Source organism: Solanum pennellii, chromosome 1 (genome assembly GCF_001406875.1).
Source record: "Solanum pennellii chromosome 1, SPENNV200".
Classification (NCBI taxonomy): Eukaryota; Viridiplantae; Streptophyta; class Magnoliopsida; order Solanales; family Solanaceae; genus Solanum; species Solanum pennellii.
Genome location: NC_028637.1, coordinates 86,291,771 through 86,363,859, shown reverse-complemented (window position 1 = coordinate 86,363,859; position 72,089 = coordinate 86,291,771). Strand labels below are relative to the sequence as shown.

Below are 72,089 nucleotides of genomic sequence, written 5' to 3'. Positions count from 1 at the left end.
ATCTCTAAGGCTTTATTGTCAGCAAGATATACTTTTCCAAAATTTCCAGATTTGAAATTTTGGAACAACTCCTTGCTTGGAGACGAATGGAAAGATGCACCAGAATCCAAAATCCATGATTCAACCGGGCTGTTCACACTAAGGATTAGAGCATCCCCAATGTCCTCTGCTGAATTTACAGAATCATTGTCATCTCCAAATTTCTGATTCTGTTTCTTCTTTGGCTTTGTACAGTTCGTCCGAAAGTGCCCTTTTTCTCCACAGTTCCAACAAGTCACGTTTGATCTGTTCAGGGATTTTCCTCGATTCTTTGATTTTGATCGACCATGTTGATTTTGGCCTTTCGTCTTACTTCTCCCCCTTCGATCAACGCTGAGAGCACTGCCCGATGAATCTCCCACTTCTCGTTTGCGAATACTTTCGCTAAGAACAACATCACGGATTTCATCAAACTTCAGTTTCTCAGATCCACGGGAACTGCTAATCGCAGCAACAACAGTATCCCAAGACTCGGGCAGAGATGACATCAAAATCAACGCCTTAATTTCATCTTCGAAATTAATATCCACAGAATTGAGTTGACTCACAATCATATTGAACTCGTTTATATGATCAGAAACGGATCCATTCTCAAACATCTGTAAATTGAACAATCTACGCATCAAATATACCTTGTTCATAGCCGATGGTTTTTCATACATGTTTGACAGTGCCTTCAACAGACCGGACGTAGTCTTCTCCTTCACGATGTTGAACGCCACGTTTCTTGACAAAGTCAACCGGATCAACCCTAGAGCCTGGCGATCCTTGAGTTTCCACTTCTCCTCCGTCATGGATTCCGGCTTCACCCCGGTCAACGGTTCGTGAAGATCTTTCTGGTACAGATAATCTTCGATCTGCATCTTCCAGAAACTGAAATCGGATCCATCAAACTTCTCGATTCCAAGCTTTGAACTATCCATCTTCAGTGATCGTGTTGAATCTCCTTAGCTCTGATACCAGTTGTTAGGATCGAATTCACGCACACACACTAGATGAATGAAGAACACAAGAGCTTTCAAGAGAAAGAGATGAGAAATCTAGAGAGAGAGAGAGAAAACCCAATTTTTCGTGGTAAAACCCCGTGAGTAAACTTTCACGGCGGTGAGGTATATTTATATTAATAAATCAGAGTATTTTTGGTTACAGAGAATAAATAGGAAAACCTAAAATAGAGAATAAATAGGAAAGCCTAAAATAGAGAATAAATAGGAAAACCTAAAATTAATCAGGCTCCACTACGTAACAACCCGCACATGTCGATGAATTAGATCGTGACAACACGTGTTCGGCTAATCCATCAACTTCAAGGTGTATTTTACGTCTTTTCAATAATTAAAGTTAATAAAATTTGAGAAAATGCACGATTAACCCCCCCCCCCCAAATCTATGCCCGAAATTCCAGAGACACACTTGTACTTTACCAAAGTTCTATTACCCTCCTCAAACTTATTTTATAAATAATTTTCTATCTCTTTCCGGCTTATGTGGCACTATCATTGAAAAAATATCAACACGCGCTGGGCCCAGAAGATAGTGTCACGTAAACCGAAAAGGAATAGAAAACTATTTATATAAAAAGTTCAGGAGGTAATAGGACCTTAGTATAGTATAAGTGTGTCTTTGAAATTTCGGGCATAGTTCAGGGGTACTTATATATTTCCCCATAAAATTGTAATATTTTATTAACATATAGATTTAAGTATTTCTATATAAATGACACTTCACAACTGTTACATTCATTTTCATTGTTAACCACCATTTCAAATATCATCTATACCACACTCATAAGCCATCATCTTCTATCGAAACACCATTATAGCTAATCACCATAGTTAGCCATCACACAACTTTAATCAATCACCATAGCTAGGAGTGTTCACGGTTTAAATAAAAATCAAGCCAAAAATAAAATAATCAAATCAAATCAATTTAATTAACCAATTTTATTTAGATTTGGTTTGGCTTTACATTTTTAAAATTGATAATATTTGATTTGATTTTGATTCTGTTAAAATTTTTTTTTGAAGAAATAACTTAATCAAACAGTTAAACTATATACATATATTTTCTTGTTATATATATATATTATTATTTTGTGAACAATTTTAAATATCTTATATTTGTTTTTATTAAAATTTATTTATAATTTATTTATGAAAACAAAAACACCCCAAGATGAGAGCGTTTATCTTATTGATTTCATGTATTTAAATGTCTATGGCGCTTTTGGTGGGACTAGTAATGAAACTTAAATTCCTTGTCTAGGCTAAAGTGATGAATTTTGAAGCTTTTTTCACAATAAATTTAGTTATCAAAAGTTTTGTAATGTCAATCGTTCTAACTATTTTTTTGATTCTTGTCTTTGTTTTCCTTTTGAATGAATATTTAATTATTTTTTTTGTGTGTATAGTGATAACCAAATGACCAAACCAAAACCGATGAATATACATTATAGTTAGTTTGATTTGATTTTAATAACTTTAAAAAATTGATAAAATTATTTGATTTAATTTTGACCAACAACTGATCCAAATCGATCCATGAACACCCTCCTATCATAGTACCTTTAGTCACTATTTTGTAACTAGTCTAGTGTAGGGTTTGTTCATGATTATGGTTAAAATACCAAATCAAACTGAAACTTGAACCAAACCGATTAAAAAACTGATATTTGATTTGGTTTTAAATTTTTAAAATTGATACTAGTTGGTTTTATTTTGATTTTACTTCAATAAAGCGAACTGATATATATATATATATATATATATATATATATATATATATTTGTTTTAATCATAAATAAAATATACATATTTTTTTATATTTTAATTAACTCAAGTGCTTAACTTTACCATTTTTTAAGCCCAACACTTAAATTTTAGCAAGAATATAGCAAAAATCAATTTTGATTTAATGTATATAGCTACAATTTATTTTTTTTAAGCTATATGGATATACTTACATATTAATTAGCAAACTTAATTAACCATGAATTGTCAAAAAAATTTAAAAAAATTACATGTATTTAAATAATTAATACTAAATAGGAAAGATATCACTATAGACCATAAATGCAATATGTACGTTTTATGGGGCTATGTTCCCCATACTTACCTTATTCAATATTTTTCTCTTGTATTATTGTCTATTTTTATTATTTTTCCTCCAATTTCCTTCTAATTCAAGATCATTTGCATGATTATATGAACGATTTTGTAATCCATCTTCGTTGGGTATTTTCTAATTATATTTTTTTCTCATTTATATGAAGTATATGTTTGTATACATATATATGTTTCTCGATTTTCGTATGATTTTGTTTTAAAGTTATTTTCACCGACATTCAAATATATAATTAATTATGTTAAAGTTCACTTTAATATAAATGACGTTATACATGAATACATTTCATTCTCTTGATACACACGTTTGATTGTATTTGAATGTTGAATACAATGGAATACATATACATTTGAATACTTGTTATTTTTTTATGAATTGGTACATTTGGATACGTAAATATATTACATAAATTTGAATGTATATATATACAACACATCTATTTTTTTATATAGAGTGAAATACATATAAATATGGATAATTATTTTGTAGTATAGTTCATTGACATTTTTTTTAGATTTTCGAATTATATTGATATATTAATACAATTGTATTGAGCAATCTTACGGATACAATTATGCTTGTCATGAAGTTCGGGTATTTAAAATCGAAACAAACAAAATTCATTCACAATTACAATAAACCAATTTAACTAAAGAAATTTATGTGAAATACCTTTATGCTTGAACAAGAACAACATAGAGATGTATCCAATTTTTTTAAAACTAATTGGAATCCAAGAGTATATGCATTTTATTCTCTTGATTACACACTTATAATTGTATTTGAATGTTGAATACATAGGAATACATATACATTTGAATACTTATTATTATTTCATGGATTGTCCAAATAGAAATACAAGTGCATTTGGACACATTAATATATTACATAGATTTAAATGTATATGTATACAATTTTTTTTTTTTTTTGCATAGAGTGAAATACATATACATTTGGATAATCATATTTCAGTATATTTCATTGTCATCTTTTCTAGATTGTCCAATTGTATTGAAAGATCAACACAATTGTATTGAGCAATCTTAGAGATACAATTATGCTTATCGTATATTTGAAATCGAAAAACAAGATTCATTCACAATTACAATAAATCAATTTAACTAAAGAAATGTAAGTGAAATACCTTTATATTTGAACAAGAACAATAGCAACAATGAAAATTTGTATACAACGTAACCAATTTTTTTTAAAAGTAATTGGAATCCGAAAGTATACACATTGACTATGTAATAATTACTTCCTTTGTCCACTTTTATTTGTCATGTTGCGCTTTTAAAAAGTCAATTTGACTAATTTTTAAAGTTAAATTAAATTACGTTAACTTGACATTTTTTTAAAAAACTAGATATTCAAAAACTATATGAAAAGTACTATAAATTACAATTTTTGGCATATCGATATGATGAAAATATACATCATAAAATGTTGGTTAAAGTTCTTATAGTTTGACTCTATAAAAGAAAATCATGACAATTAATTGTGGACGGAGGGAGTAGTTGTTAATGTAATAATGTAAAGTTGAGAATTTCAGCATATAATTAAAGGGATTCAGTTACCTTATTTAATTCATTATAATTCTAATTGTATCACTGTATAATTAAAAAAAAAACACAAATACAGCTAGATATTCATATAAAGTGTAGTCATTTTTCGTAAATAACATACTTATGGCTATTGAACTTCAATAACCATATAAATGTAGTCATTTATGTAAGTTACTCTTATTACAACCTTAAGTCCAAGTCCATCAAAATCTTTTACTTTAGTCTTTACCTACCTTACCTCATATAAGATAGTCACACTTCTCTTAATTGAATCACTTTATTTGTGTAATAATAACTCAAGTATTGCTTAATTAAATTCATAATAACTTTCATGTGAATTGTTCATGTACTAGATATTTACGTCTGTCGAGATACATATATCTTCCAAAAACTTATTACTTTCAAATCCAAAAATAAAAAACAAATAAAAAACCAACGATTATTTTTTTCATTTGATTTTATTTGATTTTTGAAATTTAAAACCTAAATAAATTAATTTGATTTTAATTTTAACCTATGACCGATTTGAATCGAACCATGAACACCTTTAGTCTAGTGTATGTGCTTTGTTTGTGTAGCTTAGCGATAATTACTAAGATATATTTGTTTAAAAGTAGTAATATTACTCTATATTAACAGCGAGAATGTTGAGGAGCTTGGGATCGGTCAGTCAATTGACATTTACATTTAGTTTTTTATCCGTTTTAATTTATTTATCTTATTTTTTTATATGTTATGTATTTATAAAAGTAGGTAAAACTAACTTATAACATTAAAATTTCGATTAACTCTCGAAATTTCAGTCATACTACATAATTGGGATTGAGGGACTAACATATCTTATTTAAAAATTATATGAAGAGTAATATAAATTATAATAATTAACAACTTAAAATATTTTTAAAAACATATTAAAATATGATTAACTATTGAAATTTCACATGTGCCACATAAATTTGAATAGAAAAAGTAACATATTAATTAAAAGTTATGTTAAGGATACTATAAAATATAAATCACTCAAATAAATTGAGATAAATGAAGTGTGTCTAGTTTTAGTATGATGCATGACTTCAAGAATATTTACCTAACTTATAATAACGTGAAGCTTACAAAAAATGCAAATTCTAATTTAAAAAAAATATTAGCTTATATTTCAATTTAAATTACGCGATTAACTGAAATAATTTACAATGTGTTGTGTTTCTCTATTTTCTTCTCTTTTGTGGGTTGTATAATTAAACGAAGAAAAGCATCTTAAGGTAATTATTCACACAAAATGAATTTAGAACTCTTTAATTATTATTTGTTTGTACACTTTTGTTGTGAGTTAGAAAAGTTTTGATGAAATTAGTTAATTTAATGAATAAATGATTTATATAAGTTGATTTAAAATCTAAATTTATTTTAAAATATTAGAATATTTAACGTGATTCAAATAAGTAGAATTTAATCAATTTGAAAGTCCTGAATATTAGGAGTTCAAATATTACAAAGTTCTTTTACATGGTGAAAAGATTAAGGGAAAATATATAAGTATCCTCTTCAACTATGAAGGAAATTTCAGCGATATATCTTAACTTTGCATGAGTCATATTATCCACTTAATTATTTTAAAGTGTAATAAAGATACCTTTTGTCGCAAAGATGGCACAAAGAGTGTGGTCACTCTTTTGACGGCATGTGAAAGACTAAAAAAAATATTAAAATTAATTTGAACACTTGTCCATTTCAATTGGACATTTTCACAATTAATTTGAACACATAATTAGTTAACATTAAAGCTTAAGTTGATATCCTTTTAATTAAATTTCTTATTTTTCATCGTTGAATAAAGTCAATTTTTTAACTTTTAGAAACACGATTGTTTTTTTCACAACAAACTTAAATGGTCGGTGAATATTTTTCTAATGTTTTGCATGTGAGTTACAATTTTCATGGTGATTACTATATGCTTTAATGGAGGAAATAGTGGGTTTAGTGGTTATGTTGGGTGTAGTGATTGTAATGAAGGCAAGGGAATCAATTAAATGACATGAAATTTTTCTTATATTTGAAAATATTGATGTGACGCTAACGAAAGGATGACGTGGAGGCGAGTGTAAAACACCTCACTTCATGTGAATGATTGCATAAGTTTTAGCATGTGTTTATTACACTTTAAAAAAATTCAGGGTAAATAGGACTCATGTGTAGTTAAAATATCTCTCTAGAATTTCGTTCATAGTTAATAGGGGTAATCATGCATTCTCCAAAAACTAAAGACATTTGGGTCTTATTTGGTTCTAAATATTAGGACTTTGACGTTTAGTAGAAAATAATATTTTAATTAACTTTAATGTCTTTGATTTTAGGATCTCCTAATTCCAATGTAATAGTTTAAGGGTCCGTTTGGTCATGCGATATGGAATCACGATATGATATCATAATATAGGATTATGAGATGAAATTGAAATTTTATTTGGATACATAAGTTGTAAAACTATTAAATAACCCAAATTGTTTATCAAACTTACCAAATAAACAAAAATTATAAAATCGCATAATAAATTATTACAAAGTTATTTGTTCCCCACTCAAATAACTGTTTCATCAAACTTTAATTCACTAGAAAATATTGAACATAAATTGTAATGAACTAATCTTTAATATGATCCTCCCAGATAATACGAACAATCTCATCAGGTTGAATTTCCTTTTGTCGATCATGTGACTGAGAAGAGAACCAACATTGTTATTGTGAACCATTTGCTGGTCAATATCATTCGCAATTATATTTTCATGCTCATAGACCATAAATATTTGAAAAAATTACTGAAATACATGTTTTACGTTTCCCTTATTTCCATATCCCTTTCTATTTCTAAAAACCTCTAAAATCCTTTTTTTTATTTAATGTATCCGAGGTACGTATTAATGTATTTGAGCCAGTATTTAATGTATACGAGCTACATATTATGTATCTGATTTATTTAATAATGTATCCGAGCTAGTTTTTAATGTATCCGAGATACATATTATTTATTTGATTTATGTTATAATATATCCGAGATACTCTTTAATGTATCCGAGCTATATATTATGTATCTGGTTTGTGTTACTTTTTAAGGAATTAATGTAATTACAAACTAAAGAGGGATAGATTGTAATTTCATATTAAAACTATGTGATTCCTAAAATTTATCTTAAATATTTCTGTCCTTTGATTTTGTCGCAAATAATTATTTAACACTGCATAAGCTATGACAACTTTCACTTGTATGTCAATATCATAATGGTTCATGCGTTGTATCGGCATTCTTAATCTATTTTTCCAAGCTCCAAAAGTTCCTGAGAATTGTTTTAACAAAATATAAACTTGTGGATCAATTTTTGTATTTAAAAAAATATCAAATCACGATATGACATTCTCATATCATAATTTTTGAAAATATGAAATTCTATCTCTTGACATGAAATCAGCCTGAAATCATATGTCCAAAAGCTAATTCCATATCGTGATATGATATCGCATGACCAAAGGCCTGCTAAATATAGAAAGTTTTATTTGATTTAAAAGACCTAAATTTTAGAGAAATAATCAAGTGATTATTTTCCTTAATCTATTTTTAAAGGGTGAAAAGATAAATGTAAACACACATATATCCCCCGTCAATTGTTTAACGATCCTTCAAATCGTTAAGTACGATGAAAAAGAAATTGGACGACGAAACATCCAGGGTATCAAGTTGAAAATTTTATGCTAGGTTAGTTTAGGATGAAATTCGAACAAAGTAAAGACTGAGACAATCTTGATATGTTTGAATATACTAATTGTTGAACACTTTCGACACCAAAGAAAGAGATAGTTCAATGGATAAGGTTGTGCAAATTTTCTTTTAGAGGTCTGGGTTCAACCCTTGCACCTACGACTATGTTTAGTTTTTTTTCTTCACAAAGGTCCTTTTTTGTAATTGAAAAAAATGAAAAAATTATCTTTTATTGTTAAAAACGAGAAGTCTTTTATTCTATTAATCAAAACAAGATGAGGACATCATTAAGTGACTTTCTCCTTTTAAATTAAAAAATAATTAATATCTCATTTTGATTAAAAAAATATCTGGCACCTCTTGTCATAAAAGTAAGAACACCCTTAGCATAACGTTGACTCCAACACTAGGTATGGCTTGTTGTAATGATTGATCATGTCATTTGTGAATGTTAATATCAAGTAAAGACTGAGAGTCCAAGTTATGTTTCTGAGTGTGGTTATAAAAATTGTATGTTATTTGTTTTATAATATTGTGGTTGATTAATTGTTCATTTTTCATATAACTAGAACGTTAAGCTCGGATGTTGACCAAGTTTTGCTTACTCACTAGCTTGCACAATATTATCAGTTTAGGTGGTTTGAGACAGATTTGACAACGGGGATTAGAGTCGACGTGTTTTAGTAAGAGTGTTGCAAGTGATTTTACTAAATTTGTCAACGACTAGGGCGTTGACATGAGCATTTGAGGGGGATTAGTAGACCGGTTAGCAGAGCTAATAGTGGACTTGTATTTGAAAAATCTTTATATGGTAGAAGGGTTAAGTTATCATCTGATAAGAGGCGAAATGTCTTAGATTATGAAGTTGGCAACAAAATTAAATATGGTGACTGTGGTATATCATATGAGTCTACGGTAATACTACTCGATTGTAAGGGCGGCGATTGAAAATCGGGGTTCTAATTGTATCCCGAGTTTCATGTTACTTTGATTATTTGCATGAAACTATGTGGTGGATTTGATTGATCGATGAATCCTACAAGTACGTGTTGTTTGTATTAATATTATTCTTGTTATGCCATTTGGTATAGTTTTCTTGCGGGATCAATATAATGATTTTTCTTTGGTAAAGGCAAAGATGATCTCAGACAACTTCTACCTCTTTTCATATGATGGGAGTTGTGTCTATTTATTTTAAATCTTAGTATTCTCTTAAAACCTCTTGTATTTATTTAGACTAGTTCCACTAAAGAATTCAATGTATCTCTTTACAAAAATATCCAGTTTTGACTAAGTTTTAGTATTTCGATATTTAAATAGGGTGTTTAACTTACACATTGTTCACTTTCACATTTCATGTTTTAAAATGAATGTAATGATTCTCCTATTTAGGTGTCAGCGTAGCAGTCCACACGACCCGATGAATTGGATAGTGATGGTAGGGATTCTTATTTGCTTAAAGTTCATGTTATTTATGTAATAAGTGTTTACCCATTTAATCTACGTTTTATCTTACTTGTGTTCTAGGTCCCAATAACATTTGGATATAACCTCTTTGTTTCACAGTTTTAGATTAATGGTGTTTAATAAACCCACACATATGAAAGAACACAACTTGTCTCATAATACAAAAGCCATATATATTAGTGCCTGACCACATATATCTCGTACAATGAGCCTCAATAATTTTCATCACCCTTCAAAAGGTATTTGGAGGAGTAAGACCAATAATAATGTGTTTCAAACAACTTAATCTTCTACATGCATAGGAAAGTTCTTTAACTATCCTAGAGGTTGTTATTCTTGTCATGCCCCAATCTGCAGTGAGTGACACTCATGCTAATCCTTGATGGAAGAAACCAACTAACTACTAACACACATCCATTAAACAACAAAAAATCTATAGTTTTTAATTCCAAAACAACTTCCATAATTCCAAAAAAAAAAATTAAGTCTTAAAAAAATCGAGGAAAAGCCCCCTAGAAATTAAAATTCGTACACAAAAATATCTAAGTAGCCTGTAGAAATGGAGATACATCCCCCAAACAATTATAGTCAGACTGTTTAAGTTTAAAAGACCAAAGAGAGACGGGAAAAACCCATAATAACATGAGAAAAACAACTCACCCTTGAGTTCAAGAAATATTATAATCATAATGAGGTCGCGAAGCATCCACTGTAATATGTGTTATACTCAACAAGGAAAGAGAAGATGCAATATAAGTACATAAAATTTACAATGTACTGATAGGATCATCAGCTAGCTGCAGTTAGCAAAATATGAACATGCAATCACAACTGAGTAAAACAAACAACATATAATATGTCCACAATCATAACATAGCTCCTACTCTAATCCTTACCTTGAATCAATATTCACTATAACATGAACAACAACATTAAAACAAGCCAACTTGGTTATCTCATGAAACCCACACACAAACAGTTAATGTACAAGGCTTGGTACACGAGGTAATTGTTTGTAATTTGTACCAACGTGATACCCGAGTCAATGTAACGACCCTCAAGTACCCTAGAAGTTAGAGCATCTTTGAGTCGTCACACGGCAAATGAGACTTCAAGAAGTCTCACTTGAGCCACTCGTACTATTTCATTGCATAAGAAACATTCTAAAATGATTGAGAATTTAAAACTTTATTCACACACGAAGAACTCTTTCCATAATCAATAAGCAAGCGGAAGACTTTCATTAAAACATTAAATCTTTACAACATCTTATTGAACCATCTAAACTTTGGAGTATACAACACTTCGGACTAAGCTCATATAAGACATAAAGTAAAGACTAGACATAAAGGAACATGTGGATGTTGTCCTAGAATCGATGTGGACTCACCAATACTTCATCTTCAACCCTTAGAAACCTATCCATCCTCTATGGCATATCAAGACTTCCAATTCCTTACACTTTAGTCAAAAGGGAAAAGAAGGGGTTAGCACATTAGATGCACTAAGTATGGAAGCCATGCAAAAACCATGAAAAAGGGACATTTAGTAAATAACCTGTTTTTCATGAATATTGATTAGCATCATACTATAAGCATAAGAACAACATTTAACACCTTAGGAACACATAATAAATCATTTAAGCAATTATTCACATTTTTAGGAACAACTTTCGAGTGAACTGATTCACTGTACAGTGAACTCCTTCATTGTTACAGTGAGGTTTCATAATGTCACCTTAGACACTAGTTAACATGTAATTCCCTCACTAAAAGTTATCCTAAGACTCACTTAAGTAAGACAAAGAGAGACCGCCCATACACCCTCTAGGCACACCTAAATGATCCTTAAGACCACCTATAATGAGGTACACACACTTACAATACATCATAACACATGAACATGAGATCCTCCTACCAAAGGTGATTCTAAGGTTCACTTGAGTGAGTTGTAAAGCGACCGCCTATACAATCCCTTTCACACACACTCAAGAGATCCTATAGACTACCTAAGATAGAATCATTCTCACTTAATACACTAGAATTTATAGAATATGACATTCTCTTTTCAAAGGTTATCAAAAGACCTACTCAAGTAACTCAAGAAGAGAATGTCCATAATTGACCTTTTCAAGATTACCTAAGTAATTCTTAAGACCTACATAAGTTTGTATCATGTCTACATAATCAACCATCTTACCTAACTAGAGTCATTCTTAAGATTTATCTAAGTAAGAGATGAAGTGAACATTCCTATGCCCTTTTCATACCTTAACTAGACAACCCTTAATTACTCTAGGTAAGTACTTATTCATTTAACATGCTTTCTTAACTTAAGTCATTACATTCCTTAGTTTATTTAAGAAACATTTATCAAATAAGGACATTCAAGTAATGGTCTTGAAGAAGACCTAGGGACTCTCACTAACATCTTCAAAGCCTATTGTGCAATGTCTAGATAGCATCTCATACCACCACCTAAACTTCATAGAACTTCTCCAATACTAGTAGGTATCCCACATGATGATAATAGGCAATAACCAACACATACCATGGTAGCAAAGCATGAAATCCGGAGTCGTAACCTACTCCAATTGAGGGTGTTCTACTTGCCAATGGTAGAACTTGGACACATCCCATGCATGCACATGGTTAAGGAATATGAAGGGCTTACTTTGTATTCTATTCTCATCCTTTAACTAGAACTACTTCCCTTACCATACACACTCGGTGCTAGACTTTGTTCTCATAGAGTAATTCACATTAAAGGTTCATACAAAGGGTTCCATATCAAGTTCATAACCTAATTACGTTTACCGTACCAAAGAGGTCTCCTAGGGCTGCCTTACAATGGCGACAATGATTGATATGATGTCGTTCAAGCCAACCAACCTTAAGTCCATCATTCATTACAAGAAGGATACCATTACGACTTTCGATGTCAAGTTTCATAACCTTAGGTTCCACATAGATGGCCTTCTTAGCATCATTCAAGGTCTCACATATAATTCATACATTCAAGACTAAGAGGCTTTAGTATCCTAAGTCAAGACATCTCATATTCATATTCATACATGTATCAAGTAAGGGACACAAATCAACCAAGACAAGACACAATATACTTCACTTTAGCATATATTACATGTCATTCTAGAAGCACACAAGAATAACCATTATCATCCTTAAGTCATCCTATACACTACTATATCATCATCAATATAACCATCATAGACTCATATAGTCAAGTTGGAATAATCATGTACCAACTCTAAGACTACACACATAAAGACATAGTCACAGTCTAACATGATCACCTAAATAACATCAATAGATGAAACCACATACTTTCACATTACTTCACATGTAGGTAGATATGATCATACTTCACATAATCAACTATACAAATCATCATAATACTTCAAGTAGTGCCGACAAGGCCATGATCATCATAATACACAAAGTAACGCCGACAAGGCCACATCATTCACATAACACCGCCACAATAAGTGGGCCATACCAATCACACATAATCCAAGAGCTAAATTAATATTAAGAGAGTTAGGGCAGCATACCACCCATTTAATCTCACCACTTCAATCCAAAGCTAAATCATCCAATTCGATATCGTAAGGCCCTTACTCATGGCCATGAGCATAAATTCAATACAATAACCATAATACTCAATGCATCTAGGTCAATTCAATGTAGATTTATTAATCTAAGACAACCTATACATCAATTGAATACAATCCTTACATCATTCAATAGCCCATAGAAAACTACACTATAATTCATAAGCATTAAGTCAATATCAATTCAATAAGCTTAACATACAACAGATCTAAGAGTATTCAATACTCAATTGAATCAAATTGAAACAACCTATAAACCATACAATCATAATCTATACATAAATCAAAAGCCCATAACAATCTATACATGATTTCATTAATATCAAAACATGATCAATTCATCCATACTTTAGTCAAATTTAGAGATTTGAGAAGGTCAAGGGTTCATGGAGAATTTCATTATAAAACATCAATTATACATCAATAACATCATATCTTAAGGTATGAAAATATTTCATGCAAGAACCCAAGACTTAGAGTAGAATTGGACTTTTTCATCTTTGAAAATCATCTTTAAAATTAACTCTAAGGTGATAGCAAGCATTAGATGAAGAAATCCCATACCCCTATTAGAATAACTCAATGATAATTGAAGAAGAAACTCCATTGAATATCCATCATTAAGCTCCATCTTCACCTTGAGCTCTCATGGAAGTTTTTGGAGAAACTTTAGGAGGGAAAGGGTTTTGATCTAAGTGCCAGGGTTTAAATGAGAGTTTAATGACTTATATACTCTTAAAATACCCATAAACACTTGAAAAACCGTCATCCTATTTTATAAGACTTGGGGTGAATTTCCCAAAACCCCCAAGCTTTAACAGAAAACTGGAAAGAACTTACAGCACCATCGACGCCCTAGCATCGACGGTCCATTGGTGAGACCACGCCCCGTCGATGGGGTTCGTTGGTTGATTCTGCAGCCCTCAACCTGCAGACCACATGGCTCCATCGATGCCACCCATCGACGGGCCAGTCGTCTGGTCGAGTGGCCGTCGTTTGAGGCAGTCGATTGCCACTGCCTGGCAGTGTTGAGCTCCAAGCTCGGGTTCTTCTTCTAGGGCCCCTTATGGGTCCTAGGTGTAGTCGTACCCGGACGTTAGACCTCAAAACACGCACGTCTAGGTATTAGGAACATCTCCAAACAAGTTCAACATCAAACAAGCCACGCAACATGCTAAAACACATCCAAACTCACAAGAACATCTAAAGGCTATCTTTCGAACTTCACCGGTCGTTCTTGGACGTTTGACCTCCAAACCTCACGAAACTTGACACACTGTCTATATACACCATAAAAATTCATTTAAGGACCTCATAAACTCATGAATCACACTTAAACACATAAAACACATATGAGTCACATAGGTGACTTAGTCATCGAACGTCTTAGCCGTCCCTTGACGTTTGACTTTCGGTGCACCTAAACTCTTAGACACTGCCTCTATACCACATTATAGACCAATTTAGGACCTTATACCATCATGACAACCATGTTAGGCTCTAGCTTCACCTAATTCATTTTCGAGATCTTACAATAAATTATATTGATATCCCTATATAAAGCGTGATACTTGAGTCAACTATTACTATGTACCAGACATGGTACTCGATCCAATAAAGGGGTAAGGTACCCTATACCAGATGTTATACCCGAACTATCACTATAGTGGTGGTGTTTTAGTCGGACATTTTGCTATAGTGGAAATTAATTTCACCGTTATAGCGGTTTGTATGAAACATAAACTCGGACATCTCCTAAAAGAGCCCATTTCACAACACACATTTGAACCTCGATGTTTGCAATTAACTCTTCATGTCAGGTCCAATATTAGAAGTTCTACTTACATGAATTCACTTTCGTAAATCCCTCATAGACTCACTAATGTCTTAACAATAAGAAAAGTTAACTCCACCGAGACGTTTCACTGGTCGTTTCATACTGTTAGGTTCGAAAGTGATTAAGGCGTCACGCGGAAGTTTACAATTGTAAATCGTATGGTTAACAAATCAGACGACAAATAAAAGTATACCAAAGATATATTATTAATATCGTTTGGTCCAGAAACTTACATATTATATAACTAACATTAAAAAACATAAATATGTTTAGGAGAAAATCTATCCCCATAGACAAACTCTTTTAACGACTACATTGTGGATGCTATTCTATTATGTTAAGAGAATATGAATCTTCAATTTATATTTTCCTTTAATGATAAGTAAAAACATTTGGTAATGTTTTGTTTTTTCTTTTAGGAAAAATAAACTTTAAATAAGGTAAGAAATCAGGGCAAAATCCTAACAAGTCTCTCATTTTGGGTGGATTTTGTTGACAAAACTTGATCCGCCTTCTTTATATGCTTGATAATATTGTTATTCACAACATCTTCATGTATCTTTGCTGCTTACCATGATTCAGAAATTCATATGAGTTAAAAATTGGAATCCTATGTTAAAAGTTATGAGTTTGATTGAAAGTGGAGCTCATGCGTTGAAAGTAATATGCATGAGTTGAAAGTCGAGCTCAAATGTTAAAAATAAGATGCACGAGTTAAAAGTGAAACTCACACGTCAAAAGTAAAAGATACAATATGAGTTAAAAGTGGATCCCGAGCATTAAAGTTTGTAGGGTTGAAAGTTGGAGTCCATGCTCTAAAAGTAAGCATGAGTTGAAAATTGATTTTGTTTTAAAGGATGGAGCAGCGGGATATTGTTGAAATATATTTGAAAATTTCCCCAGATGTAGCAGTATAAAAATCTTCATTATCATCATGTTGATTGCAAATTGATTTGAAACCACTTCAACCTGTCTTCAATCTTGTTCAACCATTGCTTCATTGAACCATATGGTCCGATAACATTTGTTGAGTTTGAAAGTGATTAGGGCGCCATGTGGAAGCTTACAATTGCAAATCATATGGTTAACAAATCAGATGACAAATAAAAGTATATTGAAGACATATTATTAATATACTTTGGAACAGCGACCTACATATTATAAAACTAATATTGAAAAACATAAATATGTTTAGGAGAAAATCTTTCCATAAACAAAACTTTTTTAATGACTACATTGTGGATGTTATTGTATTATGTTATGAGGATATGCATCTTCAATTCATAGGATTCCAGACTTTCCCTCTAAGGAAAGAATAAATCGAATATGGATTTTTTTCTTTATGAGAAGTAAAAACATTTATGGTAATGTTTTGCCTTTTCTTTTAGAAAAAATAAGCTTCAAATTAGGTAAGAAAATCAGGGGAAAACCCTAATACATACTTCATCTTACTCAGATTCTGTCCAAACCTAACATGAAATTTGTAACTCTTCAAACCAAAAGTTTTTCCCCTCATTTTCTTTCAGTACTAGCTCCCCCGTAGTGATTGAAAAAGTCGTTAGAATTCTATCATATATTTTTCCAATCAAGGATTGCCACTAATTGTAATTAGTTTTTTTTGGTGGTGAATTGTGATAACTTGATATTTTTGCCTTATTTACTTGAGAATGGGTGCATTTAATGTGGTTTTCTTCATATATTGCAAAATAATAAGATATTCAACTTACAAGTGCTTGGGAGATAAAAGAAGAGACAATGTTGAATCGAGGCAAAACGGGGACTAAAGCATAAAATTAGAAATGACAACATAATTGATCATTGCGACTGTGTGGTCAATAGGTCACGATCAATCTCAACATCGAAACAATGAAGCACGATTGTGTGATTGACTGTGAGGTTAGATCAGTACTACCCTTGCAAACACAGTCAAGCCTTAATGAACACTATGAGTAATGTGTCAGAAGTTGAGGGTAGAACTAAAAATGTTACTTGTGATCATAGATCCCGGGTTAAGTCTAGGAGATAGCCTCGAGGCATAACAATTATCCCAAACTATTCAGATTAATACCAATATAGGCATGTTGATAATCAGATTGGTGCTCTATCTCTTTCAACACATCTCTTTACTTTCCTCTCTTTACCTTTAGGTTTAAGAGGTCGGGGAGTATTTGATATTTGCTAGCATTAACAGAAAATACACTATCTGGTATAGTATTTGATATTACATTAGTAACAAAAGGTACTCCATCATTGTCTGCATGTAAGTGTGCTAGCAAAAATCTCACTAGACGTCTGGTGACATTGACTTGAATCAACATCCTAGCTAGCAGATGATATTTTAATTTATTTTGTAGTAGAATCATCATCATACGATGAAGTACTTGTAGCGCTATTTATTCTCCGTAAGGAGTTGCAACTCCAACTATTCATTGGTATATTTGAGAACTTCACACCCACATAGAGATTTCAAACAAAAATTCAATGACCAGTTCAAAATATAGGGCCCAAGGTTTTAATATCAGGGGTTATATATGTTGTTGATAGAGTAAGGACATGCATGGAGAATACTATTCATATGTTCCTTAGAAATAAAGTTTGCAACATAATAGCCATTTTTATGTAGGAACTGTTGAAGAAGAAGGAAGCTGACGATTGGAACATGTCAAAGGAACAGGTCCAACGCAGTTGATTGACCTATCTGCAACAAGTGTTGATGAGGAAGGAAGCCGATGATTGGGACATGTCAAAGAAATAGGTCCAACGAAGCTGAAAAACGAGTTTACATCAATGTTGTAGAATTAGTATCGCATTAGGATTAGACTAATTATATTTATTAGGATTATGTTTCGTCTATAATTATATTATGATTAGGATTATATTACAATTAGGATTAGATTACTATTAGAATTATAGTACAATTAGGATTTATTATTTTATTATTATAGTAGTAATAAGTATTTTAGTAGGTTTCTAAGTATAGTTAACTTAAGACTCTACAATTCTCTCATATATAAGGAGTATCTACTTAATATTATTATTCATCAATATCATCAATACTATCATAATTGATCAATATTATCATACTGCCAATATTGATCAACATATCAATTTATCAATATTAATCAACCTATCAATACATCAATATATCAATACAATCCTTCATTTCTCGAAGGAGATTTCTACATGGATTTCTACAAGAACACACATTAGGAGTTTCTCGAACAAAATATACAACTAAAATATAACTTCATTTCTGTTTATCCACTTAATTGTTCTAAAGCCAGACATTACCTGTTCCATTAACAATCACTAAAGGAATATAGAAGAGACTCTTACCATGATTTTTCATATATAATTAACAGATATTGGTAGTTAATATTTAATATGCACACTTTTACTAGTCATATTTGTGTGAGTAGTTACTCAACTGTTTACTCAACATGCAACAAATGATGCTATTATAAATACTTTGCTGATGAAATAATTAGTAACTTACAATTCTATTGAGGTAATTAATTTAAGAATCAATAATGATCATTTTTACAATTCTCAAGTTATCTGATAAAATGATAAATATAAGATCATTTACACTAACAAGTTTTAAGCCTTTAAATTAAAAACGTTTGTTACAGTCGAAAGGAAAGAACATCAAATATAATCGAGACAAAATCAATAACTAATCATAAATCTCTACATCTATGTTCTTTATCACTGTCATACAACTTAACAAACTCAAATAGACTGAGTACCACCAATAGAATATATAACAAGTCTCGTTGACAACCTGTTAAGTGAAGGAACAAGGCTATCGTGACTAAAGAATCATAATTATATATAGGGGGAGTAAATTAAGCAATTTCACTTAACTAACATTATAATCTATAAGTTGAGTTTGAATAATGTAATATAAAGATATGCACCGAAACTAAATTACTAAAAATAATTATTTTAAAACGAGTTAACCTATAATGACACATGCACATGTAATAACTCATTAGGCGTATAAATATGTTTGGTTTCTTTATGTAATTCATTATGAAATAAAAAGCTTTCAATTTCTAACATTGGAATTTAATGCCTACTAGAATGTAAAAACATATAGAATTTATACTTGAGTAATTTATCAAACACGTTATACGTATTTTCTAGTTAAATATTTAATTTAGCAAAGTAGATCTCAACTTACCTCAAATAATTTCTCCACTTCACCTTCTTAACTAATTCCGAGTACTTTACCTCTCATAATGTATGATTTGTGCAATTCAAACCATCTCATTCAACAAATTTACTTTGTAGAGTTTAATATTAACTTTTTCAGAATTTGTAATTAATTTTATTCCAAGCTTTCGAACGATTTTATATTCCTCAATTATAATGGATAAGAAAATTCTAAATATGGAGTAATTAAATTACTTTAAATAACGCACATTATATTTAAAGAGCTCTTGTGTTCTTTCATGAAGGTATAAAATTTGAGAATTAAACTAAATTTTATAAAAGAAGTATAGTACATCATTAAATATAGTGATTAAATTAAAATTTACTATAAACAACCAAACACTATCTTTTTTCTATTTTTTATCTTCGACTATTTATTGCTAGTCTTTATTAAGAAAAAAAGACATTGGAGTATTAAATATAGTAGTAATTCTTATTTTATCATAACAAAACTTTCATATTGCTACTAGCTATCATAGGAAAGAACCATTTGACTGTATCTACTTTTGAGGTGTATGCTTTCTTTTCTTTTTTTTTTTAAAATTATACAATTCCCTAACAAATTTTTTTATTATACATGGCGATTTTAACACTTCCTTTATTAATATATTTTCAATTAGCTTTTTTTTTTTTTTTCATATGTGGAAATTTTAATGGTTTTTTTCAAGAAAAGAATACTTTCCAAAATAATATATTTTTAATTCAAGAAAAAGTTGGGGAAAAAAAACAACCTCGGAAGCATAATTTTATAAGATTAGGGTTTTCTTCTCTCTATAAAATTCTTCATTTCTCTGCCTTTGCCTTTTTCCTTTTTTTTTTTTGGCTTAAAAAAAATAAATATTTTTTACTCAATTCTCTGTATTCCGACTTTCTCCTTCAAAGTTTTCACATTTCTAGGGTTTCCCTGATCGACTTCCCTTTCCTTCATATAGTTTCAAGATCGAAGCTTTTTCACAATTTTATCAGAAAAATTCAAATTTTTTGTTTGTCATTACATCCATTAATTTGGGTATTGGCTTAAAATTTTGTTTGCTGGGTAAAGGTGTTGGCTTTCTTCTTTTTTTACCTTGAGTGGGGCTTTGTGTTGTTTAATTTTCATTGAATTTAGGTTTTGCTGGTAAGAATTAATTAAAGTTTGAGACTGTTTTTTTTCTTCTGGGGATTTAAGGTTGTCTAATCTTGTCATGGGTCAACCATGATTAATTAATTTGTCTGAACTGCATTCATCAGAATTTCAGCATTCTAGAGTTGTTTGCTGTTTGGGGTTGGTTGTGTTTGGTTTAATTGGAAAGTGAATGTATCCTTCTGCAATGGATTATGCACGGGATGGTGGCACGGCTCTGATTCCTACCCGCTTCGTTTGGCCATATGGAGGAAGAAGTGTATATCTGAGTGGCACATTTACTGGGTAACTATAAGTTGACAGTTTTGTTTGTATAAAATGCTCTTTTCTCCTTTAGTATCTTGTGTTTCTTAAAGGGAGTTTCACTTTTTGAAGGTGGTCTCAATGGCCGATGGCTCCTGTTGAAGGATGTCCAACTGTGTTTCAGACTGTTTGCAGTGTTCCACCTGGTTATCACCAGGTTTGTTTTATAGTTTCCATTACTTTTTATTTGTTTTAGTATCTGTAGTTATGCAGTTGAGGCTTCAATTCTGAGTTTTATTCTTAATTTTCAGTACGAGTAGTATTTTTTAGTTAGTAGTTAGCTGGGAAATTACTCCTTTGGGAATAGCAGTAGCGCTAGCTTTCACATGTTCAATTATCATTTAAGGCTGTCATGCTATCTATTGTGAATGATTCGTCTAGTTCTTGTAGATATAGTTGGGTGACCTAGCTTTAATCTAGAGACAAGTTAGAAGATACTTCTCCCTATTTTGGAGACTCTGACTTTGTAAGCTTTTCTTTTACTTGCCGAGACCAATTATCTCTTTGTCCAGTGTGTAAACTTGGTGATGACCTACTTAAATAGTAATTAGATGCTTATTTAACTTATTGAAGCAAGTATGTGGTCCCATCGTGGGATATTGGTATTCCAAGCTTGCTTGATTTAAGGTTGAATTTACTTTCTGTGTGGACACTCCTGCCATCAAGTGACTATAGAGATGTAACAGGATGAATCATTTGGGTGGGTGCTGGAGAGGTTGCTACTAGGCCCTTTTTTGGGATATGTAAGCCGTTTTATTCACTTAAACCAGCACCAAGGAGCTACTGAAGTATATACAGTTATGGAAACTCACCCTCCCATGGTACTAAGCATGAAGAGAACTGAGGAAATCTAGCAGGGTATCTCGATAATATTCGTTATTGTACAAGGTTTTTGTATATAAGTCCATTTAATGCTTCTGCGTTGCTCTAAAGATGATTCCTTTCCCTCCTCATTGCCCCCAAAGGCAGGCTAGTATAGTGGACCTAGCACTTCTACATTCATTGCTGATTTTCTTTCTAAACCAGCATAAAAACATTTCCTTTGCTGGTGCAGGCATTACCACTATTTTAGTCCATATAAATTAAAAAACAAATGTCTGAGCTGCCTGGCAGATGGTTAGTTAGTTTTTTCTGGATAATTGCAGCTTGATGCTCAGTTTGTCTGTTTAATTAATGGCATGACTATACTTTGTTTCGGAACTAAGGAAAAATAACAAAGAGAGCCTTTTTTATATGGTTATAATTCAGTTCGTGACCATAAGTAGAAAGTTCAGATTCTTCGGTCATTGATAAACATTTTGCTGGCAATACTCAACGCAATTGCCATAAAATATACAGATTCCAAAATCAGTACTGTAATTAAGCGACTGTGTCTTTCGAATATCAGTTTTTAACTTCCAATCAACAACGGGTAAATCTATAGAACATACATGCACACATACTTCACAAGCAATGCATTTATCGAATTCAAAGTGTAATCCGCCTCGTAAACGTTCCAATGTAATCAGTTTTCGCAAGGTTAGTGAATAGTTACAGGTATATGATTTGCGTGGGACAGCATAATTATGACACCTTGGCCGATGTATCTGTCAGTTCGTATGGTTTATTGACGATAATATATGAATTCAGTTATCATAGGGAGCATAGGTGATTGTGGGATCTTGCCAGCATATCCCATTGCCCTTTCTCTTTCATGAAGAGAGAAACCTTTGAAGGCCTCCTGGAACTCTTTCATCTTACCTGTGTCTCGGAGTTGGTAATCATTTTTGCGTGTGATGATTTGAGTTTTAATATCATTTGCCTTTTCTTGTTAGTGGCAATTTTATTTTAATCAGTTTGCTTCTTTTCCTTGTTAGATTTGGCATTCAGCTTCCTTACATGTGATGAAAAATTTGTGGTTACATACTTTACTTGCAGTACAAGTTCATTGTTGATGGTGAATGGCGACACGATGAGAACCAACCTTTTGTGAGTGGTGGAAACCTTGGAACAGTCAATACTGTCCTCTTGGCCAGAGAGTCTGACTACCTTCCAGCAGTATTAAGTGCACAAATACCTCCTAGCTCTAACATGGATGTGGATAATCAGGCCTTTCAGCGTTTGGTTAGTGAATGTTCCACTCGTGCAAATTGCTGAATTGCAAAGCGGTCATGAATGCTTAGAATATTTGAGACTTCCTTTGTGTGTCTAATATTATTTTGATGTATATTTCCATCACATTGTATGGACTAATCTGTACTTAGAGCAGAGGATTTATGCATCTGTATTTTATATATATTTGTCTTCGTGTACTAGTTCTTTCTTTATCAAGAGTCAACTTCTGTTTTTCTGTTCTAGTTTATAATATGTCGTTAGTTTTTCAGAAAAGGTCAGACATTAAATCTCCATATTAACTGTCTAGTTTATGTTTCTTTTTGTTGAACCAGCTCATTTTTGGTATGAGGGTGTCAATAAGATGGTTATTAGAATCTCCTTGTCAAGCACCCCATTTTCTGAAGTGGATGACTTGACAAACATTTATAAGAACCTATGAATTTATTTTGAGACACCAGTTACTTAATTCTACTAATTAAATGATAAAACAAGTGATTTTCAAGCACCTGGTGTTCCGTTTTTACCTTGCACCTGATGTTCAACTATTATTGTCTATGTGACCTCTTTATACCCTCCCTAACATGTTATCTTCCTCTAGAGGGAGAGCTAGTAACTTTTGCCTTTTGATTTTTCTAAAAACTTTTTCTTATGTGTCATAGGTAAGAGTGTCGGATGTTGCCTTGCCAGATGATACTTCCAGGATATCACAGACAGATTTGGATATTTCCCGTCACCGCATATCTGCAGTCCTATCAACACATTCTGCTTATGAGTTGCTTCCAGGGTCGAGCAAGGTTTATCTATTTATTCTATTTTCTGTCTAGGTGATATGATGGGTTATGAGTATGACTGTTCTGTTGCCTTTTCTGATAAGGACTATTTTTCAGGTCATTGCTTTGGATGTTGACTTACCCGTAAAGCAAGCATTTCATATTCTTCATGAGCAGGTATATCTTCTATCCTGCTAGATGTCCTGTTTGTATCATGATATATATGGAGCTTTCAGATTTTGTCACATTTGATAACTGTTCTTTCGCTGGGGACATGCTTGAAGCCTCATTTCCCTTAAAAAGGAAAATTGCCTGAATGGTCATTAAACAGATCTGCGTGGAATATAGTCACCGTCTCATTTAAAGCCTTAGCTATTAGAGAGAGTAGACTTTTAATTAAGTAATTAATTATATGATGTCTCAAAATCAGAGATATACTACTTTTTTGAAAAGAAAAAAAAAATCAAAACTTGGCAGTTGCAAAGTTGAGTGAATTATCAGGGAGGAGTTCAAGAAGATATTAGCTTTTATGGGGGGAAATAGAATCTACTTTGCAGTAGGTTTTAAGTCTTGCGATATCACAAGGCTCGGAGGCAGAGCTGAAGTTTGGTTTAAGTGGGTTTGAAAGAAGCTGGAATCTGATGCGCAGAACAACTTTTAGCAAGAAAACGATGGAATGGATAGTCCAAATATGTTGTGCTTTTGGAACAAAAAAGTTCGAGTATTGTTCATTTAGCTTCCACCTTCTCCTATGGTGCCAGAGTCTTTTGAAGAGTCTTGGGAGTACAAAGTCGATCCATTCCATTATTTTTTTTTACCAAATTTGGAAGATTTATAAGCATTGTGACAGTACAAGAAGGGAACAGATATATCATTATTATTCCAGAAGTTACATTTGATGTTGGGATGGGGAGACATAGGATTTAAGATAATTTCATCAAGGAACATTTATTACATATACTCCTAGGAGGATAGATCCAAAGGTTCCTTATGCAGATTCAGTCAGAACTAGCAAGTGGCAATCAAAAGAAGCATCTGTGTCTCTGATCAGCAACAAAAAGTCCTGTATCATCATCTCTGGTGGTGATGTTTACCAGGAAAATGGCTTGCTGGGAAGTTATATTATTGGAAGCTTCAGTGGAGAAGACAAGGAGAAACCAACATTTTCAGAAATTAGAAAATGGGTGGTGAGTACTTGGAAGAATGCTTTTGGAGTTAAAATATACCAAATGGGGGTCCCCTCTTTTCTGTTTGCTTTTCCAAACAAGCACATTGTTGAGTGTATTCTTAAAGGACAGTGGGCTTGGAAACAATTGAAGATTCATCTCGAATGGTGGTTGGCGACTATAGGTTGTTGCACCAATTGAGAGGCCTCAATGTGGATAAGAGCAGCCCCCCATTTCATATATATTAATTCCAAAAGCGTTCTTCCATTTTCTGATATCTGTTAGTGTTGGTTTCTCCTTCTCTTCTCCACTGAAGCAATAGTCTTCCTTTTCAATTTTGGACGGAAAAAATGTTCAAAGCCATTGGAAATCAATGCGGGGGATGGCTAGAAACAGAGGAAGAGACATCCCTGAAAAACCATTTGAAGTGGGTGAGAATGAGAATATAAGGATTTGGAAAGGAAGTTCCGAAACAGGTAAAGATTGTCAACAATGGTCTTGCCTTTTTAATTCCGGTCTGGGTTGAGTTGAGAACCGTGGTGGTTGCTAGAGCAGAGAAAGTCCCGCAGGATAAGGACGGTTAGGCCAAAAAACCCTACACTGTTAAAGGTAGTAGGTTTTCCTTTGATACAAAGAGGAAGATAGATTCTTCTGAGCAGATACCTATTTCTATTATTCAAATAACACAGCTGGCAAGGGCACAGCAACACGTAGGACAGAGAAGTTTTTTTTTTAAATCAAAAGGAATGAGCTCTTTTATGGGCCAAAGGAAAGGTCAGACAATGTCTTAAAGGAGCTAATTTTAATAAAGGCCAAGATCTCTTTACTGAGACCCAGCTTCTTAGTTCTAACCAAGATAATGTCATGTGCTCCTTACATTTAGACCCAATGCTAGTGGAAATCTGTCTAAATTCAAGTCGTCAACTAATGATTTTGGTTGGCACATGATAGGGGTATCTGCACCAAATTGTAATCAGGAAAGGCAAGAGGTATGCAGGGAAATAAGGGTTGAGAAGTTTGTTTATGGGACCGTGGGGTGATAAGGGGTGATTTTAGTATTGCCAAATATGCTTCAGGGAAGAAGATTTGCTCCAGAACGTCTACATACATGACTGAATATTCTGATTATATTGAGGATATGGAGTTGATTGATCCTCAACTAGATAGGGGAAGCTATACATGACCTGGACTAGAGTGAATAACTTGGAAACCTCTTCCACGATTGACAGGTTTCTATACTCTATTGGATGAGGAGAAATTTCAATAATATTAAGAAATTCTTCCTATAATCTGTTCTGACCCCACACCAATTGCGCTTCAAAGTTGCAGCTGGGAACACAAAAAGTCTTGTTTCAAATTTGTAGGATTATGACTGGAAGCTGAAGGTTTCAATGAGAAAGGTGAGGTTTGGTGGGATTCCATTTTTATTAACGGAAGGTCAGATTATATTTCAGCAACCAAGTTAAAAGCGTTGAAGGCTTAATTCAAAGTTTGGAGCTCAAGGACCTATAGGAACTTGGGAAAAGAATAAAGATCTGATTCTGAGCAAAATTGCGGAGGTCGACAACATTTAACATAATAGATCTATAACTGAAGAAGAGGCCATTCAGAAAACTAATTTATTCATGGAATTTGAAGATTATGCCAAAGAGAAAGAGATTGAATGGAGACAAAGATCAAGAACACTGGATTAAACGGGGTGATAAAATTACAAAGTTCTTCCGGAGAATTGCTGATGCCCGCCAGAGAAGTAATTATATTGATCATCTACCGGTAGGATGAGAAGATAATGTGGAGTCAGAGAACATTTAAAAGGGAGATTGTTACCTTCTATCAGAAGCTCTACTCTGAAAATGCGAAATGGATGTCCTATTACAACATGTACTAGTGTCTAACCATAAACACATAGGACCAACATGAATTGCAAGAGTCTTTTGTGGAGAGAAGTTTTGGATGTTCTCAAGGCATGTAGCAGTAGATAAAACACCAGGTCTAGATGGGTACACTATGGGGTTCTTTGTTCATTGTTGGGAGGTCTTAAAGAATGATGTGATATCCACATGCACAACTTTGTTCTCAAGAAGTTTTCGAGAATAACTTCAATGCAACTTAAATAGCTCTTATTCCCAAAAAGAATGGGGCTAAGGAATTGATAGATTTTAGACCTATTAGTTTTATTGGAAGATATATAAATTGATATCCAAGATTCAACAGTGAGATGGAAAAAAGTGATGCACACATTAGTATATACTCATCAAATGCCATTCTTAAAGATTCTTGAAAGGCATACAGATCACAGATGTTGTTCTTATTGCCAATTATGCATAATATATTTCAGATTGGAAGATAAGACGCCAGGCATTATGTGGAATTGGATATTGAAAAGGCATATGGCCAAGTGAATTGGAGTTTTTTGCTTGGAATTCTCAGAAGGTGGGGTTTGGAGGGAAATGGATTAGATGGATAAGATTTTGCATTACCACTGCGAGATTCTCTATTCTGATAATTGGCTCATCTGAAGGTTTTTTCCTTCTCAAAGAGGTTGAGCTAAGGTGATCAATTGTCTCCTTTCTGCTTATTCTGGTGATGGGAAGACTTGACAATATGATGAAAATTGCCCATAAAAAATGGCTGGATCAGAGGTTCTAATGTAGCAAAAGAACACTATGAAAGAGTGGAAGTAACACACTTGGCCCTCTGTTTCAAGTTAAATTTTTTGAGGGATGTTTCAGGTCAAGAGAGATGTTATATAAGGATGTAATGAAAATTTTGATGAATAAATAGGGTCAATTTTGGTAAGGAACTCCATTATTGTATGAGCATTGCTCATTTTCTAGTATTGGGAATGGAGTGACTTGTTAGCTATACAACTTACTACTGTCTTTTTCTGCAGCCATACTCTGTATATTAGCATAATTTGATATAAGATTAGGCATTTCCCTCTTCATTATGCTGGTTATACTTCTCTATATTCTTTCCTGAAAATATTATAAAATCTGTTTCTGAGCCATATTATTTTCAGGGTATTCCTATGGCTCCTTTATGGGATTTCAGTAGGGCACAATTTGTTGGAGTCCTCAGTGCTTTGGATTTTATTTTAATCATGAGAGAGGTAAGCAGAGTTCCTTGCAAGTTTTGATTATGTTTCTTGATATGCTTTTAGCAGTAATATGCTGTTATCATCATTTGTATTTCTTCCAACATCCTGTACGGCTTCTATTTTGTAATGAGTTAAGTGAAGCTGGTCCTTTTTTTTGGCTTACAATGTTATGTGGCTGGTCCTTTTTTTTGGCTTACAATGTTATGTGGCTGGTCCCATTAGTGGTTTTATGCTTCTATTACTGTTTTGGAGGTGCCCTTTTACAGTCTTATCTATAGAGAGATGTTGTGCTGTAGGTGAAGTATGTGTAAAGCGACATTTTAAGATAGCCGTTTGGTTTGATTTTATGCTTGCTTCCTATAGTAATATGACCCTGACCCACTCTGCATAGTGGATATACCAATGCGTTTAGTAGATGTTCGAGTGGACTTGGCTTTGTCTCTCATCTATTGTCAAGACTCTAGAGAAATAGTTTTTCCCTCTCTTTAAACTGAAAAGCTGCACCATGTTGGAACTTGACCACCTCCAAACTAAGAAACGATGAAATTTTCAAAAAAGAAATAGATAATACCCGAAAGTTTTACATGATGACTTAGCCATTGTGTAGCCAAATTACTTAAAACATTACTTAATGTCTTTGTACTTATATTGTTATTTCTTGTGTGATTTCTATGTTGAAAGTTTCTCTTGTTGGCATAGTTCACTTGCTGATACTGTGCTCTTGCATTCTATCAAAATATGGGTTTATGAGGTGGGGATATAGCTAAATTTATGTATTTTGTTTTTCCTCAACTTTTGTGATTTTGCAGCCATGCTTCATTTCAATATCAATGATCAATTAATTGACTACACCTAAATAGGCTTATGAGGCCATTCAATTTATCTTTTCGCTAATTGCCCTTTCTTCGTGGTTAATCTTTTAGGTCACTATGTCATGATACATCTACTGCAAACTTGCTGCTGGAAGTAGTTGAATTTCTTGCATTTTTTTTTGTTTTAGTTGTAGTTTCATTGTGGTGTTGATGATGAATCATTCATGCATCACATATCGTGAGAATCTGTGGTGTAATTCCCTTATTCATATGTTTTTGAGAAAGACATTATGTATCTTTTTAGCTCTTTTCTCCTATAATTGAATGTGAAAAAATCTCCTGACCTGTCGCAGCTTGGGAATCATGGTTCCAATCTGACAGAGGAAGAGCTTGAGACACATACTATATCTGCATGGAAAGAGGCAAAATCTTACTTGAGCAGACAAGCCAATGAGCTTGGTAAATCAGCTCCACGGCGACTTGTTTGGGTGAGTTTGTTTGGCCTGCTCGAAATGTCAGTGTGCAAAGTGCTGATTTAACTTTGTGACTTCGAATTTCAGTTCTGATGAATTCTTTCGGTTATTGTTAACACTTCAAAATCCTTATTGATGTTCTCTGAATCTGTGTGCTTGCTGTAGTGTTGCCATCTATATCTGGAACTGCAACCTACAGATTTTGGTTGAATGAAATCTTCAAGCATTTGAACCACACTTAGTTGTAATTGATAGGATACAATTGAGGGTGGATTGCCTGGGGAATAAGAACTTGCACTTTCATGGTTCTTTGAGAGTAGATAATAAGACCAAATAGTTCATATCGTCTTGTTACTGTATCCTATATCTTGGAATCAATCATGAGTTTGATGATTAAAAATGAAAATGATGAAAGCCTACTAAGATCATCACAATCTTGCTGCTATGGATTGCATACATTTTTTCGATTTTGCAAGAGAGAATAGCATCACCTGTGCCTATTTAATCACTACTTATGTGCTGTATTAATGTGAGATTAGTTGATTAAATTTGTTTTGTTGCATCTGGCTGTTGTGACACTTTTCCTGCTAAAGATGTCCCTTGCATTTTCTTTTACTTCTCTTAGTCACCTGTCCTGGTTTATGAATCAGAGACTTCTATTGTGTATTTAGGACCTATTGCTAGTCAGTTTCTTCTTTTGCACGTCTTGATTTCCACTATTCAATGCAGTCAGGGCCAGATAACAGCTTGAAGGATGTGGCATTGGAAATTTTGCAAAATGGGGTGGCTACAGTACCTATAATTCATTCACCAGCTCAGGATGGATCATATCCCCAGCTATTATATCTTGCTTCTCTTTCTGATATACTAAAACGTGAGCTTTTAATTTTTCTTGGGTTTTCACTAATCTTGCTATTGTGGCTCACAGCTTTGTTACTTTTCAGATATTTGTAGGTATTTCAAGCATTCTCCAGAGTCGTTACCAATACTTCAGTTGCCAGTTGGTGCAATTCCTTTGGGCACATGGGTTCCGAAAATTGGAGAGCCAAATCGACAACCCCTGGCAATGCTGAGGCCTACTGCTTCTCTGAATGCAGCATTGAATTTGTTAGTGCAAGGTTATACCTTTCTCAGTCTTTTGGCTAAGATCAAGTATGGTTGTTAGTAATATACTTCCCAACTAAAGAATTTATTAGCACATTATTATTGTTGACGAATATGAATTCTCACTATTTATACTCTTAAAGATATTTGGTCACATGGTGATAAGTTTTGGCTAGTGAGTCAATAAACTGTCTGTAACTCTTATGCATGTTTTTGTTCCCTTTGCAGCTCAAGTTAGTGCAATTCCCATTGTTGACGATAACGACTCCCTGTTGGATATATACTCCCGAAGGTTTATAAATAATTAGTTGTTTTTCCATATTCAAACTTGTAGATTTTGTAGTGTGTGTAGACCTTCGTTAGGTTAATTTGCTGAATGCCTGAATCTATTGCTGGCAGTGATATTACAGCTTTGGCCAAGGACAAGATCTACACACACATCAATCTTGAGGAAATGAGTATTCATCAGGTACTGTGCCGTGAGTTCAATTTAAATATATATATCTAGCTTCAATAGGTATAGTTCAGGGGTTTGACTACTGGGCCTGGGATTTTGTACCCTTCTTCTCACCAGCATGTTGAGGGTTCCCTTCAAGGAAGGTGTAATCTTAGTTATTAGTTTCCTCCTGACCATTGTTGATGCAACTATGCTTCCGTCCCCATCTAGTTGATTAGCTGATTGGGTTGGCTTTATGATCTCTCTGTACCCTCAGAGGATTCACCATGATTTGACTATTTATGCTGGCTGTTAACCTTCTGTGTCCCTCCTTTTGAAACCAGCTTTGCTGTTCACATAGGCAGAGTTACTATTTTCTCTCAATAAATGACTCAGTGAAATTAAAAAATCAGCAAACGTGTCTTGCATATTTGCTTGGATAGGTGTTCCAACTACGTTCCTTATGGAGAGTATTCTGAAACTCAATTTGAACTGGATGCCGGCAGAAGTGAAGTTTCTCGCGAGAATATTATTTTTGCATCTGGATAAGAAAATTCTTGCTAGAGTCTTTGAACTAGTGGATACCACCAGAACCTGTAGTAAGAATTCTAAGTTCAGGTGGTAAATTCTAGCATGGCCTCTGTTGAGTTTCTCAGTGCATGAAATGGTTTACTCTGTTCGGTGTAACTTCCACAGCAATCACTTTTGCTGGTATTTCAATAAAGTTGCTTTCAACAAATGTGCTGATGGCTTATCTACTCCCCGCACACTCTTAAAGCTAGATGTCTTTTACGGTAATATAGTTGGCAAAATTTAGCCCTTGCAGATTGCCCTATTAACTTTTTGGATTTTGTCAGCTCCTTTGTTCTAGCTTAGCACTTTTTGTACAAACGTGTCTTCTCCTTCCCTCTTTTGTACGTATTACATCCTCTTGATGCCTATTATATATATAGTTTCTTGCTTCACAGAAAAAGAAGTTACTTTTGACCTAAACCCCTAAAGAAAGAAAAAGATTCTTATTTTTGGCGGTCTGTGACAACGCCTAATCACTGGGATACTTCTGGGTGGAAATTTCATATATTTCTTATAGAAGTGAATATTTTTAGGTATGAAGCTACATTTGTATATTACTCTAATGTTATTTTTGGGGGTTAATTTTCATTCATATGTTTGTGTTTGTAGGCACTGCAACTTGCAGAAGAACCATATGCAACTTATGGGTTGAGCAGTCAAAAATGTCACATGTGTTTACGGTCTGATTCGTTGCATGAAGTGATGGAAAGATTGTCCAGACCTGGTTAAGCTTCTGTCCTCTTACTATATTAAACTTGGCCTGTGGTCTTTTCATGTGCTGCAGTAGTAACTTGTCTATATTGTTTGCAGGGGTTAGGCGGCTTGTTGTTGTGGAAGCGGGAAGCAAACGTGTAGAAGGTATCATATCAGTGGGTGACATTTTCAAGTTCTTGCTTGGGTAGATGAATCAAAGAGGAGTTGACAATAGACATGATTTTGATGGTGGTTGCTTAAATCTGTGTTGCTCATAGCTCATGGTGCACCCCCCATTATTCATGGGGATTTGAAACCCGATTCTTTCGTGTATACAATTGATAGGCCCCAAGTATAATGGCCTGGTCTTTTAGGATGTTAGGCTCTAAAGAATTGAGGCATGTAAATTTTCACAATTGTTTCCCTCCTTTTTATTGCAGTTTCTAAAGGATTAAAGATCAGTTGTCTTATCTTTTCCTTAATAAGTCAGGTTATTAAGTCAATATAGTTATTGCAAATTGATAAGTATATTATAAATCATAGTACTTGTTAATAGTTTTTTCATGCTGTTATCATGAAAATACATGATGAAATTGTCTGATGTTAATATGTAGTTCAATTTAGGTGGAATTCATTGGCGGCTTGCTAAATTTGACGTCAATTTTCAGTTAGACATTTTAAGTAGGCCTTGTCTATTTTAGACACCTATAGAAGCATTTTGTAGTATAATTTTTACATTATTTTGCTAATATAATATATTGAATGATTTTCGTTAAAAGTTTGTGAAATGCTTATATTTATTCGATTCCTCTCTTCTACTCCGATTTTCAAGCCATCTCTTGCCATTTTTCGAAGCTTCAATTCCTTGAATGGGACCTCATGCCATTTTTCCAAGCTTCAATTCCTTCAATGGAGATCAGATGATTCGATTTTGTTCTCAAGCATCCCCCCTCAAAAACCAACACTAGAGCAGAAAGAACAATAGATTCAAAAATAATTTTAAATTTAATATTTTATTGCTAAAATTTACTTAGATCACTAGTCTAAATTCACCAGGCAAAATATAATTGTTATACAAAAAAATAAATAAATGATAGGTTCACTTTACGTTCTTCATCCATTGTAATATAATAATCTTTTTGGCTACGAAAATTTAGTGTCTATGTCCCTATTCAGAGAGCTTTAGGTTAGACTTACGAGGTATAGTTTTTTTCTTCTTTGTTGTTGTAAACAAGATTTTTGCACTGTATAAATAGTAAGTGGATTAGAATTTCAACCGACCTTATATCAAAATAGAAATAAAATAATTTTCCATTTGAAAAATAGGTTTATTCTTGATGATGCAGATAATATTATGCTTTAATAAAAGAATATAGTATAAATGGAAGAATAATGCAGTTACAATTAATCAACTTAGTTTAACAAAAATATCATTGAGCTACATATTTGTGATAAGGCCGGTAAAAGCAATCTAACTTGAAAAAAATCTCAATTTAAAATGCTTTAATCAATGTTATGCCGAATAGGACCATCTAACTTTGATAATATGAAATTGGATGTCAAACTATAGATGAACGATGTGATAAGCTTACATATCCATTTATCATGAAATATATTGAGAATCTTATCGATATGTATTTGAGGATATCTTGCTTTAATATAGAATAAGTTTGACAAAAAATATTATATAGAATTTCGTGATATATGATATTTATAATAAGATTTTGCAATTTTGAGAAAAAAAAACTTTCTACTTTCAAACTCTTTGTCTAACATTGTTCCAAGGCTACTACACAAATTCATTATTAGATTATTTAGATCTAACATATTCATTTATGTGTTGGTATTATTTTTTAATTAATTTGTCATTCAATTATTGTTATCTACTAATATCTTTATTATTTTATTATAAGATTATTTTTTAATTTACACATTTTAAAACTAGATTTAGAGGGAAACTAAATCGTTTTACGGATTAACAAAAACGACAAAGAAAAAATAGCATCACAGAACGGCGTCGTGTTAAACTAGACTGGCGTTTCCCTTTACCCTGTGAGAAGAAAGAAGAACAATTTCGCCGGCGAAAATTTAGGTTTCCGGCGATGGAACAACTGAGTGAAGAAGAGAAAAAGGCGCTTCGTGGAAGCAAATTTGCACCGCTACCTTCTGCACCTTCGTCTTCTCGTTCTCAACCTAGGTTATATAGAGCTGAATGGGGTTGACATTACATAGGTTTCGAACTAGTTTGTTAATGATTAATTGGTTTGTGGTTGCAGGCTGGCTCATCCAGGAGGACCTATGAAGACGAATAAGGCAGCAGCTTTAGCGAAATTTCTTGACAGGAAATTGCAGGACCCTAGCGGCTTGTCATCTCTTGATCCTCGTCTCATTGAACTCGCCGTCAATAATGCTAAACATACTCTTCAAGCCAGTACTATTCTTTTCTTTTGATTTCTTCTTGTATCATTCCATTTATTCTTCTAGTTTCTTCTTACCTACGTGTTTATGCACTATGATACTCCACTATTTACTTCAAATCTTGCATTATAAGACTCAATGTGATGTGATCGAGGATTTTCACTTAGGATGGTGTCTAGGATCTGAACTTGAAATTTTGAACCCTAGCCAACCTAGTCTTGTGTGTTCTTGTGTGTGTTCCGGGGATTCAAAATCTATATATATGCTTAAAAAAACCTTATATATACAATGAAATATTTTGCTGAGGGGTTGAGGTGAACACTGAGGTGAACACCCTCGCTCCTCCTAGATCCTATCCTGGTCTGGCCCTTTCTCAACCTCTGCTCGTAGAGGGAACTTAGTGTGCCAGGCTGCCATTTATAAGATGCTCTACGGTTATAAGTACTGCTGTTTACATCTGCTCTTTTTCATCCAATCATCACTGGTGCTCGCTTTTGCTATTCAACTTGATATTTTCTGCTGTTGTTTTTTAATCACATAAATTGTGCTTTAGAATTTTGAATAGCCTTTTGTGTTTTACCTGATATGCCCAATGACATGTGGATTGCGGTGTGCGTTAATGATTTTATCCATTACTACTATTTTTCATTACATCATTACTTCTTACTCCCATTTGAACACTTGAAATGTTCTGCCTGTTTCTCTGTAGGTTCAAGTGTGCTACAGATTCTTGAATACCCTTTTGAGTTTTGCATGATGCTTTTAAGATTTAAATATGCAATACTCAATCCGTACATAGGACTCATCGTCAATTTGTAATAGAGCTAACAAACTCAACGCTTTTGTACCTATGTTACTATCATGCATAATTTTTACTAATCATTTATAACACTACTTACTTCATCAAAGGAAAATATGCTATACCGGCGGTTGCTGACTGCATCACGTATCTCCTTCTGCACTACTGTGCAAAACAGTGGTCAATGCATGTAGTAATTCAGGAGACTAAGTTCCCAAGTTGGCTTGTAAATGATACCATGAACTCTTCTGGTCTTTTGATGTCCATATTTTAATACAGTAATATAAACGCATCTTTAGTGATTATTTTTTATCAGGGAACCTAAATTGATCCTTATAAATTAGCATTCGATTTATCGTTCTTTGTCTTTGTTTTTTGGAATTCATTTGGAAGCTGTGTGTACAGTATACACTTGCTTTCTTGTTGTCACTGGGTGTCATTTATTTTCCAAAAGCTGACATAAACTTCAAGCTTAGTAGTTAACTTGGACCTCTTCCAAAATAATAAACATTGGCGTGTTTGTGTAAAACCTTGTGATCGTAGCAGGTGTTTTTTATCAAAGGGATTAACTGATCTAATTGAAGTAACATTAGAATTCTAACTTCCTAATTAAGAAAAATTGTTTGAATTCAATTATTTGTGCAAATATACCATTGTAAGCTCTTTTTCAAGTTGAGTAGAACCAGAACATCCATTAGAAGGCAGCTCAAAAGATATACAGTTCTAAGGATTTTCATCTTACAGAAGTGGCATTTGAATCCGTGTAAAAGTGTAACTTAGTCATGAAATTCATCTCAACTACGAACTTAACAAAATCAATTATTGGATGCTGAAAACCAATATTAAAGCCCATATGGCCAGCTGAGGTAGATTATACATGTTACATGTTCCTTGGTATTTCAATAGAACTTTTCAGGTCAAAAGTTGTGTTACTTGATTAGGCATTTCAAACTTAATATCCAATTTGAGGTTACTGCTGAAACCAAACCAATAAATAGGAGTATGAATATGATTTTAGATTGTAATGCTATATGAAGTTGCTTATTAGTTGTCAATGAGTGATAGTATTCATCTTACAGATGTGTCATTCATTTGCATGCTATTTTAGTTGGTGTAAAATTTGAATATTGTGATAAGAGCATAATTATTCTCTTACAATTTGGAAATGGAACAGGTGGGACATCAAGTAGAGGAAGAATTGTTCAGCATGTGGATTCTTTTGGTGATTCTGAGGTTCTTGATTTGTGATTTCTCTGAAGATGTCAAAAAGATCTATCAAGTATTTAAGCCTGACTAACTTTGTCACAATTTTTTCCAGGAATCTGCTGAAGATGAAGAGGTAAAAATATCTGTCCAAAAAAAAGGTAAGAAAAACAAAAAGAGGAAGAAGATGAAGAAGGAGAAACAGCGCAAGGTATTCTATCAATTTACAGAGTCTATCTTTCATCTCCTGCTTTCCAAGTTTGTCCTGAATGTGGTTTTTCGCCAGAAATTGGAGGTGTCTTCAAATGGAATGGCCAAAAAACCTAAAAAGAAGCTGAAACTATGATCTACGTGGGCTTTCAAGCGTTGATGTTGTTAGATTATTGGAGCTTTAAGTAGATAGATGGCATGGTAAGAGTCACTAGTTCGAGATTTTGCAGTTCAGAGTCTAACCACCACATTCAACATTCCATCTTGGTTTCCCAAATTGAACTTACATTTCTTGCTTGGCCAGTTGTGCAATTATTTCGTTCTTGTAGCATTTTACTTTTTGCCATGAGTTTATCATCAAAGTTAAAAGCTTTAATGACATTCGTATTTAAAGGAAGTATTTTTATTTTTTTGATAAGATTGCTCAAGGTTGTCACTTGGTAGTTTAACCTGGGTGCTTTAAGTCGAATAGAAAAAGATGTCTTGCCAACACATTTGAGAAAGCAAGCGCAAGGGACCTCAGCTGGATTATAGTGACGGATATCGATTAGTTCGGTCTTGTTTTGTCTATTATCTTTGATTTTCGATTTGTAAATATACTAAATTGATGACTAAACTAGTAAAATATTTGTTATCAATTTTTGATTAATCGATATTTGGTTTTTAATGGTTTGATTGGTTCAACGGATAAGAAAATGCTCCTCTATTTTTACTTCTTCGTTTTTGCTTTATGTTCTTTTTATTTGTTCATCTATTAAATCTATATAAATTACAACAAAAGCAAATTCAAACAAGTCATTGCCAAAGCAAACTGTTCATTATTTTGGTTGGGTATCAAACCTCTATAACACAAGTACTTTTAAAAAGAACAATATGGTAGATAGAATTTCAACAAGCCAACACCACCAAAGACAACGATTATATAAAATGCTAAATAAAATAGGATTTGCATTTAAAATCTAAAACCACTACTATATAACTAGGGATAAAAAGATTAGTTTCATCTAATCATTAACTAAAACTTGAGAACCAGTAAACGAGTCGATATAACCATTAAATCGCCTTTGTTATGGAATGTTTTACCCAATGTGGGACTTCTTGTTGAAGGTGGAATTCGCCCAACCAAACCACCAATTGCTGCAGATTTACGACTTAAGCAACACATACCCCTCTCCATCTCGAACGTCCATATTCAATGACTACATAAGAGATGCCTTATTTAAGCTGAAAATTTACCCAAGCACATCTTTGAGATGTTCCACCATCTTCATTACTTTTTTGCACACAATCACTTGCTAACTGACATCCCATACTCAAGTTACTTGAACAACAAATACTCGAAACTGTAACTCAGCTACAACGTATAAACGCTAGAATTCAGAACCATGAACAGATATACAGCTACACTATATAAAAACATCACGAGTGAAGTGACTACTCTTTTTTAATGACTAATGCAGATTTATAAATTTGAGGCTCACCTTTAGCACCAACAATCGAACTAAGCCGGTTGAGATGAAATTGAGACACAGAGAGAAGGAAAGAAGAAAAGAAAAGCAGAGCAATGGAATCTGGAAACTGCTCAAATAGACCGAGAAAGAGAGAGAAGAAGAGGGTGATATTATAATAGCAACAGAATAGAAATGACAATACTTATTAAAGAAAAACATAATTATTGCTAAAGGATATATGATATCCTCTAGCAAATTCTGGAAACTATGTCCTTTTAACAAAGTCCTCACCTTTAAATGGCAGCCTGGCACACTAGCTCCCTCTATGAGCAGGGTTTGATCCCTCAGGACATCGACTTTTATCATTGTTTCACTCCCGTTCTCCTAGTGCATCGTCTTCTCTTTAATAAATCATGCAAATATCAGCAGTGGTGCATAATTTAATAGAATGGAATATGTAAAACTTGACAAAATTGAAGAGTAAAGGGAATGATGCAAGAAGAAATTAAAAGAAAAGAAATACTAGCAGGGAGTAGTAGTACTGGATTGAAGAGCATGTTTAGCATTTTTGACGGTGAGTTCAATGAGAATTACTTGGTTTTCAAATTGAATTGATATTTGATGATATACCAAAAGAACAAATAATGCGCATCAGTATACAAAGAAAAAGACAGAAAATATCAAACACATTCTCTAACATGTTAACTAGCTTCTTCACAATATAATACCAAAAATTGTTGCCACATCAAAGACTTCACTACACTTGTTTTTTCTAAAATCTAAACACTAGACTCCAATGTTTAGGCTCCTCCAATATGTTGGCGTTTACAATTAGGCTCTTCCAAAATGTTGTGGTGAGGACGCTTACGGCAGTTGGAAAGGGGTGAATAATGCAAAGGATAATCAGCTCTACAAGTTGGACATGTGTTATGCATTGATAGCCATTTTATCATACAGTGAATATGAAATTCATGCAAACAATTAGTTGTTATCACCTCATTCTCGTCTTTAAAATCTTCATAGCAAACAGGGCAAGTGTCATCCATCAAATCTCTGCTATAGTCATTGAATACGGGAGTCGGAGATGGAGAGCAGCCGATTTCGTTGAGTCCTTTTGGTAAATCTTCTGCAATGGGTGGTTTGGCTGGGCAAATTCCACCTTCACCAGTATATTCCCTTAACGCATGGATATACTCGAGCACATCACCCAAGTACTTGTGATATGGGTCATTGATGTAATCAGTGGTAGAGAGACTTCGAACAGCAGTGAGAAGCTCCTCTTCATCATCCCAGTCCTTGACAAACCTAGAGAAAGAGGGGATAGGGGGAAAAGGCGGAACAGAATAATACGATGAAAAACCGATGATATCAAATTGGGAGATTTCAAGGGCAATCACGTAGGGAGGTCGTGGTTGTGGTTTAGAAAACAGACGAAATTTGGTGAAAAGCTCAGAATTGATTTCATTAGATATTTGTATGATGTCTTTGGGATTAAATTGAAGAGTAGCGGATAGAATCATGGAAAACAAGGATGGATCCTTGTTGAGTAGCCTGGACAGATCAAACGGGATGACGGTAGAGCTATAGGAATCATACCAACGGCTGGCCTGAGGGTAGCAAACTATACGTGGACACTCATGAAGCCACTTGTAGCTCCTCCGAATAATAATGACGCACAGCCCTTCCGATTCTGAAATCTGATTCCGAGTTAGCTTCTCGTTCCAAAAGAAAACCCTTACCTTAGCTTTTATCTCAGTTCCCTTTTTCGCCACCGTTCGCCATAGTCGTCAACTTCAATTTTTTTACCCCATTCTCAACCCCCTACTACCATCCCAAACATTAAAAGTAGTTCTTAAAAGATATTTCTAATTTTTATTTTTATTTTATTTTTTACCCCCTGTCGACCCCCAAAAATATTTTAAGTTTGTTTTTAAAAATATTTTCAATTTTATAGTTTCATTTTTAAAAAATATTTTTTTTTTTACATAATAGAATCATATTTCATTAAATTTTCTTAGATATGAGTTATACTACTAAAAAATTATTAATTTATAATATTAATGAGACCATATTTTATATAAGGTCTTCTGAAAATATATTATCTTATTGAAATGAGAGATTTTTTCCATTGGCCCAAGTCTGAACAAGAGAAAATTATTGTCTTAGAGAGATTATTTATCAACCGAGTATTAATGAGATTTTACTGTATATAACCTTTTTATTTCAATTAATTTGTCCAGACTTTTCTTCTTAAACCGATAAAAAGAATGCCGCTTTTTCCTTTTGATAATTCTTCTCACAGGGAATGCCGCTTTTTCCTTTTGAATGTCGACGTACCTGTTCATTTAGATCACTGAGAAATTGAAGCAACCTTTGCCTCTGCAAATGCTCAATGTATTCCTTTGATTAGGAACTAAAGCATCGTATTAAGCCCATAGCTCCCTCAATTTGGTAAAATACACTGCAATAGAATTTGTGCCCTGCGATGGTGTAGCAATTTCCCTGTGTAATTGAAAAATTCGAACTTATTTTTACTTTATCAAACCGTTCTTTGAGATCTTCCCAAACTAGATCCATTATAACACAATTGTTCATGATCCATTATAACACAATTGCATTACATGTTTCCCAATCTTCACTCTGAATTGATCCTTTCGACAAGATCCTGTAACAAACCCTAAATTTCACCTAGCTTGCAGCGCAATTGTCATGGATCTATGCCACAACTCATAGTTTTCCGATCGTCGGAATAAGCACCGATCCAGGAATATCAGATTGGTGAACAAACAACGGATGAGTGTTGTTTATTTTTTCAGCAATTGATTGAGATTGTTGATCAACAACTATTGTTTCTGATTGCAACTCCGGCATTTTTGAAGAACACGATCAAGCTGATGAAGGATGAATTGCGATCCTAGTTACGATTCATACCATGTTAATTTTGTGGTTTGAGTTACACTAAATCCATAACTGCTTCTATAACTCAATGATAAGAGAAAAGGAAAAAAAAACTTTATTCAAAAAATGTTGAAGAAGAGAGTAGATGCTACTAGAAATTACTGCTGCAACTCTAAAGTTCTTGCTAGTGTTTTTAAAGAGAGAGTAATTAAACAACTAAATATGAGTGTGTTCAAGCTGCAAGAGTTCAAGTATAATATGCATGTTGGTAAAATCAAGTAGATATTTAAATTTGTATAAAATTAAATAAGTAAAAACACATGTCTACGTGACAAAATATACGTACGATGTCACATTGGACATAAAATTGTCATTTAGGACGTGTGTATCTATTTATTCAATTTTATACAAGTTTAAGTGTTTATTTGTGTATACGCAAAGTTGAAGTACATAGATGACAGTTGAAACCAAGTTTTAGGACATATTTGTGTATTATGTCCTCTTAATTTTGATGGAATATTTATAATAAAAAAAAAACTTATCATAATTAGATAGAACGACAACCACATGCTCAATACCTTTTAAATCAAATAATGATAGAATATTACTTTCACCTTTTGAAAGACTATTTTGGGAACCCATAATTTCTTCGTTTATACTCCTTTTGTTTTAATTTATATAATACATTCTATGTTTTGAAAGTCAAACAGCTTAAGTTTGATCAAAAATTTACGCATGGAATCTTCAATTTTTTTGAAATAAAATTTATATATTTATTAACTACGTAAAAAGTATTATGAGTCACAATAATTGATAATTCAAAATTTTAATAATGAAAAATTTACGATCAAATATAGACTTGTTTGACTTTTGAAATCCAAAATACATCTAAAATGTAACCGGGGGAGTAACTACCAATATTCATACATATAGTTACTTGCCTTCTTTCACGCTTATTATTATTATTTACTGTTACTATATTCATACAATGGAATGAAGCAATTAATTGGGCAAATTTAAAATTTAACATGTGCTGCTATCATATTTGTTTCCGAGAACGAAGCAATTCCAGTATGACGAATTTTATGATTTTTCATTAAAAAAAAGTACACTATTTTTACCTTAGTCATATTATATAATTACTATGGTGTATTGAAATTCATACTCAATGTCTTGTTCATATAAAAGTGTGTTAAGCCATAAATTTATGAGACTCAAATTTAATATATTATCATCATAGCACATCGTAATTTAAATCAATATTTTACCCCCTAAATACAATAAAACTTACCCTTTAGTCTTTAAAAGCATTATCAAGTATTTATGATCCATGTAGAAATCACATTTCTACTGCTATTATAATCTGCACTATTTGATGATCGATTTCATATAATGTTTTGCCATCAATGAACAATTTTTTTTTTATTTTTTTTTTAAAAAAGGATAGTCTAAATCAATTTAAGACCGAGATATGATGTTAAGCCAGGGAATAGCAGAAGGCTCACATTACTTTTCATATTGTGCTTCGATAATTAGAATAAATAAAGATAAATTAAACAAATGTGTATATATATATATATAGTAGGTAAGATAAGATAAACATATATATGCTAACTACAATATCAAAAAATAAGCAAACCTTCCAAAAACTTATCATTTTGAATAGAGCCGTCAATATGGGCTAGGTCCGTTGGGCCGGTCTGGCCTAATCCGGGATTTAATAGGGCTGGGCTAAGATTTTTGGAACCCATTTAAGAAAAGGGCTTTTTAGCCCGGCCTGAATAAGCCTGCTCATTTGGGGGGCTTGAGAAATATCGGTAGGGCCAGCCCGTGGGCCAATAAAAATTAATTAAAAATATAATATAATATTAAAATTTAAAAATAAAGAAAGTCCAAAATCAAAACAATTAGTTTAATATTTCTATTTACATATTTATACTTTAGTAAAAAAAAATTTAATAAATATCAAGAAAAATGCACAAGTACCCCCTAGACTATAACCTAAATCCCAGAGACACACCTTAACTAAACTAAGATCCTATTACCCCGTGAACTTTTTTTTAAAAAATTTTTATACACCTTTTGTCTTATGTGGTACTCTATGTGACTCCATGCAATTGAGGTGCGTCAGAGATATTTGGATGCCACGTAAGCTAAAGAGGTACACAAAATTACAAAAAAAATAATTCAGGGGGGTAATACGACCTTAATAAGGTGTGTCTTTGTGATTTCGGTCATAGTCTTGGGGGTACTCGTGCATTTTCCCTAAATATTATAAAGATAATTTTATTTATGAATTTGATTAACAAGTAGTGACATTAAGGTCTCATTTGTTTCCATTAAGATTAAGACGTCTGAATTTGAATACGCGCTTAAATATTAAGATGTGCATTAAGATCTAGATGTGTAAATCTGAATAAACATCTGAATATTAAAATAGTGTCTCTGAATCTGAACACTAAATTATTGGGACAGTTTGTTTTCAATATATGAATGCACATATGAAATTAAACATGATATCAATAAAATATTATCAAAACCTTGTTAGTAAAATAGTTTTCTTTTCATATAAAGTAATATTTTGTTCATTTTCTACCGTAACAAGGTAATATGATTTATCTTTTAAGAACTCTACATCAAGTTACATCATTAATATGACTATTTTTTGCACTCAAAATACTTTGAGAATCTAATATAATGTAATTTAAAATAGTTTATATAGAGTAGTAAATATATAGTTTAGAAAAATATTTTATTTTATTTTATTATAGAAATTTATTATTGTTATCGATCAAATAACTGATACTTTCTTATTTTTTGAAACTGTGCTAAATATTATATGATGGGAGTGCTTATCAATTCAAATATATTGATTAATTTATGAAAGTAAAAGATGTATATTAAGTTAATATGAATAAAGGAAATTATAATGGCAATCATGTAATTAAATATTAATTAAATAAGAAAACAACTTTTATGAGTTGTTGTGATTTAGTTGAATTAAGATAGGAGTCTTATTTTTTAGTCTGAATAGTGTTAAGGGTGTGTTACAGATCTGATTCATTCAGATATATCCAGACCAATTAAAAGGCTATAAAAAAATAAAACAAACGAACTTAATGAATTGAATTTGAATAATTAAGATTCAGTTGTTAAAAACAAATACATGAGACAAATCTGAATGATTAAGATTCAAAACAAATGAGGGCTAACATAATGTAATATTGTTTTGTCGATATTTATGATAATATTTTTAAATTATAATTTATAATTTAATTTAATAATTATAAAAAAAATATATATTTTTAAAAAGTGGGTTGGCTCGGCAAGCCTGTAGCCCAAATACTTGTGGGCTGGGCCGATCATTTTCTGGCCCACACTAAAAGTGGGCTAGCCCGACCTGACCCGTAAAATGTCAAAACGTGTATGAATTAGCCCGGATGGGGTGGGCTAGCCCATATTGACAGCTCTAATTTTGAAGCAATATTATAAGACAAGTGGCATAAATAAAGTAGATAGAGATTTGCTAATAAAAAACATACCTCACTTTCTATTCTTGAATTGATTATTGAAAATAAAATTCAAATCAGATCTTTAAATCTTATTTCTTGGAGTGGCTGATGAAAATGAAATTGAAGTCTCGTACTGATAATATGTTATAAAAGATAATTAATAATATACTACAAGAAATATAGATCAAAAATATGAAAAGTAATATAGAGATTATCTAATATAAATGTCTTCAAGTTATCTAACAATGTTAGAGAAATCACTTCAAAAGTCATTATGTTAAATGCACAAATTAATAAATACATTCCAACCCAAAATATTTCCACTTCCATAATAAGCAGTGTGTATCCGTCTTTAAAGGTGATAACCTACTAACAATACTACATAATGCTGAGATTTTTACAGTAATGTACAATTATGGACAAGGAAAAGAATCTGTATTTTCGTGCAAGGTCAAAAATTTCGCAGTATAAGGTCTAGTGAGAAGCAAGAACACTTGCATGAGGTAATGAAAATTTAGCTTGGAGTAGTCAGCACAAGAGAAACATAAATGTCTATCTCTGCTCAAGAATGTCATTCACCTTCCACTTGGCTTTAGAGGTCCCGCTTCGGGCAAGATTGGAAATGGTTCGATTTGTACTCTAATCTATCCGGATCTCTTTCAACTGTGTTCGGTCATTATAATACTAATGCAGTTCTCCTTGTTTTGCACTTGTGACTGCACCCAGCTTTGTCATCTCCTCCATAGCCTTGTGATGGCTGGACAGCAAGGAAAGAATAACTAGTATTCAGTAACAAGAATATCATATATGTGACCTTCTTCATTTTCTCCTTCCGATTCAATTTGTTTGACAACTTTCCCTCTTAGTCCATTTTTAAAAAAATGATCCTTTCCCTTTTTAGCAACTCTTTAATTTCAAAACTTTCCACATGACATATTTAAGACCATAGGATTAAAGGGCATTTTGATACATTTGAGATGTCTTTAATTTAAGACCATGTCATAATGCCACATTAGATATTATTAATCAAATGTTAAATAATAAATTATATATTTAAAAAATAAAATAAATATGTTTCTCAACTTTCCTTCACCTCTACAACAATAGAGTCTTGGATCTAATTCAGCAAAATGACAGTGAAACAAAGTACTAAAATTATTAGAAAAGAAGAAATTGAAGAAGAGAAACAAAAAAAAAACACTTGAAGAATTGCAGATCAGTCAAAGTTGCTTCTACAAAACAGATGTAAATTAATAAATCAAAATCAAAGGCAAATTACTCTCATTTTCTGCAAGAAATATCCAAATCATGGACAGTCTTCACAAGTTTGCTATGTTTGCTTAACAGAAAAACTCACTCAACTTTCAACAAGTAATACTACATTCATCATTGTTACTGATTTTATTTCTCGGGTTCATCATAGAATCGTTTTTGTTTCGAAGAGTCTTAGATCTCTCGCCACTTGTATTGCTAGACACAGACGTGCAGATCATAAACTAGGGTTTTTGGGTATATTGGTGCATTCAAGAAGAAGAAACAAGAAAGACTTAAAAGGTTTTGCAGATGACAGAGAGGTTCAAAACAAGATTTGGGATCACAAGAATCTAATTCTACTCCTCTATTGAACTTCTGAATCGTTCTCTTCCTTAGTTGTCAATCGCAAAATCAACTTCAACTTTCGCCATGAATTAGGGACGAAGTAGGGCTTAAGAAAGTGCTACGGCTGGAGTTTTGGGGATGATGACAGAACGATGGGTTGGAGAAGATGATGGAAGGAGGGGTGAGAACTTTAATTTGTTTTTCCTTTTTATTTTTATTATTTAATTAGTTTTCTAGCAAATTTATTGTTTCACTCTCCTTTTAAAGCGTTGATACACGCTCTATATCGAGTCAGCAAAAAAAAAATGTTACATCAGTCTGGTCAATGGTCAGAGAGTTTTAAAAGTTCCAATTTAGTTAAGTTAAAGGGTTTAATTGACAAAATATTAAGTATAAGGATCTAGAATGAAAGTGCAAGCAAGTATAAGAGTTCATCAGAGCATTTTGCCTAAAAAAATCAAAAAGAAGATGATGCAACATCTTGATTCAAGCAATCCCTATTACCATATTCAAATTGACATCTCTAAGTTAGACAAACAGTTGAGATTTCCAAAACTATCAGACCAACATATAAGACTTCTAAATTGTTCCTTTTATAAAATCAACAAGTGTAACTTTTTTGAGAGCATGTAATTAGGGGTGCATATCCACATCCAATAACATCAATCAACTTTTCATGTGTTATACTCCTCAATCATAACTTAAATCTAAGAGTGATAAATAAAGGAACGCATGCAAAAATAATAGTTTCACAACTTTACGGATTAAAGCAGCTTAGACATTATCCATCCCCCAGTCCCTGACAACTTCGTGTATCAGATCAAAGAATATAATATCTTGATAAAATGACTACAGTTTGAGTATTTGGGTAAGTTTACGAGTGGGCTATTAGGTGGGTGTTTTTTTTAAAAATAATTTAATTTCCTTTTAGGGTAGCCAATGGGATAGTGACACATCATTAATTAATTTAGGTGGTTAAAGATAAGGACAAAATAAAGCCCAAAGGTTGACGTCAAGGAAATTTTAGGTGTGAAAGGTAGAAGAAGGGTATTAATATAACAATTCGCATAGTTAAAGGATATTTTAGGCCCTTCTCCGTTATTTTTATTAATTCTCTAAATGTCATCATACAAGGGTATAATGTAATTATTAATTGAAAAGTCACACAATTAAAATGGTTAAATTTCAAAAATAGCTACAGTAAATATCTTAGTTATGCTCTTTAGCTACAATTTGCTTAATTACGTGTTGTAGCTATAGTTTTAGCTGCTATACATAAGTTTGTTTTAGCGCATTTTTTAGTAATTTATACAATTCAAAATTCAACTTTATTTTGGTTAAAACAAGCGGCAATTTCGATAGAAAAACGGTAAATAGTCCCCTTAATCACAAAATAATATCTATCACGACCTAAAGTTTGAGGTCATGATGACACACACTCCGAAGTCTCCAAAATGATGTGTAATTCGAAAGAAATAACACATACTAGACTCCTAAAGTCAGACCACAACCGATAAAAAAAATAAAAAAGTTCCCAAAACCTTGTAGCATAATGATAAATAGCATATAATATATTCCTACATTTTGAAATACATCTCAAAAATTTTAAAGGAAAATAATGAGTGTAAATGATAGATGGATACCAATGGCGATTTGAAAAGCAGGTAATCAACACAACTCCGAAAGAGAAGAAAACCACTAGATCCAATCAACTGCTACAAATCATATGCCTAGGATTTGCATAAAACGGATAACAAAAATAGGATTGAGTAAAATTCACATGTACTCAGTAGGTTAGATCGACTAAGTATAAGCAACTAATCAGACTTGAGAAATAAACTATGAAACGTTTCCAACTGCACACAGAAAAGATCCCATTCTGACATCAATATCGTCAATTGAAGTAAACACAAAAAGATACAGATAAACAAGTCACGCAACACAATAAAGCTAGTCAATGCAATGTAATGAATGATGAAATGATCAAACGGAACCAAGATTGTCCCACAATTTTAGTATACACCTTGCCAATTTTTAGCTTCCTCACAAAGATCCATGGGTGATTCACAGTTCAAGTATCAATCTCATAATCTCATCAACTTGTGTCCTGTCTCGTGGTAAATGGTATAAGTAGGGTGTCACATTTTCTTTCTATAAGAATAGTATTTCTCCATTTTCTCGTATTCACATAAGCAATGATATGATGAAAATGAGAATTATTCAATTCTTGATGTTAGACCCAACTCTTAACCTCAATTTGAGATCCAACTTCGAACCCCAGGTTAAGTTAGGTTCAGATTTTGATTTGAATATTGGGTCATAAGTTAGTATTCAAGGTTGGATTTTTTGGTCGAGTGTCAGAATTGAATCTTGAGTTAGGTGTCAATGTGGGGTTCTAAATGGGATGTCAAAATTGGGTTTAGGATCAAAAGTTAAGATTGAATCCATGTAAAGTGTCAAGTTCAAATTTGAGATCATATGTTGAGATTGAATTTAAGTTCGGAAGTTGAGTGCGTGAACAAGTTTCGATTCAGAAGTCAGGTCCTAAATTGGGAGTTGGGTCCAGGTTTGAAAGTTGGGAGTCGAATCCTTGGTCGAAGTCGGATTTGGTGTCGAGATCGAATTCATGGTTGAGTGTCGGCATTGGGTTCCAAATCGATTTTTCGAGTCAAATGTCAATTTTGGTGTCAGGTCTGAGTTGACTCCAGTTTGAATGTTGAAACCCGAATCGTGAGTTGGGGTTAGGTATTATGTCGGGTATCGAGGTTAGAACCCAGGTCGATCATTGAGATCATATTTTAGTTTGAGTGTTCGATCCCAGTTCGAATGTCGGCTCTCGAGTTAAGAGTCAAGGTTAGGTCCCGAATTGGGTGTCATGGCCGAATCTCCGATCAATCGTGAGGGTCACATTCAGGTTGAGATGTTGGGGTTAGATCCTATTTCAAATGCCCGGTGCCAGATTGTTGGAGTTAGATCCTAGGTCCTGTCTTGGGGTTGAATTCTAAATCGATCATCGTGACTGCATCCCGATTTGGATATCAGGATTGAGTTCTAGCTCGAATGTCAGGTCCTAAATCAGGAGTTGGGGTTGGATCTCAAATTAATTATCGGAGTTAGTTTCTAGGTCATAAGCTATTTTTCTAAAAATATTTCTACTCTCTAGCCAAAAATAAAATATATTTTTTTAAAAATGTTTTTCATTCAACAAGCGAACAATAATTTTTTTTCACTCACCAACTTATTTTGTAAATTTTTTTTTCCATGACAACCAAACAAATTTATATACTTCTCCTAGTATTTGATTACAAAAGATGACATTTATAACATTTTGGACCAATAGAGCCATATAAGGGATATATAATCCACACAAAATTTTAATGCACAATCGAAAATCAGAGAAATATGAAGGATATGTATGATAATTCTTAAAAGTCAAAATGAAAAGCACTTTTAAACAGTGTTACATATAGTTTTCATGCAACATGGGAGAAATTACAAATTGTAATTTATTTTCAGAAGTAGAAAAATTTATTTTTCAAGACACAAGTATTTTTCTTATACTTCTTATAAACTATACTTGGTGTTAGAATTTTAAAATCCTCCATTAAAATGGCGTCCTATCTCATTTTTCACTATCATATTTCTCCATCATTTTGGTAATTTTTTATTTCTATACTGTCTCATTAAACTTTTAGAAAAAATAAAATATTATATAAGAATAATATATCTAGTATTATTTTCATAAATAAAGTTTTTTAAAAATAAGATACACATTAATTTTATTCCTATTTTAGATAAAATAAAAATTATTTTCAATAAGATCTCCGCTCGATCAAATCACACTTGAAAAATATTAAAATTGGAAAATTATGTTAGATAAAAATCAAAGAGGGATAAACTATTTGACTATGAAAAGAATTAAAATAACTGGAGTGAAAAAACAATGTCAATTATAAAAAATAGAGGATTAAAATATTACATTAATTTTTGCAGATCTCTTTTTTTTCATAATTTTTAGCTCTTTCAATATTCTTTTGTGGAAATTTCTCCAAACTTTTAATAAATATTAATAAAGATAAAATAAAAAAAATCAAATGATTTGGTCAACACAAATAACTGCAAATTATTCTGAAATCTTTTTCTTTCAAAATACATATTGACAAGAATATTTTTCAAGATAAATTTAATTCAAAATATTCACAAAATAAGCTTACTACATCATTCCATTCACTTCATATTTTCTACCTTTTTAATAATTCTCATATTATTACTTTAGTTTATCATTCATAAAGTATTTTTTACATTAATGTTAATTATTTATATTTATTTCAGATAGAATTAAAATGACATTGAAAAAAATAATCACATACCAAAAGTACTACTATATTTTATGTAAAATGAAAAAGTATATTTTCAATGTATGAGTGGGGCATTTGAATATTATTTATTTAATTTTTTTTCGAGAAAAATATTCAACAAGAAATTACCGTCCTAAGTTTAAAAATCATTATTATACCTAATTAAAAACCTAAAACTCATTTCCTTAGTTGTAATTTCAAAAGTTTCAATATCCTATTTAAACATTTCAAATCTTAAATTAGAAAAAACAAAAAGTTATTTTAAATTGAATTCAAAAAAAGAAAAGTATAGTAATAGTATAATTATAAAAAAAAAACAATTTTTGCTCGCATAAAATACAAATACATAGTTTCGCGGCTATTACCCCCAAAATATTTTCATCTTTTTCTCCCCATTCTCTCTACCGCAAATTTCTGCAATTTCTCACCGGCGCTTCATAATTCACCGAATTCTCCCATTTGTATCGAAGCTCATGGTTCTGAATTTGGATTGAGAAGCTCAAACAGTTTTCGTAGGTAAAAAACTCACCTTTTCTTTTTCAAATTGGTGCAAAAAAGGGGGTTTTAACTGTGATTTTGAAAGTTTCAATCTTTTCTTTCTGGGTCTTTCAAAAAGTTTATCAGATCGCCGTTTTTGTATCTGTTAAATGTTTGTTGTTAATTTCGTTGAGTGCCCAGAGTTAGGAATTGTATTTTTTGAGCACATAGACATAGAATTGATAACCCTTGTGGTAGGAAATTTATTGATCTTATGAATTGGAATTGTTGGTAGGCATGATTCAATATATTTGCTGGATTTACTAGGTAAAAGCAAGTAAGTGTTTTTTTTTTTTTAATTGTGTGTGTGTGGAGAATAAATTTGTGTGGAAGATGCTGTTTTTAACCTATAGAAGAACGGTAAAAGTAGTTAAGGGCAGCTACAATTTAAAGCTGCTAATACAAATTATGCATGCATATCTTTGAAAATCATTTAGAAGGACTATGAGTTTTTAAACTTAAAGAAAAAGTTATTAGTTGTTAATAAGCTAATTGTTTGCTTATATTATATTTACCATTTTTAGTTGTATATTGATCAAAAAACTATGAGTGGACATCATGTACTTTATCCCTTCCTAAACACATGTTGTTATAAGCAGAATCTTACATTGTTCTTACCTGATTCTGCTTTTTTTTTGATATAGGTTTTTCAAGATTTTTGGCATGGCTCCAGCTAAAAAAGTTAGAAGCTTAAGCAAGAGACAATCTCTTACAACTGACATCTCTCCCAGTAAAGATGGCAATGCGGACAATGCAAAGAAGAGCTTGCAACGGGTGAGTTTTAGTACACTTTTGTTTGCTTTTTTAATATTCAACGGCGAGGCATGTAGTGAGTTCTTTAATGTTTTTTTTTTTTTTTTTTGCAATCTAGGATAAAATTAGTGTCTTCTTGGAAATGATAACATGCTTTTTGTTTGTTTGAGAAGTGGTGCCCCCCGACAGCATAGGTGGTGCATGTAACCTTTGCCATAGTAGAAACTTGAAAAGAGATAGATAGTGCAAGGAGAGAGATGAATGATTTCGTCAAGGATGTTAGGAAGTTGCTAGAAATGTGTCAGAGAAGTCAAGACAATTTTCTGCTTGTTTTTCTTTGAATGGAAGATAAATGTTTGGAATGATAAGATGATGTCTGGTTTTAACTTTCAACTTCCGTTAAAAAGATATTGTAATTCTTTCATCACACTGAAGTCCTGCACAGGTTGAGGGAAAGAGTTGTTGTTTCCTTGTATATACTTGGGAAATCCTATCCCCGTGAGCTAGCTTTTGGTGTTGAGGTAGGTCCGAAGTCCATTGGTTGTTGTTGTTGTGTTTCTCAATGTTGGGACCCTGCATTATGTTTATCAACACTCGAATGTCTAGTCATGGGCATGGGGAAAGTGTCAAATCCGACATTGGTTGAGGGAATGGATTGTGGTTTCCTTTTATGGTCTGGGAAGTCCTCTCCTTCCATAATGAGCTTGGTTTTGGAGTTGAGTTAGGCCAAGCCGCAAAGGTTCATTCTTCACACCAAATGGTTTCTTAAAGAAAGTGGTAATAGTTGAGTTGGAAAGGAGAAATATTTCATCTAGTTTCTTAGGTTTGATGTAACATACTCTACGAAAGCTGGGCGAGGGCAAGGAATCCTGTTTGCATTTTGACACGGTTCTTTGTTCAAAATTGCAGAAGAAGAAATTGTCTGACATGCTTGGTCCCCAGTGGAGTGAGGAAGACCTGACACGCTTCTATCAAGCATACCGCAAGTATGGAAAAGATTGGAAAAAGGTTAGTTCAATTTCAAAGTATATCCATTAACTGAAGTTTCTTGAATATACCCTGTAACTTGCATATGTTTTCTGTTGATTGATCTCTGATACCTTGCCTCTAAGATCTGCTTTGGACTTATTGCAGGTTTCATCTGCAGTGAAATTCCGATCTGCAGAAATGGTGGAAGCTCTCTACACGATGAATAGGGTAGGCTCTGAATGCCGACAACAAAGTAACACATGTCTTTATAATTGAATCCTCTTAGCTTATGATATCATCTAGCTACGTATCTTGATTGACAATACCTCTCTTCATCTTCTTTATTCATATTCCTGCTGATGTATACCTGGTCTTAAATGTCATCTCTACTGATAGGATGGCGATAGAGTCCATTTTTGTCGGAACCTTGTTCTGATACTTCACGTTGTTGGCCTGTGAACATTTTATTCAATATAAGTTCTTTGAGGAGCAAAATACTCCAATAAGTCAGATCTTTTTCACAAAGAAATTTGGGTAGGGTTGTCTATTTTTGAGGGGCTATTTTCATGTGTTGTTCAGTTTCTCTAGTACTAATAGGCTATCAATTAACATCGCTTGCGCTCCGCCGCAGATCCTTTGATTCCTTCTTACTCTTTGAAATAATTTAACCTTTCCTCTTACATGGTCATGACTCATGATTGGTGATATGGTGATATGTGCTTCACTATTATATCATTGATACCTCTGGATGTTATTAACATGAGCTGCAATCTCCTATCTCCATGAGTGCTCTGTACATTATCGATAGTCTATTGTGTATGCATGATTGCTGTTTTGTACTCACCAGCTTCATAGAGTTCACTTTTCAGGCGTACAAAGTAGGGTTCCATGAGTACTTTGAGATTGCCTTGTATCAGAGCCTTTCACACACACAAGTTTCTTTTTTGCACCTTGTAAAAATGACATCTCCACTAAAGAATAGAAGGAAAGGAGGAAGATTGTGTTAAAAGGAAACACCATAGTTCCAGTGTTTGCAGTAGGATCTAGGATGCTGTATATCCTTCAGTTGTAATATGAAACATAAAGTTTTTCCTTGTTTCTTTTTATATATTAATATGACATTTCTATTCTGTTGTAATTAGTAATTTAACATATTTAATTGATTGAGTTTCCTTACTGTGACTTATTATCATATCATACTCTTCCCCTCTTTTTCCGTCTGTTTTGAGCAGTTTCCAGATTCCATTGCTCTGCTTTTTTTTTTTTTGTGTGGGGTCTCTGTGTCATCTTAACCAGCTTAGTTCGACTTTTAGTGGTACTTTACTTTCCTTTTCTGGATTCTGATCTGGAACAATGTGATATATGAATAATTGATATTAGTTGAAAATTTGCATCAAAACCGATCCTCACATTTATCTGCATTAGCAATTGGTGATATGATTTGTTCATTTTCTTTTTGGTGCTATTATGTTGCATTAGTACCGTGAAACAGCCCTCCAACTCCTTTGCAATTGTAAAAGAAAACTTTTTCTGGTGAAGCACATTCAGTAAGATAGCCAATCTCTCTTTTTTTTTGGAGAGCACAACAATCATCTTCTTGATCAACATTTGGTGAAATAAAGAGTAATCACTTACTTATGATCATTTTTAGCTTTCAGTTGGCTATATACATAGAGAACATGGAATGCCATGTTAATCATCATAAACCATTGTATTAAATCATCATAAATCACGGTCTTGTGATTTTAGCCTGTAACAGGTCAACTACAATTTGATGATTGTTTCTATGGTGTTATTATTATGAATTTTAAATTTAGAATAAACTCCACTGGGTAATTAATCAGCATTGAATATATTGTACATACAAAATGATGATGCAATTCATTATACTTCATTGTACCGTATTTTCAGGCTTATTTATCTCTTCCAGAGGGGACTGCGTCTGTTGCGGGGCTGATTGCCATGATGACTGATCACTACTGCAACTTGGTAAGACTTAAGACATATGGAGTTTCCCAATCCACCAGAGTTATATATTTCTTACATATTTGTTTCAAGCTTAAGGAGTAGTGTTGCACATGAGATACTTAAAAGCTTCATGGCATCTAATGATGGAATTCCTGAATACTTCAATTGAAAATGTAGCTTGTCTTGAATAGAAAGGTCTTTGCAAGCTGTTAGGGGTTGTTTGGTAACGAGACAAGTTATTCAGGGATTAATAATGCAAAGATTAGTAATGTACAGATTATAATGTAGGAATTGCAAAGCGGGGATTATATCTTAGTAGATGTTTGGTTTATTATATTAAAAATCAGGATATCAATTCATAAAGCAACAAAAATTGTCTTTTCAGGCTGTGGATTATAATTTGAAGGGATAGAGAATAATAATGAGCATTGTTTTCTTTTCGAATATTGTTATTCCACATTGAACTAGATATTAAGTTATCCAAAATTGTTGTACAAGTCAATACATGTATTAACTAATATGAAGTTGAAATAACCTTACCAAACATAAGATAGATTAATACCAAATTCTATACTTGAATTATTTTCTCAGTACCTCATACCAAATGAGCCCCTTGTTAAATAAACAGCAGGAACGCTAATTCTAGGCATTAGGTCGTATCAAAAGCATTTTTCTTACTGTTGGCAAGAAAACCTTTTTGGGAAGAGAACTCTTATATTTGTTCATGTTTCATGTGTTCTACTTTTCAAATATTGTAGCTGAGTCTTAATTTTCGGTATTTGCTGGTGAATTTACTTGACCATTGGATGTCAGGCAGCAAGCGACAGTGAGCAAGAAAGTAATGAGGATGCTGGAACGTCTCGAAAATTTCAGAATCGTGCACGGGTTAAAGTTCTCCCTGATACATCTAAAGCATCTGAGATGACATCCTCAGCATTAGCAGCTAGTCATGGCTGTTTAACCCTGTTGAAAAAGAAGCGTTCGGGAGGTGCGTTGTCCCTTCTACCCCCCCCCCCCCAAAATAAAAAATAAAAATAAAAAATAAAAATAAAAACAAAAAAAACTACAACAACAGAAAATTAAAATCCAGTATCTAGTATTATTCTGACAGAAAAGAATATAATATCTGTAAAAAGTCTTCCAGCTGGGCCTATATTAGAATCTTTCTTGCTTGTTATTCTTGCATAGAGTTTTTTGTCATAAGTGCATTGTACTTTCATGCAGTACTAGCGTTTCCCAGGATGTCATTTTGTTTATCTGCCTTCCACATTACCTATTTACAGAATGAACTGAGGCTTGACCTCTTTGAGAGGCACTTTAACCATTAAAACATGGATGCAAAAAAACTATGTTAACAAACTAAATCTTTCTTTTCATTTATTATCTGTAACTAAAGATAGAAGCCTACTCTTTTTCTTTATCTAAAGATTAAGCACCTGTCATGTGATTATATTAATGAATTTTCTTTGGAGTTGCCTTTCAGGAAGCCGGCCTCGAGCTGTTGGAAAACGAACCCCACGCTTTCCTGTATCTTTTTCTTACGAGAATCCCAAGGGTGAGAAGTATTTTTCTCCAAGTAGGCAAAGTTTGAAACTGCAGGCAGATGATAGTGATGATGATGTGAAGATAGCATTAGTTTTAACAGAAGCTTCACAAAGAGGTGGGTCTCCTCAGGTCTCTAAGACACCAAACCACAGGACGGATGGTGCTATGACCTCACCTATTGGGACTGCTGAAAGAAAGGTATGACTATACTTCCGTTTCACATTGTGACTTATCTGCATAGACTTTATGTTCTCAGCAGATCAACTATTTGATTTTTTCCCCCAACTAGCGTGTTAAAATGGATATGGGCAATGTCAAGCTTCTTAGTAATGAAGTGGATGGAGAAGAGGGAAGCATGGAAGCGGACACTGGTGAGCTGATGCGGTATAAGAATGAGTTGGGGGAAAGTGGAACCGTTGGTCGAACAACACAAAAGCGAAAAAGACCTTATGGTAGAAAGTTGGAAGTCGATGATAGTGGTGACAATCATTTTGATGATATCAGAGAGGCATGTAGTGGTACAGAAGAAGGTCAAAAATTGGGTGCGGCAAGGGGTCAACTTGAAATGGAGGCCACAAATGAAAAGAATTCAAGAAAGAGGAGCAAAAAGGTTCTGTTCGGGAGAGGTATTACAATGTTTTGTAGATTACTGTTCTTTAGAACTTTCCATTTTTATAATTTGACAGCATTTTAAATGTTCCTTTGGTCCTCTTTGATTGTTCTGTCTTATCATTTTGTCACTAGTTAAGAGGGGCAAGGATGATGCATTTTTGGAAACATAGGCAAAGTTGAGTAATAAGATTTGAACATGCATCCAAGTTTGACAATAGTGCTGCGCAGTAAGTATGAGGTGTTACTACTGCACTAACCTAAACTAGGATTAATTCTCTTCGAAGGAGAAAATGACAGTTTTTCTTTCATCACAATGACCATTAATTCTTACAATATCGAAATACATGAGCGTATATAAGACCGTCTCTGCTTTGTTTTAGCAGAAAGCTATGTAAACCTCAAATATTATCTCCTTGACGCTCTTCCCCTTTTCTTTTCCTATCTGGTATAAAGCCCATGTTATATTGTCCATGCTCTAGATGTCAGCCTGGGCCCACATCCTCACATCATGAACTAGCTTATGAGGTTGATTTAGGCTGAGGTCCATTTCTTTTTGCATGACATGCCATAAAATTGAAGGCAAGAAGTCACTTACAGAAGCAGCAAGTCAAGAATTGATCCACAATAGACATACTAAACACTCCTCCGACAATGTTTAACAAGTTCAAAGTGGTCAAGAACTTCAGACTGTGAACAGTATCAGAATAAGAGTCAAAAGTGAAAGCAGGTTTTCACTAATAACCCAATCAAAATAAGAAAACAAAGGAAACATAAATAGGTCTCCCAAGTGCTTAATCATCAAACCAAGTTTCCCAAGTCTACCTTCAGAACTCAAAGTGTTTGTTACTTCTGTGCCATTGTAATGATAGTAAGCTAAATTTTATGATTGCCGTTCTTGGGGATATTTTCCTTTCCTGGATTTACTATGGCAGGCTATAGATGAGAACATTTCCTTCATAACATTAATTTTAGGGAGGTACTTTATTGGTTAAGTCTTAGACAGCCAGGAAAAGCTAGCGAATGGATGGACTCAGAATTACAAGTTTTCAGCAACATAGGGCTTAGGACATGATGGAAGTTCTGTTATATTTTTGAGATACTGTTCCTTTTGTCATTAGCTTGACTTAGTTTTTCAAGTTGTAAAGCAAGAGTTATTTCTGAGTTCTGTTATTAAAATGCAAAGTAGCTTGCTACTCAAGTAATTTGACTTTGAACCTGTTATTATGTGATAGAAACTGTTATATCTTTGGTAGTCCGAGTGAAAGTAGAGGTTATATCTGCTAATTTACTTTTTCCTTCATGTAGATGAAAGCTCCGCTTTTGATGCTCTACAAACTTTGGCTGATTTGTCTCTAATGATGCCAACGGCAGAAAATGAAGATGGTAAGGGTACAGAATTCTGTTTCTAATAGATCTTTGCATGAAAGCTTGCTTGATGGCTATTTGAGATATTCTGGGTGTTGACAGTATCTCTCTACCCATCTTTCGTATTCTCCCTGTCTTAGCCTAATATTTTAGCCACTTTGACCTCTATGCATTCTGGTATTTTCTCTTGTTATTTGAAACTTCTGATCTTTGAATTAACTCTGTACTTAGAGGTCTGATTTTTTCTGTGAATTATTTACTGAAAATAAGTTAGGGAATGTTTGACTAGTTCAAAATAACTTAAAATAAGTTTAAAATGACTTTAGAAAAAGTTAAAACCCCAAATTAGGCCTCTCCTTACTTTTTATTTTTCGACTTAAAAGGTACTTTTTTTAAGTCAATCAAGACGGGCTCTAAATTACTCCAATAGGTCTACGGAAACCAAAACAATGACTTTACTTTTGGTGGAAATTCTAATTCTTTGGGCCAAACACAAGCATACACATGGGTAATTTTTTTTTTTTTTTGATAATTTAAGTATTTTTATTTATATGGCAGCGCCTAGAAAGTGCTTTGGAAAGATTCAAAAGTTACTTAGCATATTTGGGATCTAGTAACACATTATCCTCTGTACTTTTTACTATGTTCAATCTACTCCAAAGTCCAAAATTCGAATTCTGCAGACCTTTAAACTTCACGTTAGCTATATTACTTCTCTGCAGTGTTTTGGGAAGCGAGAAGCGGAAAGCGTGAAGCAAAGCGCACATTTTTTTCAAATAAAGCAGTATTTAGTATAAAAATAAAAAATATTAAATAACTGAATAGAGGTGATATATTCTTAGACTAAAAGGTAAATAGATAGCCAATAATCCTCATAATTCATAACATAGAAAGCAAATACATAACCAAATCACAAAGGATCAAACTTCTATTCATCATTGTGACATTATAACTACAAGAAAAAATAGAAGAGTAACTCAGTAATACAACAACAAAAAAACTAACGAATGAAAATATAGGGACAGAACAGAGCAGCAGCCAGCAAAACAAAAAAGAGCATAGCATTACAAACAGAGCAGCAGTAACTCTGTCACAGAAGAACAAAAAAACAAAGGAAGTAAAATAGAGAGACAGAACATAGCAGCAGCCAGCAAACAAAAAAAAAAAAAGAAAAAAACAAAGCAGCAGTCAACCAAAGAGAAGAAGAGAAAAAAAAACGGAGCAGCAGTCGACCAGTGAGAAGAAGTGAAAAAAACAGAGCAGCAGTTGACCGGAGAGACGAAGAGAAGAGGAGGAGAAGAAGAGAACTAATCTATAGAGTGTAGCAGCAGTCGACCAAGGAGAGAAAATAATTGGAAATATGTTTCCCAAGTATATTTACAGAACTTTTTGTTATAAAAATCTTAACAGAAATTTAAGAAGCTTTTTATTGCCTTTGCTTCTCGCGCGCTTCTCGCTTCGCCTACTGAAGGGCTCACTTTTTCTGCAGCGCCTCGTTTCAGAGCATAAAAGTGCAATGCTTGCGCCTCACACCTCGCTTTGTGCTTTAAGCACACTTTTTGTCGCTTTTCACAACACTGTTTCTCTGTTAAATGATTCCTATCCTGTCAGTGTTGTTATAAGCTATCACTTTTTTGCTTAATGTGATGTGAGGTTTGTCTCTCCATGGGTTTAAGCCATGCACTTTACTGAATTGTGCTCGTCAAATAATGAAGCACAAAGTGACCCCAATGAGAAGCAGTCGGTTCTTTGAAACTCAAGTTTGAGTTGGATTAATATTAATGTTACTGTGTATTTGATATTGAATTAGTTGTTTTAGTTTTGAAAGTCAATTATTACAGTACTAAATTCATATATGTTTGGTATTTTCTGATCTTCTGTAAGTTGTGTACTTCATTTCTCGCTTTTCACTACAAGTCCAGTTGACCTTGTCTCTTTTTTGCGCTTTTCACTTTCAAAAGTGTCTATCCATTTGGCCCATAATATGCTCATAGGAATAGTTCTCTAGGCATCTTAGCATTTTCGTACGTTCTGATCCTTCCAACTAATGATAACTTTGTTCAACCCTCTTGGCATGACTGGCCGAATACCATGTATATTTAAGAACATGCACCAAATATCTCAAATCTGTCTGCAGTTTATGATATATAAGAAGGTAATTAATTTATTCCAAAAGCATCCTGTTTTTTGCGGTTAAATAGATGTTACCTTATTTAGAATAAACCAAAAGCAAGAAATTATTTAGATTGTGATATTCTACCTAATGAGCTCATCATCATTTGGCTGAAAAAAGTGTCGCACATGCTTAGGTACTTCTGATCTTTCTGGAATTTTTATCTTTTCAAAATTTCTGTACAAGTAACTAAATAATAGCGTGCAGAGATGTGGTTTACAATGTCCAGACATCAATTTCTATGCAGACAGTATATTGTTGTATAAGCTTACTTTTTAACATTTATTCACGGGTTACCATGTGCTATCTCCCTTAGGTAGGAGAGAAAATAAATCTAAGGCATGCTTGCGCTAATTCCTTAAATAGCTGGTAATATTGGATGGATCTAGTAGCAATTTTTGCTTTTTCTTGAACTTTCTTTTTTTGCAAGCTTGAGGTTACTGATATAGGATTTTGATGGTAAGTATATCACTAAGTATATGGATTCGGGATGTATTAGCCAGTATAGAAGAACCTGTATATCGTAGACCTAACTGTGGATTCATGGACAATGAAACAAGATTTTTGTTTACTATTCCTTGTCACGATAATCTGCTAGTCTGCTCCTTGGTGTATTTCTTCTGTCTTGTAGAACATGAGTATTTTCCATTTTTCTTTGTTTGTGCTCTCTGTTTTGTCCAAATAGCTAGTGGAGGGCTTACTATCTTACAATTTTTCTTACCTTGAAAGTGTATGACTAGCGTTTAATTCTTTCATCTTGTCAAAGTTGTGACATCGCTATTTCTTCCTGCTCATGATTTCAACTTCCTTTCACTTCTGGTGTTTGAGTTTGTTTTTCTCCTAAACTGTTTCCTTTTGGTTTCAGTTGAAGTGTTGGATATGCTAACTATCCTGTATCTCGATTACACTTCATGTTTTTCAATTTGATTTTTCATTTTGTTATTCTGTCTTGACAGTGAGTATATTAGATTCTCTCTGTGTTTTTTTTCAGAGTCAATGATCCAGGTCAAGGATGAAATTGATGATCATGTCGATGAATCTGGCTCCTTGGAAGCCATTCCAGCACATAGACAAAGAGACAAACGTGGATCGATGGGGGTTAAATCAAGATGGAGTCAACCTTTATCAAAGTTTGAAGTTGCTTCCAGTACGGTATCAAAGCATGGTAGAGTTACACCTACGGATGCTAACACCGGTTCTGAAGCAAAGCAGGCGAGGAAGGCACAGAAAGCAATGTCGTCTAAGGTATTAGAAGACAGCATTGCATACCTGTTCAATATTCTGATGTATAAATGATATGTAACACTTCTGAGGATAATCATGCAGGCTCGAAAAGCTGAAGGTCATGTTAATTATGATGTTACTGAATCTCAGGAAGCTGCGGTGATTTTCTTACTTTTGTACAATTTAAGTGTTTCGAGATTTAGACATGTTTGAACCTCAGTGTTGAGCATTTTGCCATATTGGATACTTTAATCAGCAGCATTGTTTCTAATTTTACTTGGTATTTTTTCTCCTGTAGGCAAAAGAAGCATCAAAGAAGTCAACCAATAAGGGTAAAAGATCCTATCAGGTCTCGCCTAAATTTATCAAAGATCAGGAGCATTCATCATGTGCAGATCCAAGAACAGAACGAAGTGATTCAGCTCAATCAACTGCCCAGATCCCTGTGGAAAACCAGGTGAATTTGCCTACTAAAGTCAGAAGCAGGCGTAAGATGGACCTGAAAAAACCTCAAAGGCAAAAAGATTCGAAGATGTCTGATAAAGGTTTGGATGATACTAGTGCATCCTTCACTGCACTTTGTGACAAAGCATTCAGTCTTAAGGTTAGTTATTCACCTTTGTCCAACTTGCAGTTCATTATCGTGATATGAACACTAGTTAACTTGCATACGTTGCACGCAGAAAAAGATTTCCAGTTGCCTTTCCAACCATCAAGTACGAAGATGGTGTACGTATGAGTGGTTCTACAGTGCAATTGACTACCCTTGGTTTGCCAAAAGGGAATTTGTAGAGTACCTGTATCATGTTGGATTAGGGCATGTTCCAAGGTTAACTCGTGTTGAATGGGGCGTCATAAGAAGGTATACCACTCAACTTTCTTTCAATTTGGAAGTCACTCTATTGAGTCTATTCCCTGGGAAAGTCTTAAACATTTGGGGTTTGTTATTTATATGTTAATGATGGTCCATTTGATCCTTTCCTTGACGTAGTTCTCTTGGAAAACCACGACGATTCTCTGAGCAATTCTTGAATGAAGAAAAGGAGAAACTTAATCAATACCGTGAATCTGTCAGATCACATTATACTGAACTTCGTGAAGGTACCAGGGAAGGGCTACCCACAGATCTTGCAAGGCCTTTGTCGGTAGGGCAACGTGTGATTGCAATCCATCCAAAAACAAGAGAGATACATGATGGAAATGTGCTGACAGTTGATCACTCTAGATGTCGTGTTCAGTTTGACCGACCAGAGCTTGGGGTTGAATTTGTCATGGTAATTCATTATTGCTTAAATGTGCTCATATGATATTCTACTATGTTAGTCTATAGTTCCTCTTAGGTTCACAAAGATTGGACAAGATTAGAGATGATTATGAAGGTGCAAGTAGCACATACGGATATAGTGAGAGAAGGCTGGTTGTATTTGATTGAAGTGTGCTTGAATAGAGAAGACAGATACATAATGTAGTATTTTCTAAGACAAGTAAAGCTAGTTTGGGATTTAGGAGTAGTTTATTAGTTGTTTATGTCCCTTTCCAAGCTATCCCGTAATGTGAAAGAAATAAAATTAGGAATCAGGTTATGTTATAGTACAGCTAGTTTGGGATATAGGAGTAGTTTATTAGTTTTTTATGTCCCTTTCCAAGCTATCCCGTAATGTGAAAGAAATAAAATTAGGAATCAGGTTATGTTATAGTGAGTCCAAATGATTGTACTCACGCTGGGGTGCCATCCTCAAGATGTGGTAAACCTAATCTTTCTTCTGAGGATGCTTCTGACGAAAAGTAAGAGAAAAAGAAAGGCATTACTAAATTAAAAATTGATTACTCAAGTCCCAACCAAACTGAATTATTGAACTCCTGCATGTCGTCTCTTTTATCTGTTGGAAGACAAATATTATCTGTCCTTGTAACTAGCTATTCTACTTGTTCATAACAGTTGCTGTGTGTATGAATCATTATTTCAGTACTGTACTTACTAAAAGAATCGGTATTTCAGTACTTTGTTTTTTGGTTCTCCAGTGGTTGGTTTCTGGACCTGATGACTAATTAGAACATTTAATGCTCTGTCAGGACATTGATTGCATGCCTCTAAATCCATTTGAAAACATGCCCACATTACTTACAAGGCATGCTGATGCTGTTGATAAGTTTTTTGAGAGCTCTAATGAGCTGAAGATAAATGCACGAGCAAATGAGTTTATGCAATTTCCGGCTGGTGACAGCCAAGAGAATGGCGACATTTCCTCTCATTTCTCCCCGCCAAATCATCCCATCAGTAATCTCCTAAAGCAGACAAAGGTCAGTGGTTCTCCTCTACTCTTTTCTTCAATACCTTTTGTACCTCATATATTTCAGATTCAATGATTCTCAAGAACCCATAGAGACTTGTATTGCAACATGTCCCATCCAGTTCCGAATCAAAACAATTAAGACCTCCCTAGGAATTATTCGCCTTTTGTTGTAACTTGGGAAAACATAAGTGAAGAATTTACTTATCAGGAAGAAAAAGCATCAGTGAAGTATCAACTCTTTTCCTCCAAGGTATAACAAATTCTCAACAAAAACTATGAACATAGATTCAGTGGAGCATGGAGTAGTTGTAACTTGTATCTGTGCTAATATCAGAAATATTGATCTTATGGTTCTTCTAGCTTTTGGAGTGTGTGGCAATCTATGTTTAGGAAACAAAAATCGTACAACCTAGTTTCTTTTTAAATACTTTTTTAGATTTTTCCCCATAATTTGTTCATAATCCCAAAACAAATTTTTAAAAAACAACAAATACAAAAAAAGGAAATTGGAATTTTGAAGAGTATATTATTTTGACTTGAATAAATTATGTGGAAAAATTTAGTTGATGTGGAATTTTTATTTCATCTAATAAGAAATACACATAATAAATATTTTATAAAAAAAAAAGAAAAAGAAAAGAAAAGCAAGAGTTGTTAGTTTTAAGGGTATAAGTGAGCCAAAAGATGAATGGAAGAATGTTTTTAGACCAAAAAGATGAGTAGAAGGGTATTTTTAAACCAACAAGTGAATGAAAGGTATTTTTAAACCTTTTCCTATAGTTCAGGGGTATTTTTTACCCTTCTCCGTTTTTTATGTCACATTTTCATAATCAATCAAAGAGTCTACATACACCCATCCAAATAGATGTTTGTAGTGCTTTTGTGGTGAATGAAAAACTCCACAGGATCAACGGTATCATTATACTCCCTCTGTCCACTTTTAATTGTCACTTTTTCCTTTTTTAGGGTCGAACTACAAGAATTTTGACTAACATTTTACGATTTATTTTTTCATCATATTGATATTCAATAAATTGCAATTTATAGTACTTTTTGTATAATTATTGAATATCTAAATTTTTTATTTAAAATATCGAATTAACGTAATCTAATTTAATTTTGAAAATTAGTCAAATTGACTTTAGAAAAGCGCAATATGCAAATAAAAGTGGACAAAGGTATGGTTGTAAGAAGTAGAATGTAAATTGTTGCAAGAATATAGGTGATTGTCATAAAACTTCAAATGTAAATTGTTGCAAGAATACAGGTAATTGTCATATAACTTTTTGTACCACATTAATGTAGTACTTCTGTGCCAAGTTAATTGTTGTAAGTTGACTTTGGGGGGTTTAAAATTATGAGATTTAGCCATCAAATTATCTCCTGATATACTTGGCTTTTTAAACAAAAATATAAATACTTGATAGTATTTCTATTTTAATTCAAAATACCTGCCCTTGTTTTCTAAATTTTGGTAATTGAAGTGAAATACCACACCAAAGTAGACCACACTGTCAAAGTGTTTTCCCGTATCATCTGAAAGCTTAAACTGTCAGAGAAAACATACTTTCAGTTACTTAAATGTATCTTCAACACACAATGTCCCCCTCATGTGCAGGGTTTGATTCTTTTTCATCGACCAAACGTGGAAATTCTTTTTGATAATGGGTGGCGGTGAGACTCAAGCTTAGGACCTCTATGATATAGAGACACACTACTTAATTATATCTTCAGTACACAGAAACAAAAAAGGGTATATTTGTAGATTTTTGATTTAGAAAGCTGAACCTCAAGTTGCTTTACCTCAGCACCAAAAAAACCGACGTTCAACTTGGGGGTTAGTAAATTTCATGATTGCCAATTTTACCCTGGATCTCAAAAGCTCTGTTGTACTATATAGTCTATATTGATATATACCTTGAGAATTCCCTTTAAAATTTTGATCGTAACTCCCTTCTCGTTTTGCAAGTGTCATTTTTTTTTACACATATTTTTGAAAACTAGTAATTTGTGTTCCTCAGCATTAACGGTATGCTGACTACTCCAAAATGTTATCAACGGTAACTGTGGACCCAAAATCTAATTACCGAGATCCTAAAAAGTCTACCATTTGATCTGCATCCTCTACATTTGCTTCTTTACACCAGAGATGAAAATTTGCAATGCATATCCACTTAATTTTCTGCATAGTATTGAATCTATCCTCGAAATACCTTCTATTCCTTTGGGTCCACACTGTCCACCAAATACATGAAGAAATTGCTCTCCACCATCTCTTTTGAGACTTGCTGCTCCCTCTCCTTTAAGGAGAAAAGAGAGTTTTGTAGGCTTATCTATGTGTTCTCCCTTTCACATAATTTATGAGTTACTTGATGGTCAGGTGGTTTCAGCAGAAGCTGATATGCAATCTAAATCTGGAGTCATGGAAACCACCGCATTTCAACAGATCGCATATTCAAAGCCTTCTGCCGTCGCTCTGATTCAAGCAAAGGAAGCTGATGTTCAAGCTCTTGCAGAGTTGACTCGTGCACTAGACAAAAAGGTTACAAAACTTCCTAGTTTTTACTTCATATGATCCATGCATGAAGATTATACAAATGAAAGCTAGCTCTCTCTCTCTCTCGACATATGCTTGTATTATTGTCTGCTTATGCTAGTCGTATAGACCTAAATAACATTTTCGTCCTCTAACTTAAACTTAACGATGAGGTGGTCATTCAATTCAACATGGTGTCATAGCGATACAAATCCTATAGTCAAGTCTTACTTCTCGTGCTTGAATCAAGCAAACGAATTAGGCTTGCATGTGAGGGAGCATGTTGCAGGCCTATACTAAATAATATGTTCCCTTTCTAACATTTTAAAGTTAAAGCTAGTTAGATGAGATTGTCGCGTCATTCAACAATATTTTTTATTCAACCAAATAAAAAAACTTTATGAATAAAACTAGCAGGCATTTATGTCCGAATTACTTATATAAACTAATGAGGGAGTAATATCTTCTTCATTTTCCGTCCCTGAACTTGAAGGGCTTATTTGCATAAAAAGAAGAAGAAATTGTTGAAGGGATAAGCTTTCATGATCTGCCAGGTTAAAGCTCTATTTACTTTTTTAAGAGGCTGAAACAGCTTTATAGAACTTAGTCTTATTATATGCACATCTATAAATTGTTCGAAAAATGTGGAGGCATTCATTGAGCATGTATTTGTTGTTGCAAAAGCTGTGTTTACTGCTCAGTGCTCTGTTTGGAGTGGAGAAATTTAAGGTAAGAGGGAAGCTACTCTGAGCAAATGCTGCTACTACCATTTACCAAAGAGATGACTAGTTTCTTCTATTTTAGAGTTGTACTTCTTGTCTTTCATTTTTAGTTTCGGCTGTCCAATGTATTTCAATGTATGTGTTTCGGGATTTGTGTCAATAGATGTATTTCTTTAGTTGACGTTATATGTACAAAAGGCATGCATATCGTGTGCCAGATGTGCAGTGAGCTCATGTCATTAGGTTGAACGTGTAGGATGCAGTTGTTTCAGAATTAAGGCGCATGAATGATGATGTCTTGGAAAACCAAAAGAGCGGCGACTGTTCTCTCAAGGACTCAGAGCCTTTCAAGAAGCAATATGCTGCCGTGCTAATACAGTTAAATGAAGTCAATGAGCAGGTATGCTTATCCTCAAAAGAGAATTTCAATTTTCTAAGGTTCACAAAGTTTGCTATAGCATTCATTTGCTTTGGCAGGTTTCTTCTGCTCTATTTCGCTTGAGGCAGCGGAATACCTATCACGGAAGCATTCCACTTGCTTGGCCAAGGCCAGTTCCAAATTTTGCTGATCCTAGTATTGCGAGCACTTTTGATCGTTGTACAAATCAACCGCAGGAATCAGGATTCCTTGTCAATGAGATAATAGAAAACTCAAAAATCAAATCCCGGACTATGGTAGATGCAGCCGTGCAGGTAAACATTTAACTGTTATTTCTGTTGGGAGTCTTCTAAAAGCATTTTTGGTGTGACCCGATCCAGTTTTAAGATCATGTTTGAAAAAATTCTAAAGCGGGTTATGATTAAGCATAGCATGTTACTCCCCCATTTTATATGACACACTTTCCCTTTTAGGAAGTCCCAAAAAGAATGACACATATCCTTATTTGGTGAACATTTAATGACACTATTGAGTATCAACATTTTACCCATGTTAGGTCCCACTTATAGTTGGCATAAAGCCAACAAATGTGTGCTCTTCTACTTAAAAGATCATTTATTTTAAGGATAGTTTTGGAAAATTGCAAAGTCTTCCCATATTTCTTAAAACTCCGTACCCAGTCAAACTACATCACATAATTTGGGATGGAGGTAGTACTGTTTATTAGCTTCTTTAGAAATCTCATTTGCGTGGTTGCCAGGTTGATTTATTCCTTAATTTACATCTGCAGACTGGGAATATTGAAATGTATTTCTTGAAAAGATGCAGTAGTAGTATGAGATTTTGCATAATGGTGGTTGGTTACCATTTCATTTTGGTATATATAACCAGATCAAAATATTTTGAGAAAATACATCAGGATCAAAGTTAAGAGGAGAAAAATTGGACCTCCAGTAACTCTTCTGAAAACTTTTGAAATTAGTTCACTTAGATCCTTTTTCGTAACCAGGTTTAATATTATCAGACAATTGGACTTGATATTTTCAATGTAATGCCTCCAGACTTTTGCATCACTAAGTTCATGTTGCATTGTGTCCTAATTTTTATTTATGTTACTCGTATCATGTTTGTGATCTCATCATCGTCCGCATGTTGCTGTAGATTATTTAGTACTGATTCACTTACCTGTGTAGGCAATGCTTTCATTTACCGGTAGAGACAACACCACCGAGAAGATTGAGGAGGCTATTGATTATGTGAATGATCGGATTCTACTAGATGATTCTTGCGTGCCAACTGTAAGATTATTTACCACCTCATGCTTGTGTAGTGGCTATTTTGCTTCTCTATATCAATTGATTTTTAGTGCATTGATCTGTTGCAGCCACCTGATCTTAAGTCAAAGAATATGTCAGATAGAAATGAAGCAGAAATTCCTTCAGAACTTATCACTAAATGTGTTTCTACTTTGCTTATGATTCAGGTAAATATGATTGGTTAGCTCATTTATCTTCCTGTATTCTGTTGGCAAGTTCTTTAGTTCCGTAATTCCAGCTCATTTTTCAAGTTTTTTCTGTTCCCTTGGACTAAGCTTTTGTTATACGATTATTGCTTTCGAACATTTGGCATGGAAATTACCTTTGCTTAGGGAATGTACCATGTCCTTCGTGACATTGGGTTCCATATTGGGTTGCCTCTTTTTTGAATGACATAAAATGTTCCAGAAGATGTTTCTCATCTCAATATCTGGATTTCAGAATTATCTTTATCAAACTAAGACAGCAATGTATTGTGATTTTGGATAACTGATAAATAAAGGGAGAAGAAGAAAACTCAAACAGATCGACTGAATGAGCAATTCCTCTCCCTCACCAAGTTTTATTCCATCAAAGATTGCCAGATAGCCTCAGAGGAGGAGGATATCCTTATTTTATTTTAAAGTAAAAGGGAGAAAAAAATATGATCACTAGTCTCTGTCTGTGTTACATTATCATGATCTCCTGTATAGAATACATTTGTTGTGACCTCCATCTTTGTAAGTCCACACACGGATACCTTGGGGATGAGTTTACGCTATATATGTCTTGCTACTCAACTGCAAAAGGAAAACCTAACCAAGTGTGTTATATGGCAGCACATGATATCTCCAAAAGCACCTTTGATTTTTTCAGTTAACATCTCTGTTCACCCATACAATTGTCATTATTTTACATCTTTATGCTTGACACAATATGATTGATTATCTATTGTACATCATTGCAGAAGTGCACGGAACGACAGTTTCCACCCGCTGATGTGGCAAAAGTACTGGATTCTGCTGTAGCAAGCTTACAGCCTTGTTGTTCACAGAACTTCCCATTGTATGCTGAAATACAGAAGTGCATGAGAATCATCAAGAACCAAATTCTGGCATTAGTACCAACGTAAGCCCTGTATTATCGACACTTAGTTTGCTCTTGTAAATTCACTCTGTAGATAACTAACTAACCTTATTCATGGTTAAGTTCTCAGATTAATGCAATCTCAATATTACTGTCTCTCTTCCCATTGTCCTTCAATGGTGATTACTGTACCATCACCCCCCACCCACCCCCCGGCCCAATAATGGAGGGCTTAGTCTTAACATGATCTGGTCCCATAGTAATCTGGCTGAACCAGTAGCTACAACTACTAATTGGGTTGGATGTAGAAATAGCCATGGAAATGATGATCTTAATTTTAGCTTATTTTGTTTAGATTATCCTTCCATTTCAAGCAGGTTTGTTTTGCCAAAGAAAATCCCAACCACATTCTCTCACAGTCCAGCTAAGCTTCAATGAAAATACTAGAGTTTCCATCAAACCCATCATTGTTATTGGATTCTTCTCATAAGCTATATAAATATCTCACCCAAGTTTTAAAACCAAATATTACTCCCTTTGTTTTTACTTGTTCCAAGTTTAACGTGACACATCTTTTTAAGAAGTAATCACTAGAATGATATCACAATATTACTCTTTTTGTATAGTAAGTTCAACATTTTGGAAGTTGCAATGAAAAAAATTATAATTAATAAGGGCAAATGAGAAATTAAGTGATAAATTATCTCATGATTTTTTAAAGTAGAAAAGTAAAAAATGAATAACTATTTTTAATAAAATGGGCAAGTAAAAATGAACGAGAGATCAAAATGTCATATATAGTACTATTTGATTGGGTGTATTAGAAATTAAAAAAAAAAAAGGATTAAAATGTCATTAAATTATGTGAAATCGATAGATATGCTCAAACTATGTGAAATTGAACAACAATGCCTTCAGACTTAAATAATTTGGTTCAAAAATACCTTTTTATTACTTAATGGGTTTAATATCATTTTCCTGGTAAAAATATTAGTATTTTTTCCCTTTTAAAACGATTTCTAATCAATTAGTATTTTTTGTTTAATGAAATGGCCTTATGACCTACTTGATTTAATAAATAAATAAGTTAATCAAATAAAAGATATTTATATTCTTAATCTTTTTCGAATTGAAGTAGGATAATCATTTTCTAATTAAAGAAAATCATCATTAGGAAAAGAATTTGTTTAAAAAGAAAAGAAATAACTGAGGGTATTTGGAAAAGGGCATTTTGACTCGTTAATTAACAAAAGCGGTTTTTTGGACCAAGCTATTGAAGACAAGACTCTTTTTAGACCAAACTATTAATCGAAAATATTTTTGTTCAATTTCACATAGTTTAAGGACATTTTGACCCTTTTACGTATTAAAATAAACGCATTGCATAACTTCTATTAGAAAATATTTGTTTACAACAATACCAAAATATAAAATGTTCAGCGAGGACTATGAGGGTAATTTAGTCGGTCTAATACATGTGTTGAAATTCTTTCCATTACTAATACATGAAAAATCATGATATTAGCAATACACAATAGAGTATGTAAGTTTAACAGAGTAAACAAAAAAAGATAAATGCATACAAAGTTTACTAAAAAAATAATGCAAACATATCATTATTTTTATACACTATGTCGAAACGATCCCTTAGTTTGTAACATCAACCCACCACTAAGTAGGCGTTTGGTCATGCGATACCATAATACGATATGGTACCGTGAGATGGAATCAACCTTTGAACATGTGATTTTAGGCTGATTCCATCTCATGATTCCATATCATGAGATGTGATTCTATATTCTTCCAAAACCATGATATGAAATTACATGTAATTTCATATCATGATTTGAGATATTTTAATAACGAAAATTGATCCACGAGTTTATATTTTGTTAAAACAATCC

General features: G+C 33.3%; 3 protein-coding genes and 1 pseudogene across 3 annotated transcripts; 3 read left to right on the top strand and 1 right to left on the bottom strand.

The window, feature by feature from the left end:
- The first annotated feature begins 20,436 nt into the window (after positions 1–20,436).
- Positions 20,437–32,777, top strand: LOC107008331 (sucrose nonfermenting 4-like protein). The gene is made up of 14 exons (XM_015207318.2): positions 20,437–20,749; positions 20,863–21,040; positions 21,131–21,215; positions 22,976–23,161; positions 23,812–23,946; positions 24,040–24,099; positions 28,111–28,200; positions 29,354–29,488; positions 30,203–30,347; positions 30,418–30,591; positions 30,806–30,869; positions 30,977–31,046; positions 32,196–32,310; positions 32,397–32,777. The coding sequence occupies exons 2-14, from the start codon at positions 20,928–20,930 to the stop codon at positions 32,486–32,488; spliced, it is 1,464 nt and encodes a 487-aa protein (XP_015062804.1). The 5' UTR covers positions 20,437–20,749; positions 20,863–20,927; the 3' UTR covers positions 32,489–32,777.
- A 1,468-nt stretch (positions 32,778–34,245) lies between these two features.
- On the top strand, positions 34,246–37,581 carry LOC107011923. The gene is made up of 5 exons (XM_015211615.2): positions 34,246–34,476; positions 34,556–34,710; positions 36,671–36,729; positions 36,815–36,910; positions 36,986–37,581. The coding sequence occupies exons 1-5, from the start codon at positions 34,382–34,384 to the stop codon at positions 37,043–37,045; spliced, it is 465 nt and encodes a 154-aa protein (XP_015067101.1). The 5' UTR covers positions 34,246–34,381; the 3' UTR covers positions 37,046–37,581.
- Positions 37,582–37,766: 185 nt separating this feature from the next.
- On the bottom strand, positions 37,767–40,198 carry LOC107009490 (annotated as a pseudogene).
- Positions 40,199–51,078: 10,880 nt separating this feature from the next.
- LOC107008585 (protein ALWAYS EARLY 3) lies at positions 51,079–70,344 on the top strand. Its single transcript, XM_015207688.2, has 21 exons — positions 51,079–51,243; positions 51,909–52,038; positions 52,927–53,025; positions 53,152–53,214; positions 54,898–54,975; positions 55,768–55,942; positions 56,438–56,697; positions 56,789–57,125; positions 58,417–58,494; positions 61,641–61,894; positions 61,976–62,032; positions 62,172–62,477; positions 62,557–62,735; positions 62,865–63,147; positions 63,947–64,174; positions 66,548–66,709; positions 67,682–67,825; positions 67,903–68,118; positions 68,998–69,102; positions 69,189–69,287; positions 70,067–70,344. The coding sequence occupies exons 2-21, from the start codon at positions 51,928–51,930 to the stop codon at positions 70,229–70,231; spliced, it is 3,399 nt and encodes a 1,132-aa protein (XP_015063174.1). The 5' UTR covers positions 51,079–51,243; positions 51,909–51,927; the 3' UTR covers positions 70,232–70,344.
- Positions 70,345–72,089: the final 1,745 nt, after the last annotated feature.

What these genes read in the sequence shown, in the direction of transcription:
- LOC107008331 (XM_015207318.2), top strand. Translation starts at nt 20,928, where the DNA reads ATGTATCCTTCTGCAATGGATTATGCACGGGATGGTGGCACGGCTCTG. An exon ending in TTCCACCTGGTTATCACCAG is followed by an intron (nt 21,216 to 22,975) that starts GTTTGTTTTATA and finishes CTTTACTTGCAG; the next exon opens with TACAAGTTCATTGTTGATGG. An exon ending in TTCATATTCTTCATGAGCAG is followed by an intron (nt 24,100 to 28,110) that starts GTATATCTTCTA and finishes TATTATTTTCAG; the next exon opens with GGTATTCCTATGGCTCCTTT.
- LOC107011923 (XM_015211615.2), top strand. Translation starts at nt 34,382, where the DNA reads ATGGAACAACTGAGTGAAGAAGAGAAAAAGGCGCTTCGTGGAAGCAAA. An exon ending in TAAACATACTCTTCAAGCCA is followed by an intron (nt 34,711 to 36,670) that starts GTACTATTCTTT and finishes GAAATGGAACAG; the next exon opens with GTGGGACATCAAGTAGAGGA. An exon ending in AGAAGGAGAAACAGCGCAAG is followed by an intron (nt 36,911 to 36,985) that starts GTATTCTATCAA and finishes GTTTTTCGCCAG; the next exon opens with AAATTGGAGGTGTCTTCAAA.
- LOC107008585 (XM_015207688.2), top strand. Translation starts at nt 51,928, where the DNA reads ATGGCTCCAGCTAAAAAAGTTAGAAGCTTAAGCAAGAGACAATCTCTT. An exon ending in CAAAGAAGAGCTTGCAACGG is followed by an intron (nt 52,039 to 52,926) that starts GTGAGTTTTAGT and finishes TCAAAATTGCAG; the next exon opens with AAGAAGAAATTGTCTGACAT. An exon ending in ATGATTCTTGCGTGCCAACT is followed by an intron (nt 69,103 to 69,188) that starts GTAAGATTATTT and finishes GATCTGTTGCAG; the next exon opens with CCACCTGATCTTAAGTCAAA.